Source organism: Herpailurus yagouaroundi, unplaced genomic scaffold (assembly GCF_014898765.1).
Source record: "Herpailurus yagouaroundi ecotype Mexico unplaced genomic scaffold, PumYag 28, whole genome shotgun sequence".
Taxonomy (NCBI): Eukaryota; Metazoa; Chordata; class Mammalia; order Carnivora; family Felidae; genus Herpailurus; species Herpailurus yagouaroundi.
This window is the reverse complement of record NW_024412376.1, coordinates 58,802,281-58,874,369: the sequence shown is the minus strand read 5'-3', so window position 1 is coordinate 58,874,369 and position 72,089 is coordinate 58,802,281. Positions and strand designations below refer to the sequence as shown.

The following is a 72,089-nucleotide window of genomic DNA, read 5'->3' as shown; positions in this document are numbered from 1 at the left end:
ATCGAAAGCTTATGAAGGTAATTGAAGAAGATTTAAAGAAATGGAAAGACATTCCCTGCTCATGGATTGGAAGAATAAATATTGTCAAAATGTCAATACTACCCAAAGCTATCTACACATTCAATGCAATCCCAATCAAAATTGCACCAGCATTCTTCTTGAAACTAGAACAAGCAATCCTAAAATTCATATGGAACCACAAAAGGCCCCGAATAGCCAAAGTAATTTTGAAGAAGAAGACCAAAGCAGGAGGCATCACAATCCCAGACTTTAGCCTCTACTACAAAGCTGTCATCATCAAGACAGCATGGTATTGGCACAAAAACAGACACAGACCAATGGAATAGAATAGAAAGCCCAGAACTAGACCCACAAATGTATGGCCAACTAATCTTTGACAAAGCAGGAAAGAACATCCAATGGAAAAAAGACAGTCTCTTTAACAAATGGTGCTGGGAGAACTGGACAGCAACATGCAGAAGGTTGAAACTAGACCACTTTCTCACACCATTCACAAAAATAAACTCAAAATGGATCAAGGACCTGAATGTGAGACAGGAAACCATCAAAACCTTAGAGGAGAAAGCAGGAAAAGACCTCTCTGACCTCAGCCGTAGCAATCTCTTACTCGACACGTCCCCAAAGGCAAGGGAATTAAAAGCAAAAGTGAATTACTGGGACCTTATGAAGATAAAAAGCTTCTGCACAGCAAAGGAAACAACCAACAAAACTAAAAGGCAACCAACGGAATGGGAAAAGATATTTGCAAATGACATATCGGGCAAAGGGCTAGTATCCAAAATCTATAAAGAGCTCACCAAACTCCACACCCGAAAAGCAAATAACCCAGTGAAGAAATGGGCAGAAAACATGAATAGACACTTCTCTAAAGAAGACCTCCAGATGGCCAACAGGCACATGAAAAGATGTTCAGCGTCGCTCCTTATCAGGGAAATACAAATCAAAACCACACTCAGGTATCACCTCACGCCAGTCAGAGTGGCCAAAATGAACAAATCAGGAGACTATAGATGCTGGAGAGGATGTGGAGAAACGGGAACCCTCTTGCACTGTTGGTGGGAATGCAAATTGGTGCAGCCGCTCTGGAAAGCAGTGTGGAGGTTCCTCAGAAAATTAAAAATAGACCTACCCTATGACCCAGCAATAGCACTGCTAGGAATTTATCCAAGGGCCACAAGAGTACTGATGCATAGGGGCACTTGTACCCCAATGTTCATAGCAGCACTCTCAACAATAGCCAAATTATGGAAAGAGCCTAAATGTCCATCAACTGATGAATGGATAAAGAAATTGTGGTTTATATACACTATGGAATACTACGTGGCAATGAGAAAAAATGAAATATGGCCTTTTGTAGCAACGTGGATGGAACTGGAGAGTGTGATGCTAAGTGAGATAAGCCATACAGAGAAAGACAGATACCATATGGTTTCACTCTTATGTGGATCCTGAGAAACTTAACAGGAACCCATGGGGGAGGGGAAGGCAAAAAAAAAAAAGAGATTAGAGTGGGAGAGAGCCAAAGCATAAGAGACTGTTGAGAACTGAGAGCAAACTGAGGGTTGATGGGGGGTGGGAGGGAGGAGAGGGTGGGTGATGGGTATTGAGGAGGGCACCTTTTGGGATGAGCACTGGGTGTTGTATGGAAACCAATTTGACAATAAATTTCATATATAAATTAAAAAAAAATAAAAAAAAATAAAAAAATAAAAATAAAAATTGCTCAAAAGATTGCTTTTAAGTTGGTGTAATTATTTTATATGTACCATATATAGCATGTACTTTATGAATCTCCTCCCTTGGGTTCCATGTGACTTCTATTTTAAGTAGCTCCAGAGTGATACCAGAGAATTAAAGTAGGTCAACTGCTACCTGCATTTGTTTCCTTTATAATTCTTTTAAATCTGAGAAAATTCAAGGCATTAAATATGGCAATTCCTTTACCTAGTATCTCTGTTTCTAGTTTGTACCTACTGAGACAGCAGATGAATGCCAGTGGCCATGGCTAGAACAGAAACTGGAGAGGGCTGTGGAATTGCAAAGTTCATGCCTGGTAAATGGACAAATGCAATTAAAAGGATAGCTGGTGTCAGCTGACCTTTGTTACTTTGCACGCATTTGCAAAGATGTATCTACAAGTCATGAATACATTATCTTTAATAGCATAAGGTTAAAAATAACCTGAATATCCATCAGTAAGGGACTTGTTATAGTATGGCTATATAATGGGATTCCATTGAGTATACCAACTCAACAGTTGATTAGAAAAAAATGGGATATTCCTTAAGGAATAATAAGGAGTAATCTGTAATCCAGGTTAAATGCAAAAAGCAAGACTTGGGGCTCCTGGGTGGCTCAGTCAGTCAGCTAAGCCTCTGGATCTTGATTTTGGCTCAGGCCATGATCTCATAGCATATATATATACTATGAGATATATATATATATATATATATATATATATATATATATATAATATTGTGCTGACAGAAACCTGCTTAGGATTCTCTCTCTCCCTTCCTCTTTGTTCTTCCCCTGCTTGTGCTCTTGCTCCCTCTCTCAAGAATTAAATAAAAAACTTTATAAAAAAAAAAAAAAGCATGGCTCACAGCAATGTGTCTAGAATTCCACCTTTTGATTTTAAAATACTTACATATCTGGCCGCCTGGGTGGCTTGGTTGGGCAGCCGACTTCGGCTCAGGTCATGATCTTGCAGTTCATGGGTTCGAGCCCCATGTCGGGCTCTGTGCTGATGGCTCAGAGCCTGGAGCCTGCTTGGGATTCTGTGTCTCCCTCTCTTTCTGCCTCTACCCCACTATGGCTCTATTTCTCTCTCTCAAAAATAAGTAAACATTAAAAAATTTTTAAATATTTACACATCTGCTTGCAAACAAATTGAATAGCCCTAAAAGGATAAATAAGAAAGTGATTAATAGGGGCACCTGGGTGACTCAGTTGGTTAAGTAAGTGTCCAACTTCCCCTCAGGTCTTGATCTCATAGTTCATGAGTTCGAGCCTGCATCAGGCTCTCTGCTGTCAGCACAGCACAGCTGTTCCCCTCTCTCTGCCTCTTCCTCATACAGTCTCTCTCAAAAATAAGCATTTTTTTAAAAAGTAATAATGGTTACCTGTGGGGAGGAGAACTGGGTAACTGGAGGGTTAGAGAGGATGGAGACTTTTAACCTATTCTATTCCCTTTAAATTTTGTGCTATATGTTATTAAAAAGAAAAATTTAAGTTCTAAGTTTCACACGTCTGAGAAATTAAGATTTATTACTACTGACTTATCGTAACATCCCCTTACATTTCTCTGTAAAGACAAACAGTACTAGCTGCTCCATACATACATACATGTATATATATATTTATATACATATATATATCTGGATTTTTGGATGTTGGGGTTTTAAGCAGGAGGTAATAAATTATGCACCTTCTCCATCAGTTCCCCAAACCAACTCAGATATACCCAGGAGTCAGAAGAGGAAGGAGCAAAATATCTATTACTGCCAGTAATGCTGGATTTGACAACTGGGTTTAATACTCCTTTGCTCAGAAAGTTGAACTTGCCTGTCCAGAGACAGTTGGACAAATGCAGCCTTCTCCTCAGAGGGAAGTGGCTCACCATTTGGAAGAGGATGAGGAGATGAGAGAAAACTGGTAAGTTCTAGGGAGTTTGGCCGGGTAAGAGGGAGAGAGGAGCTGAGCAGGACGGCTCAGTTAATCCGCCAGTCTCACCAGTAACTCACACATGGGAAGGAGAAGAGAGTAGAGAGGAGGGAGGAAACTACTTTTCCCTGTATAAGCTCCTAGAAGGCTTTTAGTGTCTATTCTGTGGACTCCAGCAGCAACGCTGGGAAAAGGAAAGACTGGTTCCTCCCATAAACACCCAGCATTACTGCATCCAGGGCTCTGCGACTGATTACCTGTACCAAGTGATCTCTGCTAATACCCCTGCAACTAGTCTGATTACCATCCCTTGTATGCCTTGCACAGCTTCTTGCCTTTTGCACACAGTTTTCCTGGTCCTTTCTTCCCCTCATTTGGTGCCCATTTTTCTTTTTCAGGTGCAGACTAAGCTCTGCCTTGGCAGCCCCTTGCACCTCTGAGCCCTTTCAGAAGGTGTTCCCTTGATCGCGTTGCCCCCCTCCCCCCCCCCAACCCCGCGTATGTTTCCTGTCTTGTTACATTTTTCCTTACGGTTCTAGGCTGTACTACTTTAGCTTTTCAGTCCTAAAGCGATCAATTAAGGAAAGCTTAACTTAAAAAAAAAAAAAAAAAAAAAAAAAGGAAGAAAAAAAAAGACCACATGGGCCACAGTTATACAATTTAGACATAGGAAACTAAGATTTGTAACTTTTGACCCATTTTAACATCCCAAATACAATATAGAAGACAATGTGTGGTGGAGGAACAGAGACATCCCTTCCCAGGCTATGTAACTTTAGTGTACCATGAGGGAAATTTAATCTCTCTCCTTGTTCCTAGCTCTTGTTTCCCAGGATACTATGGCAATTGTTTGTTCATAGATGCCCCATAAGCTCATGGAGGCGGCTGAGAATTAAGTTGCTTATTAATTCATTTAGTCTTGACCTACATATGGTTGAATAATCACAGGGCCATCTGTCCTCCTTAATTAACATGCAGAGATGAGGAGATTGCTCTCTACCTTCTGTGGATCATGTGTGAATCTTGTCAAGAGGGCCCCAAAACGACTTGCTGCCAGAGTCCTGGCAAGTGCTTATAAGTGAAACCAACAGCTAATAGGAGAGCTTTTGTTTTTGCTTGTTTTGTCTTTTCAAAAAGGCCTCCTGTTGTGAGTAGCCCTTGCTAATTCATCAGCCAAAGGCAATCTCGTAAATGAATAAGCAATAGGGTATTTCCTTTCAGTTTAGGAGATAGAATCAGAAGTTTTCCCAGATGCCTATGAGTTCCATCTCCCACAGGCTTCCACATTTCTCACAGGGTCCTCACACTTGCCTGTATGAAATGGATGGACTAAAGCAGTCTTTTACAGAGTAGTACTACCTTTTGGTGGTTGACATGGAATGTGATGGGTTAAAAGTTGTCAACTAAAACTAGACAAACCCTGGGGCGCCTGGCTGGCTCAGTCAGTAGAGCATGCAACTCGATCTCGGGGTTGTGAGTTTCAGTCCCACGCTGTGTGTAGAGATTACATAAAAACAAAACCTTAAAAAATAATAAAAATAATAAAACTCATTGATAATTTTGGAGTTGAAACCTTGGAATATCTGTGAACTTTTATGACCAGAAATTCCTATTTAACAGTTATCAAGGACCTGACCAAATGAAGGGTTTCATAGCTTTGGTGAGATGGATGACCAAACAGTCATGTGCATGATAATAGTTTCCATGTTAGAGTGCTTCCCTGTATACTGCCATATGCTTTATATCTCTCGAGCCTCAGTATATCCTTGTGAGGTATACAGGGCAGGGTTATAATCATCATTTTATAGATCAATGAAAATAATTAAAGAGCCCTAGAAAGGTGAGATAACTTGTTAAGAATCATTGAAGTACAGAGTTGGAACTAACACCCTGATTCTGGTCTCCTTATGAAGTGCTGTTTCCAATATACTAGTACCCTGATGGAGTTTCCATGCATCCCTTACAGTACTCTGTGCCATGACAATTGACTTATAATGTGACCACAAGCTGCATTATATCTCTATGAGTACAAAGTGAACGAATCAGACTAAAAAGACATTGACTGGGACTTTACCAGAGATGAAGAACTATGAGATAGCATGAGTTTTGAGTTTTCCTCTTTTCTCTTGAATGCATCTGCCACATATTCAAGTTCACCTGCATAAAAATGACAGACTACCAAAACAATCTTGAAAAAGAACAACAAAGTAGGAAGACTCACACTTAACCAATTTCAAAAAGTACTACAAAGCTACAGTAATCAAACAGTGTGGTACTGGCACACAGACATAGACCAATGAAATAGGACAGAAAGCCTAGAAATAAGTCTAGAAGTATATAGTCAATTAATTGTTTCCAACAGGGGTGCCCAGACCATTCAGATGAGATCAGGCATATTCAGGGTGGTATGGGCATAGACTGCCAAGACCAATCAATGGGGAAAGGATTATCTTTTTTTTATATATAACATTTTTTAATGTTTATTTTTGAGAGAGAGTGTGTGTGAGAGGGTGAGGGGCAGAGAGAGAGGGAGACACAGAATCTGAATCAGGCTTCAGGCTCTGAGCTATCAGCACAGAGCCCAGTGTAGGGCTCAAACTCACGAACTGCAAGATCATGACCTGAGCTGAAGTCAGACACTTACCTGACTGAGCCACCCAGGCATCCCAGGATTATCTTTTCAACAAATGGTGTTGGCAAAACTGGATATTCACATGCAAAAGAATGAAGTTGGACTCTTATACCATAATTTAAAAATTAACTCAGAATAGATCAAAGACCCAAATTTAAAAGCTAAAACTAGAATACTCTTAGAAGAAAATATAGGAGAAAACCTTCATGACTTTGAATAAGAAACTGGTTTCTTAAGTATTACATCAAAAGCACAGGCAAAAAAAGAAAAAAAATAGATGAATTGGACTTCATCAAAATTAAGAACTTTTGTGTATCAGATGATACTATAGAGTGCAAAGGTAACCTACAGAATGGGAGAAATATTTGTAAGTCAATATCTGATAAGGGATTAATATCCAGAATATACAAAGAACTCCTACAACTCAACAACAAAAGGACAGCCCAATTCAAAAATAGGCAACTTGAACAGACATTTTACTAAAGAATATATAACTATAACTTGCCAGTAAACACATGAAGCGATGATCAACATCATTTGCATTAGGGAAATGCAAATCAAAACCACAATGAGACACTACTTCATACACATGAGAATGACTATTATAAAAACAAAAACAAAAATAATAAGTGTTGGTGAGGATGTGGAAAAATTAAAACTTTGTGCATTGCTGGCAGAAATGGTGCAACCTCTGTGAAAAAAAGTTTGGCAGTTCCTTAAAATGTTAAACATAGAATTACCATTGACCCACCTCGTCTACTTCTGAGTATATATCTAAAAGACTTGAAAATGGGCTCAGGGAAATACTTGTACACCAATGTTCATAGCAGCATTATTCACAATAGCCAAAAGGTGGAAATAACCCAAATGTCCATTGACAGGTGAATGGATAAATAAAATGTGGTTTATCCATACAGTGGAATAGTACTCAGCCATAAAAAGATATAAAATTCTGATACATGTTGTTTGGATGAAACCTGAAAACATTTGCTAAGTAAAAGAAGCCAGACACAAAAGGACAAATATATTATTTCACTCATATGAAGTACCGATAGTAGGCAAATTCATAGAAACATATTAAAATAGAGGTTACTAGGAGCTAGGGGGAGGGCGAATGGGGAGTTATTGCTTAATGGGAATAGGGTCTCTGGGTTTGTGAAAACGTTTTGGAAACAGATAGTTTGGAAACAGTTGCACAATATTGTGAATATACTTAATACCACTGAATTGTACACTTAAAATAGTTGAAATGGTAAATTTTTATGGTATTTATATTTTACCACTATAAAAAGGATTTGAATGTAAAGCAAAGTATAAACTAGATACTTTATAGAGATAGAGAAGCAGAAGTTCACAATCACTCAGAAAATAATCGAAATCTATTTGGAAAAAGGGGCACAAGTGAGTGGCAGAAACCAAGAGGAGTGAGTTGGATATAACTTCATGGAGCTGTGGAATAAGAACAGGGAAAAGAGCAGATGAGAATTGAGTGTCCCTTATTTACCAGACTCCATGAGAAAGCTTTTATATGCTTTTTTCATTTAATCCTTACAGCAATCCTGTGTGGTAGGTACTGTTATTAACCTAATGTTTTGTGTAAGAAAACTGAATCTTAGGTTAATAACTTGCTCAAGGACTTGCCTAATGAGTGGTAGAGCCAGAATTTAAAATCTGGTCTGTGACCTCCAGAATTCATACTCTTATTTTGTTGATGTCAACTTTTTAGGTATAAGAACTGGAACAACAGTTTCCATCCCACAGGCTTGTTGTGGGGGTTAAAGAGCATTTTTGAAGTGGAAATTTCTGAATATACCTAAGGATGCTATGTTATTCTTTGATTGCTCTGTCCTCTCTGCTCCCAGAGGAGGCTGAGACCTCTTCTACTCTCTGAAAACAAAACAAAACAAAACAAAACAAAACAAAACAAAACGAAAGAAAGAAAAAAAAAGAAAAGAAAAAAATGCACTCTGTAGCAGAGTGAATTGTTCACTAAAGAATGTTCTCATACGCCTCTACCATTCGTGAATTTCTCAGTGGCAAAGACTATCTTATTTTTTGTTTTTGGCAGGACTTTTTTAAAGAAGGTTCTTTTCCTTTTTTTTTTTTAATTTTATTTTTTAAATTGACATCCAAATTAGCATATAGTGCAACAATGATTTCAGTAGATTCCTCAGTGCCCCTTACCCATTTAGCCCATCCCCCCTCCCACAACGTCTCCAGTAACCCTGTTTGTTCTCCATATTTAAGAGTCTCTTATCTTTTATCCCCCTCCGTGTTTTTATATTATTTTTGCTTCCCTTCCCTTATGTTCATCTGTTTTGTCTCTTAAAGTCCTCATATCGGGCACCTGGGTGGCTCAGTCAGTTAAGTGTCTGACTTTGGCTCAGGTCATGATCTCACACTCAGTGAGTTCAAGCCCCACAACAGGCTCTGTGCTGACAGCTCAGACCCTGGAGCCTGCTTTGGATTCTGTGTCTCCCTCTCTCTGCTCCTCCATGCTCACTCTCTCTGTCTCTCTCTATCTCAAAAATAAAACTTAAAAAATAAAAAAAGTCCTCAAAAGAGTAAAGTCATATGATATTTATCTTTCTCTAATTTTACTTATCATAATACCCTCTAGTTCCATCCACATAGTTGCAAATGGCAAGATTTCATTCTTTCTGATTGCCAATACTCCATTGTATATATATATATATATATATATATATATATATATATCCCACACCTTCTTTATCCATTCATCCATCGATGGACATTTCAGCTCTTTCCATACTTTGGCTATTGTTGATAGTGCTGCTATAAACATGGGGGTGCAAGTGCCCCTTTGAAATAGAATACCTGTATCCCTTGGATAAATACCTACCTAGTAGTGCAATTCCTGGGTCACAGGGTAGTTATATTTTTAATTTTTTGAGGAACCTCCATACTGTTTTCCAGAGTGGCTGCACCAGTTTGCATTCCCACCAAAAATGCAAGAGAGATCCTCTTTCTCCGCATCCTCACCATCTGTTGTTGCCTGAGTTGTTAATGTTAGCCATTCTGACAGGTGTGAGGTGGTATCTCATTGTGGTTTTGATTTGTATTTCCCTGACGAGTGATGTTGAGCATTTTTTCATGTGTCAGTTGGCCATCTGGATGTCTTCTTTGGAGAAGTGTCTATTCATGTCTTTTGCCCATCTCTTCACTGGATTATTTGTTTTTTTGGGTGTTGAGTTTGAGAAGTTCTTTATAGATTTTGGATACTAACCCTTTATCTGATATGTAGTTTGCAAGTATCTTCTCCCATTCTGTTGGTTGCCTTATAGTTTTGCTGATTGTTTCCTTCGCTGTGCAGAAGCTGTTTATTTTGATGAGGTCCCAATTGTTCATTTTTGCTTTTGTTTCCCTTGCCTTCAGAGACATATTGAGTAAGTAGTTGCTGCGGCATTTTTTTTTTAATGTTTTGTTTTTACTTAAATTTCAGTTAATTAACATATAGTGTAATATTAATTCAGGAGTAGAATTTACTGATTCAACACTTACATACAACACCCAGTGCTCATCACAACAAGTGCCTTGTTTAATACCCATCACCCATGTAGCCCATCCCCCACCCATGTCCCCTCCAGCAACTCTCAGCTTGCTCTCTATAATTAAAGAGTCTTTTTATGGTTTGCTTTCCTTTCTCTTTTTTTTCTTTCCCCTCTGTTCATTTGTTTTGTTTCCTAAATTCCACATATGAGTGATATCCTATTAGTCTTTGACTGACTTATTTCACTTAGCATAATACACTCTAGCTACATCCATGTCATTGCAAATGACAAAATTTTATTCTTTCTGATGGCTGAGTAATATTCCATTGTATATATATACCACCACTTTTTTTTAATACCACCTGTTCTTTATCCATTCATCAGTCAATGAACATTTGGGCTCTTTTCATAATTTGGCTATTGTTGATAATGTTGCTATAAACATTGGGGTGCATGTGCCCTTCGAATAAATATTTTTTGTATCCTTTGGATAAATACCTAATAGTGCAATTGTTGGGTCATAGGGCAGTTCTTCTTTTTTTAAGTTTATTTATTTATTTTGTGTGTGGGGAGAGTGAGCAGGGAGGGGCAGAGAGAGGGGGAGAGAGAATCCTACGTAGGCTCTGTACCATCAGTGCAGAACCCATCATAAGGCTTGATCCCACAAACCCTGAGATCATGACCTGAGCCAAATCAAGAGTTGGATGCTCAGCAGACTGAGCCACCCAGGCGCCCTGGGTCATAGGATATGGTAGCTCTATTTTTAACTTTTTGGGAACCTTCATGTTCTCCAGAGTGGCTGCACGAGTTTGCATTCCCACCAAAAGTGTAAAAGCATTCCCCTTTCTCCACATCCTTGCTAACACTCATTGTTTCCTGTGTTAATTTTAGCTCGTCTGACAGGTGTGGGGTGATATCTCATTTTAGTTTGATTTATATTTCCCTGATGATGAGTGATGTTGAGCATCTTTTCATGTGTCTGTTAGCAATCTGGGTGTCTTCTCTGGAAAAGTGTCATGTCTTCTGCCCATCTCTTCACTGGATTATTTGGTTTTTTGGGTGTTGAGTTTGATAATTTTTTATAAATTTTGGATACTAACCCTTTATCTGATATGTCATTTGCAAATATCTTGTCCCACTCGGTTGGTTGCCTTTTAGTTTTGTTGATTGTTTCCTTTGCTGTGCAGAAGCTTTTTATCTTGATGAAGCCCCAAAAGTTCATTTTTGCTTTTGTTTCCCTTGCCTCCGGAGATGGTCTAGTAAGAAGTTGCTATGGCCAAAGTCAAAGAGTCTGCTGCCTATGTTCTCCTCTAGGATTTTGATGGTTTCCTGTCTCATATTTAGGCCTTTCATCGGTTTTGAATTTATTTTTGTGTGTGGTGTAAGAAAGTGGTCCAGTTTCATTCTTTTACAGGTTGTCATCCAGTTTTCCCAATAGCATTTGTTGAAGAGATTGTCTTTTTTCCACTGGATATTCTTTCCTGCTTTGTCGAAAAGTAGTTGACCATGTAGTTGTGAGTCCACTTCTATATTTTCTATTCTGTTCTATTGATCTATGTGTCCTTTTTGTGCCAGTACCATACTTTCTTGATGACTGCAGTCTTGTAATATAGCTTGAAGTCTGGAATTTTGATGACTCAAGCTTTGCTTTTCTTTTTCAAGATTGCTTTCACTATTTGAGGTCTTTTGAGGTTCCATACAAATTTTAGGATTGTTGGTTCTAGCTCTGTGAAAAATGCTGGCAGTATTTTGATAGAGATTGCATTAAATGTCTGGATTGCTTTGTATAGACATTTTAACAGTGTTTGTTCTTCCGATCCATGAGCACGGAATGTTTTTCCATTTTTAAAACAAAATTTTCATTTATTTATTTTGAGAGAGAGAGAGAGCAAGTGAACAACTGGGGGAGAGGTGCAGAAAGAGAGAGAGGGAGAAAGAGAATCCCAAGCTGACTCAGTGCTGTCAGCGTGAGCCTGATATGGGACTCCGTCCAAGAACCACAAGATCATGACCCAAACCAAAATCAAGAGTCTGACACTCTACCGATTGTGCCATCCAGGAGCCCCTGTTTTTCCATTTCTTTGTGTCATCTGCAATTTCTATCATAAGTGTTCTCTAGTTTTCAGAGTACAGATCTTTTACCTCTTTGGTTAGGTTTATTCCTAGGTATCTTATGGTTTTGGTGCAATTGTAAATGGGATCAATTCCTTTATTTCTTTTTTTGCTGCTTCATTTTTGGTGTATGGAAGTGCAACAGATTTCTCTACATTGATTTTGTATCCTGTAGCTTTAATGAATTCATTTGTCAGTTCTAATAATTTTTTGATGGATTCTTTCAGGTTTTCTTCGTAGAGTATCATGTCATCTGCAAATAATGAAAGTTTGACTTCTTCCTTGCCAATTTGGATGCCTTTTGATTTTTGTTGTTGTTGTTGTTGTTGTTGTTGTTGTTGTCTGCTGAGGATAAGACTTCCAGTACTATCTTAAATGACAATGGTGAGAGTGGACATTCCTGTCTTGTTCCTCACTGTAGGGGAAAAGCTTTCAGTTTTCCCCTATTGAGGAGGATATTAGCTGTAGATCTTTCATATATGGCCTTTATGATGTTGAGGTATTTTCCCTCTATCCCTACTTTGTTGAGGGTTTTTATCAAGAGTAGATGCTATGCTTTGTCAAATGCTTTCTGTATCTATTAAGAGGATCATATGGTTCTTATCCTTTATTTCATTAATGTGTTGTATCATGTTGATTGATTTGTGCATATTGAACTGCACTTGCGGCCCAGAAATAAATTCCACTTGATCATGGTGAATAGTTCCTTTAAAGTACTGTTTGATTCGATTTGCTAGTATTTTGTTAAGAACTTTTTCATCCATGTTCATCAGAGATATTGGTCTGTATTTCTCCTTTTTAGTAGTGTCTTTGGGTTTAGAATCAAAGTAATGCTGACTTCATAGAATAAGTTTGGAAGCTTTCCTTCCATTTCTATTTTTTGGAACAGTTTGAGAAGAATAGGTGCTAACTATTCTTTAAATGCTTGGTAGAATTCCCCTGGGAAACCATCTGGCCCTGGACTTTTGTTTGTTGGGAGATTTTTGATTACTGATTCAATTTCCTTATTGGTTATAGGTCTGTTCAAATTTTCTATTTATTCTTGTTTCAGTTTTTGTTGTTTATATGTTTCTAGGAATTTGTTCATTTCTTCCAGATTCCTCAATTTGTCGGCATACAGTTTTTGATAATATTCTCTTATAATTGTATTTCTGTGGTGTTGGTTGTGATCTCTCTTCTCATTTGTGATTTTATTATCCTTTCACTTTTCTTTTTGACAAATCTGGCTAGGGGTTTATCAATTGTATCAATTCTTTCAAAGAACCAGCAACGAGTTTTGGGGATCTGTTCTGATGTTTTTGTTTTTGTTTTTTTCTATATCACTTATTTCTCCTCTAATCTTTATTATTTCACTTCTTCCACTGGCTTTAGGCTTCACTTGCTGTTCTTTTTCTAGACATTTTAGGTGTGCAGTTAGGTTGTGTATTTGAGATATTTCCTACTTCTTGAGGTCGGTAGTATTGCTATATACTTCCCTCTTATGACCACTTTTACTGCATCTCAAAGGTTTTGGGCTGTCATGTTTTCATTTTCATTTGTTTCCATGTTTTTATTTCTTCTTTAATTTCCTGGATGACCAATTCATTCTTTAGTAGGATGTTCTCTAACTTCCATGTATTTGTGGTCTTTCCAGTTTTTTTTTTTTCCTTGAGTTTGACATCAAGTTTCATAGCCTTGTGGTTGATAAATATGCATGGTATGATCTCGATCTTTTTGTACTTGTTGAGGCCTGATATATGACCTAGTACGTGATCTATTGTAGAGAATGTCCCATGTACAGTCGAGAAGAATGTTTATTCTGCTGCTTTAGGATGAAATGTTCTGAATGTATCTGTTAAATCCATCTGGTCCAGTGTGTCATTCAAAGCCATTTTTTCCTTGTTGGTTTTCTGCTTAGATGATCTGTCCAATGTTGTAAGTGGGTGTTAAAGTCCCCTACTATTATTGTATTATTATCAATGAGTTTTTATATTTTTATGTTTATATATTTGGGTGCCTCCGAGTGGGGGCATACATATTTACCATTGTTAGATCTTGTTGATGGATAGATCCCTTTATTATGATATAGTGCCCTTCTTTATCTCTTGTTACAGTCTTTATTTTAAAGTTTAATTTGTCTGATATATGTATGGTTACTCCGGTTGTCTTTTGATATCCATTAGCATGATAGATGGTTCTCCATCCCCTCACTTTCAATCTGCAGGTGGCTTTAGGTCTAAAATGAGTCTCTTGTAGGTAGTATATAGATGGGTCTCTTTTTTTGTTCATCCATTCTGAGACTCAATGCCTTTTCAGTGGAGCATTTCATCCATTTACATTCAGAGTGATTATTGATAGATATGAATTTAGTGCCATGTATTCCCATTAAGTCATTGTTTCTAGAAATTTTTTCTGTTCTTTCTAGTCTTTGTCACTTTTGGTCTTTCTTAACCACACAAAGAGTCCCCTTTCATATTTCTTGCAGGGCTGGTTTAGTAGTCATTAACTCCTTTACCTTTTGTTTGTCTGGGAAACTCTTTATCTGTCTTTCTATTCTGAATGACAGCCTTGCTGGACAAATACTTTTGGCTGCATTTTTTTTTTCCCATTTAGCACAAATATAGCATGCCACTCCCTTCTGGCCTGCCAAGTTTCTGTGGATGGATCTGCTGCTAACCTTGTCTTTCTTTGGAAGTTAGAGATTTCTTTTCCTTTGCTCTTTCAGGAAATTTTTCTCTATCTCTGTATTTTGAAAATTTTCTATGATATGTCTTGACATTGGCCTGCTTTTGTTGATTTAATGGAAGTTATATGTGCTTCCTGGATTTAGATGTCTATTTCCATCCTCAGAGAGTTTTCATCTATAATCACCTCAAATACACTTTCTGACCCTTCCCTTCTCTTCTTCTGGGACTCTTATGATACGAATGTTATTATGCTTTAAGGAGTTGCTGAGTTCTCCCAGTCTACATTTGTGATCCAATATTTTTCTTTCCTTCTTCTTTTCAGCTTCATTATTTTCCCTAATTTTATCTTCTATATAACTTATTCGTTCCTCTGCCTCTTTCATCCTTATGGTCATTACTTCCAGTCAGTTTTGCATCTCGGTTATAGGATTTTTTATTTTGGCTTCATTTTTAGGTCTTTTGTCTTTGGGGTAACCTGGTGTCTTCTATGCATTTTACAAGCCCAGCTTGTATCCTTATTATTGTTATTTTAAATTCTGGATCAGACATATTATTTATATCTGTCTTTATTAGATCCCTGGCTCTGAACTTTTCTTGTTCTTTCTTTTGGGATGAAATCCTATGTCTTGGCATTTTGTCTAGGTCTCTGTCTTCTTCTCTATGTTAGAAAAGCCTATTATGTTTCCTCCTCCTGAGAGTAATGGCTTTATTAAGAAAAGGCCATATAGTGTCCAGGGTCTGGTGCTTCTGGAGGGTCTCTATTATGTGTTGCGTGGACTCTGCTGCTGTGTTTTGGCTGCTCTTTCCTTCAGGTCAGCCTTCTGAAGAGTTTCTCCTTGCTTGCAGTGGGGGAGTGTTTGGACCTTGTACAAAGTGTGTTGAGTTTTAACTATGCTCTGGTGTGCTCTGGTCTGCTTGTTAAAAGAGGCCTGATTATATCTCCATTAGAGCTGAAGCTTTGCAGTACTCTCTGGTCAGTGGACTTGATGAGTTCTGGGTGTTTGTGCTGGTCTTCTGGGGGAGGTACCCACTACTCTGGTCCTTAGGCACACCTGTCCTAGTAAAGAAGAACATGCAGAAGGCAGGAGGTTGGGATTTGGTGTGAGCAGCTCAGGCCACCAGTGTTGGCATTGTGCTGCTCCCTGAAGTCAGTCTGTGCTGATGGGCAGGGAAGTTCACACCCACAGTTGTCCAGGAAGCCCTCACAGAAGAGCAAACATTCTCCCCTCATGTGTCCCAGGCATCCCTCAGATCCCTGCCTTCACCTTGTCTGTGTCCAGGCCATCTGCCCAACTGGCAGTTCTGTGCTCCTGTGTTTTATCTCGGGCACACTGAGTTTCAAAACTCTAAATTTTAGGGACCTGGTGTAGTGCAAACCCATTCTGATCCTGTGGGGGATGGTCTCGCTGCACTGGGCCTGGTGCTAGTTTGTTCCAGAATGGCAGTTGCACCAATGTTCAGGAGCTTGGAGTTTAAAGTGCAGCAAGACAGCAAGACACCCTCACCAGGTGTCTCTGCCTTTATGCCTAAGTGTGTGTGTTGGGGGGGGGGGGCGTTGAACACAACAGCACCTGCCAATTCTTTTGTCCCCTGAGAGGCAATGTTACCTCTCCCAGATACACTCCAAGGAGGGGAACTGTCTCTCCAAGTGGGTCCCAGGGGATCCTCATATTGTGCCTTTGCCCTCTCTCTCCACAGGCACACTGCAGCACCTTCCAGTCTCAATACCAACCATGGCATGGACTTTTAAAATCCCAGCCTTTGAGCTCTGCTGGTTGTAAAACTCATAATAATCAGCCCCCCTCATTTTCCCAGTCAGTGGCTTTGGAGAAGTGTTTTTCTTGTGTGATCCCTTGTCTGCTTCTCTCTCTCCCTCATGCTGTCCCTCTCTGTCTCCATGATCAGTGTTCCCTCCCCTTTGCAGTACCCATGATCCTTTTGTCCCCTAAGTCACGTCTTTGCTCATTTTACCTTCCATGATTTGGCCTCTTCTCTCCCTCTACTTGTGGAGTTTGTTTTGTCAGTCCACAGATCAATTTCTTGGGTGTTCAGAATGATTTGATAATTAATTAGTTGTGTTCAAGGGACTAGGCAAGCATAGGGTCATCCTATTACTCTGCCATCTTAACTCTCCTGGCAGGATTTTTAAAAATTTTTAATTTTATTGCATTTTTTTCTTTAATAGAGGAAGGGGAGAGGGGCAGAGGGAGAGAGAATCCCAAGCAGACCTCACACTAATCATGGATCCAATGACCCTGGGATCATGACCTGAGTCAAAATCAAGAGTCAGTCACTCAACTGACAGAGCCACACAGGCACCCCTTTTGGGAGGATTTTTAAAAAGTATGTTATACTGAATGTTTTTTTGAGTGAAGGTGCCACTTGAACAGAATTTTGAGATGAACATATGGCAGAAAGAATGGACAAGGACTTTTATAACAACTACATTTAAATAACAGGAAGGTTCCCTGTTGGAGTGGAGGGCCAGAACTGGCATATTGTATTAAGGGAGCAAGGAGAGTTTAAGCAGGATAAAGAACTAGTGAGGGGTTTTGATTTGAGCAGGCTTTGGAACTCATTGTGGGATCCTGGGAAGGAGATGGATCTTTGGAGAAGATGGCTGACATCACTGTGTTAAGAATCCTTTAGATGGAAAAGAATGAAAATCAGCAGCAAGATAAGCACTCTGAAGGTAGAGCAATATTGTCAGAAAAGAAGATAAAATTTAGAGGAGTAGGCAGAATGAGTGCATTACTCCAAACACTCCCTGAATTCCCACTATAGAAAATGGTATCATCACCCTCAATGTCCTCACTATCATCAGGCAAAATTAGTCCATTACTCCAAAAACTCCCTGAATTCCCACTATAGCAAATGGTATCATCACCCTCAATGTCCTCACTATCATCAACATAAATACCATTATTAAGCACAGCAATAACAACCATAGTAACATTGGCTATGTTATCAGAGTCTACCAGGTACATGACACTAACCAGGGCTACAAACATAAGTTTAAGACTCTGCTTTCAAAGTGTCTAGAAAAGCCTTTAGACACTCCTATCCTTTTTTATCCTGTTCTCTGATGCCAGACTCTCCTTTTGTGAATGGCACTTTAATCATGTCACATGTTGCTGAAAAGAAACACCCTAGTATTTAGGCCTTCCAAATTGGGATCTTAATATATTTTTTTTTAATTTTTTTTTCAACGTTTATTTATTTTTGGGATAGAGAGAGACAGAGCATGAACGGGGGAGGGGCAGAGAGAGAGGGAGACACAGAATCAGAAACAGGCTCCAGGCCCCTAGCCATCAGCCCAGAGCCTGACGCGGGGCTCGAACTCACGGACCGCGAGATCGTGACCTGGCTGAAGTCGGATGCTTAACCGACTGCGCCACCCAGGCGCCCCGAGATCTTAATATATTTTTAAAATAATTTTATTTCTTTTTAGAATAGGCATTAGCTTCACATGGCCCAAAATTTATATTGATTATGTGGAGAAAAGTCTTCCTTCCCATTTGTGTCTCCCACTTCCCACATTTATTTCCTATGTACCCTTTGAGAGGGCTTTTCAAAGGGTTTCTAAAGATAAAATAAAAATTTTATTTTTTTTTCTAGAGCGGTTGTAGGTTTACAATAAAATACAGAGAATTCCCATACCCCCCCATGCCCACACACATGTATAGCCTCCCCCATCATCAACATCACTCACCAGAATGGTACATTTTTAAAAAAAATTTTTTTAACGTTTATTTATTTTTGAGACAGAGAGAGGCAGAGCATGAATAGGGGAGGGGCAGAGAGAGAGGGAGACACAGAATCTGAAACAGGCTCCAGGCTCTGAGCTGTCAGCACAGAGCCCAACGCGGGGCTCGAACTCACGGACTGTGAGATCCTGGCCTGAGCCGAAGTTGGACGCTTAACCGACCGAGCCACCCAGGCGCCCCAGAATGGTACATTTTTTACCAAGGATGAGCTTACATTGACACATCAAAATCACCCAAAGTTCATAGTTTACCTCAGAGTTCACTTTTGGTGTGTATGTTCTATGGGTTTGGACAAAGGTATAATGATATGCATCCATCATTATCATATCATACAGAATATTTTCACTGCCTGAAAATTCTCTGTGCTCTGCCTATTACTTCCTCCCCAATCCATGATAACCACTGATCTTTTTATGGTCTCCATAGTTTTGCCTTTTCCAGAATTTCATATAGTTGAATGATACAGTATATAATTGCCTTTTTTTTTTTAACTTAGTAATATACATTTAAGTTTCCTCCATGTCTTTTCATGGGTTGATAGCTCATTTATTTTTAGCACTGAATAATATTCCATTGCCTGGATGTACCACAGTTTATTCATCCGCTCACCTACTGAAGGAGATCTCAGTTACTTCCAAGTTTTGGCAATCATGAATAAAGCTGCCGTGTGCAGGTTTCTGTGTGGACATAAATTTTCAACTCTAAGTACCAAAGGTGATTTTTGGATTATATGGTGAGAGTATGTTTAGTTTTCTAAGCAACTTCCGAACTATCTTCCAATGTGGCTGTAGCATTTCACATTCCCATCAGCAATGAACAAGAGATCCTGTTGTTTCACATCCTCACAAGCATCTGGTGTTGACAGTCTTCTGCATTTTGGTAGTATGTAATGTGTCTCTCATCCTAATAGGTGTGTTGTGGTATCTCATTGTTGTTTCAATTTGCTAACCATGCCTTTTTAATTTTCCCCACACCACTAGCAGTTTTCTCAGTGGATCATCCCAATTCTCCAAATATGCCTTTGTTGATCTTCTGGCCTAAAATGCCTTCCTTGGCCTAAAATGCCCTCCTCCCCCTAATCTAAATCTATTAATTCAAAAAATGTCATGGATTTCTCAAAGAAGCATACATTTTTGTGATTTGGGGACTAATAAACAGAAAAGGGTAAAAAAGGAAAGAAACTAGCATCTATATTTTGAGCCCAGAAGTCAGAGGGGAGACACTGAAATGTTTTTGTTATTATTAAGTAGTAGACCTCTTTTTCACGCTTATTTAAAAACAAAACAAAGTACTAAAAGCCCAATACTTTTTGAAAAAGACTGTATACAATGTTAAGACTTTAAGACCATACTCTTAACACCATAAGTGTATGCTCAGAAAGAGTAATTTCAGTTTGATTTATCTGACCATATTTGGTGAATCCCATTCCCTCGGGAGGAGCAGCTATCAAAATGATCTGATTCATAATAAGATTAAGAATGTTCTGGTACCCTGAGAAGGAGGATTACTATGTGCAAAAGAGCTCTGCAGTGAAGGTGGGAGAGGAGCATGGCCCCTCTCTTCCTTCCCAGATGCCCCTCAGGTTACCAGTGACTCATTGTTTAACAAAGGTTTCAAGAAATGCCTCATGTTAAGATGTCTGTCACCCAAATGATAACCTCTAGAGAGCCTGGGACTGGTTAGGTAAGCCACTTTTGTGGATAATATTCTCATCCTAAAAACTGAAAAGTGCTAAGAATTATCTTTCAGATATAATTCACTAGCTTGGAAGACTGTACAGATGCATTTATATGAAAATTACATTTGGTTCAAGGACTCCCCAAAATATCAACATATATTTAAAAATTTTTATTTCTCTTCATTCTATAAAGGAATTGTGGTATTGTACAAGGATTTTAACCTTATGCTAAATGGAAAATTAAAAAACACACAAAATGTTTAAAGATAGGATAGCATGCAGATTTATAGGTCATAAAATAGAATATGGTTATTAAAATTGGACTGCAAAGTTTTTTGAGCTGCTTAATAGCCAAGGTAAAAATAAAAACATGATAGGTTAAAACTTCACATTCCATTAAAACAAATTTCAATTTCTGTTATTCTATAATTCTGTTATTTAGGTCTATAATATATACCTCTGTGTGGGTTTTCATGTATAAGCAGTAAGTGACACATGAATATCTTTAAAAACATTCCCTCAATAAATACAGTAGTAGGTTCTGTCTGTAGTTTCTTCTACTATTCTTCTAGGTTAAACAAAGGTGTGACAGTACATAATTCAAAAAGGTGATCTGAAGGAAGACAATAGATTCCATATGCAACCCTGTGATAATCCAGGGAATAAAAATGAGATAAAGAAATGGAGTAACTGTTTGTTTTTTAAGATTTACTTCTTATAGGTTTCCTTCAATTGGACTTGTGATAAAAGTTGATCACAAGTCAACTTGATGAATGTGTTAATTAACTAGATTGGGGACTCCTTCATGTCAAATCACCCCAAAGAACATTATAAATATCTTACAGTTTTATATGTCAATTATATCTCAATAAAAATAAAATTTTTTAAAAAGTTGAGCAGACCAGAATTTAATACGTAAAATGTTGTGTTCAATATCTGACGTTCAGATATTCTCTGTAGTATAAGAGAAGATCCAGAGACTTTCAAAATCAATCAAAAAATGAAAGGGGTGGTAACCTTTAGAAAATCTGAGGGCCCAGTGTCATGAGCATACTTCTTTTTTTATTGAAATATAGTTGACACACAGTGTTACATTAGTTTCAGGTGTACGACATAGTAATTCAGCAACTGTAGGAGTTATGCTATGCTCACCACAAGTGTAGCTAGCTGCCATCTGTCACCATATAACACTATTACAATATCTCATGAGCATATTTTTATTGCAACTCCCAGAAAGCCCAAACCAACATAACTTAAAGACCTAGATAATTTATTTTAATATTTCTTATTTCCTAAAAATTTATTTAAAGCTCTATTTCATTCTAAGTAATGCAAGGTGAATTTCATAGATTTGGGCATATAGTGTATGAATTATCACTTGAAACCCTTATATTTAGTAATATTTTTCAGTTTTTAAATATGTGAAAATTTTAAAAGGTATCCTTTGTTTTTTAACTTCTAAGTTTATTGTATTACAGTAAGTAGTTTAGTCTACATAAGAATCCTTCAGAATTATTTAGATTTCCTTTTGACCTAATACATGAATTGTTTTTGTAAGTTTCTCATGTCTGAAAAAGAAAGTGTATCTTCTGTTGGATGTAGAGTTTTATACAATAGCTTGAGCATATTAAATGCACTGTTCAGATTTTAGATATAGGAGCTGTGTAGAACTTTAGATGCCACTTCAAGGAGAAAGCTGTGGATGAGTAAATTTTGAATTGATTGAATTTAAACAAAACATACTTTTCTGGAGTTGAGTAAGTTTATGTTTTCATAACATAAACCATACACCCAGCCACCAGAGGTGTATTTATTTATCCATTACTGCATAATAAACCATCTCAAAAGTTAATGGCTGAAAACACCATCGTTCATTTGCTCAATTTCTATGGGTTGGCAACGGGCAGGGCTTACCTGGATTGGTTCTTCTGCCATTCTTGCCTGGGGTTGCTTATGCAGCTGTAGTAATCTGGGGATTGCCTGCGGCTGGACCATCCAAGATGGCTTCACTCACATGTCTGGTGCCTCAGATGGGATGGGTGGCCTCTCTATCCACAAGTCTTTCATTCTGGTCTTCTTCACATGAGAGTGGAAGCTTTCCAAGAGGATAAGACCAGAAGCTGCGATGCCCCTTGAGTCCAGGCTCAGAAGTTGCATGCATTTCTACCACATTCTTGATGGCTAAAGCAAGTCACAGGGTCAGTCCAGATTCAAAAGGCAGGGAAATAAATTTCACCTCTCGATGTGAGGAGCTACAAAGAATTTGGGGCAATTTTGCATCCATCACAAAGGGAAATATAGTTTAAAATGAAGATTTGAGTTGGGTTATAGGAAAGGGAAATTCTGTATATTGTATTCTTGAGCACATGGTTTGAATATATACCTGCTCCATATGGTTGCAAAGGGGCTATGTTGAATAAAGTTTTCATGTCCTTGTGAAGGATGTTCCAAAAGGACTGAGAGCTTCCAGACAGGATGTTTGCCTGACTCTTTCCAGTGAATTATTTCTTGGCTGCTGCAGCATCCTGGTGGATGCCAAGTAAGAAACTCATTTTTAGAGCCCCATAAACTTAGGTCCTGCTTTGATGAGGAGACATATAAAGAGTGTGACTTTTGAATAGACTAAGGCCATAATTTATCTACGGCCTAAATGGGTAAAACTTTTATGAAATTCTCCCTTCATTACGTGAAGTTCATGGTACATGACTTGTTTCTGCAAGATAAGGCCTTGGCTGAACTGTAAGGGAAGTCCTGGTGACTGCAAAGTTAATTTTCAGAAAGAAAGCCAGTTGGGAGGAGAATTTTGAATTCTCTTATTTTAAATACCATATCCAGAATGAAATTGGACAGGGTGAAGTTGGAGTTTATAACATTCTCTGAAAAATCAGTACCTAAGAGTTCAGAGTTTACACACTCAGTTCTTATGATCTCACCAGGACAGTAAAAGTCTATGCTCCTAGGAATGAAGGCAGGGGAAGATTTCTCCATTAGAAAAATGCTATTTTGTCCTTTTCCTCTTTTGGAGTTGCCTCACTTTCTCTTCTAACAAATCAGATCAGCCCTGTCCTCTCCAGGGTTCTCAGGGGACTTACATCTGGTGTGCGGAATGGATTTGGATCCCCTAATCTGCTGCTGACCTCCTTTCTGCCAACTGAGACAGTTGTGATCACTGAACAGTGTAGTAGGCAAAGGAAGCAATCATTTGATAGTACACCATTCTAACTTTCATCCTGACTACCAACAGACACATTTACAGTACTATTTGCAACAATGAAAAGTTCTGTATCCTTGATGGGTCCACTGGAATGTTCCATCCTGTTCCTTCCTAATGATGAAGAAACTCACCATTAGGTTTTGTGATTTACTTGAAAACTCTCACTAGGACTCAGATTCCTGTTTTGACTTATAAGGCAGTGTATGTTTGTCATGCTTGGAGTACCCTGGTGAGTATGCAGACTGTGATGTTATTCTTTCAGAGTGCAAACTGTTTTCCACCTGACCATGGCTCGTGCTTTGTTTCCCACTGGGGCCTGGTCAGGCAAGCTGTGTGTACACTTCTTGAGAAGGCTGATTGTTGTGAAAACCTTTGCCACATAAACAGAAACAAGGCATTGGCTCATTTAGATACAATCGCCAGCAACTTTTCTCTTATAACCTCTGGAACACAATTGCATCAGTTCAGACATGTGACTGGGAAGAAGTATCAGCTCAAAGACCATCTGGTTAAGAATGAGGAGTACTTCCCAGGTTGGCAGATGGCAAAATGCCAAAATTCCCAAGCACATCTGCCTTGGTCCCCAATTCCTAAAAGATTCACAAGCTGAGGAGTTCTGACCCAGCCTCATAAAGGTGGGTTTGCCCTGGAAGAATTTGCCACGATTCTTTTGGAGCACCCTCAGGGGCTTTTGTATTTCTGGAGCTAACCTAATGAGTAAGTGTTGCTTTAGGACACATCTAAACTAGTTAAAATTCATTCATTCATTCATTCATTCAATTTATATTTATGAGCAGATATTGTCCTAAGGCTAGATTCACAAAGATAGACCCAATTTCTGCCCCTAACAGTTCATGCGACAGAGTGAGGATCTAAGAGAGGGAGGGATGGGACATATAGATGTTGACAATACAGAACCCCTTCCTCTACCTTTTTTAAATGTGAAATATGCTTTGTCATGCTATGTTAAGTAAAAGTTTAATTGCTTCATTTGTTCAATCAGCAAACATTTATTGAATGCCTGCTTTGTGCCAGGCCATGTTCCAGGTGCTATGGCTTTAAGGGAGTCCATTTAAGGAACAGCCTGAGATAATGTTAGGAAGATCAGAAAAGCACCCTCCCTTATTCTCCCTTCACCCTTCTCCAACTGCCCTCTCACCTCATTTTCTGAGGCAGCAACAACTTCTAATCCTTTTTGGGTCCAAGGGAGGGCATCCCCTCAAAAGGAACTTTGAAAGTAATCAGATATACAATGTAAACATCACCTTTAACCATGCCAATCATTTGTCTCCCCTGGCCTTTCTTTAAATACACATGCAGGTTTACTCATGGCAGTGAGGCAGCACTGAAGAAGGGAGAAATAGGACAGCCAGAGTATGGTAACTTTGCCAGTGACTGACTGCTTGCATCTCTGTTGAGTAATCCTCTTTAGTAAATGCAAGCTGAGACTCAAAAATGAATGGAGGCTACCTAGGGTAGTGACAGGTATGTCCCAGGTGATGGCAGGGTCTTATCTCCTTCCCCATCTGATACTCAGCAAAGATATCTGTACAAATAGTCCCATGATGCATTTGACCATTTTTCTCCCCCCGATACTTTAGTACACTGAATCATATAGAAAAAGGGATAAATTATTTGGATAAACATAGATACTTCTTCTAGGCACTAAGGGGCTGTTTGAAATCATTATATAAAAAATGAGGCTTGAAGTAGTTAAAAAAAAAGAGGTAGATTTTATCTGTAATATGAAAATATTTCCAAAATGTGTAAATGGGTTAGACAAGTTGCAAAATAACATATAGTAGGATGAAGTCATTTATATTAAAAAAGGGGGGGGGAGGAACAATGATAATGGCTAATATTGTATAGTGCTTATTATGTGCCAGACACTGTTCCAAGTGTTTCATGAGATTAACTCATTTGATCCTCAAAATGATGCCATGAATTAGGTACTGTTATTATTTCCATAATACAGATTTGAAAACTGAGGCATGGAGAAGTTGAGTGTCTTGTCTAAAGTCACACAGCTAGGATTTAAACTGAGGCAGTCAGTCTGCAGATTCTGGAACTTAAGCTTTGCAATATTTCTACAGGTACAGCCATAGACATAGAAAATGCTTAGAAGAAAGGATAGAGAGTTACACACCAAATGGAAAATTATGGTTGTCTTTGGAGAAGAACCAAGAATTGGAGGTGGGGCAGGGTCAATTTAAATATTCTCTTAGCTGAAATGTTTGAAGGTCCCCCCCCCCCCCCCGCCAAAAGAGAAAGACTGCATGTTACTGCTGTTAAATTATTTATTTCTTTAAAGATTCTATGTTTAAGAAATCTCTCCACTCAACATGGGGCTTGAACTCATGACCTCTAGATCAAGAGTCACATGCTCTACAACTGAGCCAGGCAGGCACCCCCTGTTAAATTTATTTCCAGATAATTTTTTAAATATTAAAAAAATCAAACTTAGGGTCAATATAAGTGATTTTGAATAAAATTGCTAGATTATGCTCTTTTCCTAAATTTCACATTGATTTTGATATCGAGAGCAGAAGAATTAATTGTGTTCATCTTTCCTCTTGTTCTGTCTCATGACTTCTGATGAAATCTTATTTCAGAGATTAGATGAAAAGTTATGTCAGATTTTATCTGGAACAATGGAAGGAATATTGGTAAAAGTATTACATTTCATGGCTAAAATGTTTTTCAAGTTCAGAAACTAAAGCCCACATGACCATATCAGATCAAGTATTAGGTACTGAATCAAGTTAAGGGGGAGGATTTGTCACAAAATTGAAAAATTTTAAAGTTTCATATGTACTAATAATTGGGAAATTGTAGTGTATTAGGCTAATATAGAGATTTCTCTCTCGATAGGAGATAGGTAGATAGATAATGAAAGAATAATTTATTTTAAGGAATTGTCTCAAACAACTGTGGGGGCTGGCAATTCTGAAATCTGTAGGGCTGACAGGCTGGAAATTCAGGTAAGAGTGGATGTTAGTCTTGAATCCAATATCTACAGGGCAGGTTAGCACATGGAAAACTCTGGAAGGGTTTCTCTGTTGCAGTTTGGAGGCAGAATTGCTTCTTGTTTTGGAAACCTGTTTTTGCTGTTAAGGTCTTCAATTGACTGGATGAGAGCCACCCATATTATAAGAGTAATCTGTTTTTACTTAAAGTCAACCAATTGCAAATGTTAATCACATAAATACTTTCACAGCATCATCTACACTAGTGTTTGACCAGACAACCAGACCCCATGGACTAGCCAAGTTGTCACATAGTTAACCATTATGAGTAAATTCCAATTTCAACTGAATTCTGACTGCTCAAGAATATGTTAGAGATAATGTGAGTCTAGTGATTTTTTTCATTTAGGATGTCTGGAAGTTTGAATTTACTTTAAGAGACTCAGTCATTTGGAGAAAATCTTTGAATAGTACATTTGCAATACATTTAAGCCGTTCTAATCACCATTTTTGCTTAACCCAAGTTGAGTTGTGAGATGATTCTGAATTATTTCATGGCAGTTGAGATAAGGTTAACTAAAAAATTCACACAAATCTGTGAAGCTATACAGCAAATTCATTGGTGAACTCGTTGTAGTATAGCATTTTCAATTTTGTTCCTAGTTAAAGATAGTTAACTTATGCGCAAAGTGCTTATTGTTCTTCAGTGAAGGTGGTCAATAATGAGAGGTGTTTTCATGTTAATATAATCACTCAGTTCTGTCTCTGACATCTCATCTAATAAAGTCATGCAAATAATTTCAGGATCACCTCCAGTCCACGAGTTTAAATTCTTTTGTTAAAAAAAATTTTTTTTCATGTTTATTTTTGAAAGAGAGAGAGGGAGAGAGACAGCAAGCAGAGGAGGGGCAGAGAGAGACACACACAGAATCTGAAGCAGGTTCCAGGCTCTGAGCTGTCAGCACAGAGCTCGACGTGGGACTCAATCCTAAAACCCTGGGATCATGATCTGAGCTGAAATCAAGAGTTGGACACTCAACTGACAGTTACCCAGGTGCCCCTATTGAACTTTAATATTACATTGATGCTCTGTTACTAAATGTGATACTTTGTTACTAATAGATGAATTGTGGGAAAACTAGTAAACATTTTTCAGATTTAGGACTATAGGTTTAATTAACAAAGGGTTATTCAGATTTTTACTTTAAATAAAATTATATACCACCTAAAGATACTTAAAATGTCTTTCTACGACTGCAAAGTAGAAGAAGGGAATATAGTACATGTCATAGAGTTGGTGGTGGCCTTTATCTTATTTTTCACCTGCTAGGTATTATTGGTTCCTTTCACAATTGAGGAAAATTAGGCTCAGAGAAGTTCAGAAACTTGTTCAAGGTCACCAGAAAGCAGAACTCCTTCAAGGCCTAAACTCCTTCCACTACAGACACAGCCTAAATAGAGAAGGAATTAAAATGCTTGCTCCTGCATTTCTTATATAAGAAAGGTGATTTGTTCCTATCTTATCTTGCATTTGTCTCCGTTCTCACTGTTAGCAAAGGTTTTAAGGACAAAGGTCTTTCTCTAAAAATAAGGTATTTCTTCCTAGGCAAGTGCAGCAGGTTGGACTATTTTCATTATATTTTTATTACATTGCAATTTGTCTTTGGCAAGATCAATTTAACTCGCCTTTTTCTAAATTACCACTGGAATAGGCCAGCAACTACAATGAGTATTTCTGTAATGGGAATGGTAGGAAGAGAGGTGGGGTCAGGGGGGTCCACAGTGGAGGGAGCAAAGGACTTCCCTGGGTGGGATTTCAAAAGAGTTGATGAATGGTTTTAGTTATAGGGTAAAAAAAATGGAAGTCCTCTCCTTTTCTCTCCTTTTTCTTTTGGTCACCCCTTTGACGAAGCCTATAAGCTATAGCTGCTGCAAAACAATGTTGATTAGATAGGCACTTAGGTCAGGGCCGTACTGTGGTGCTTGCACCTTCATCCACTTGTGCCATGAAGATAAATCTGTAGTTTACAGTCCTAGAGTAAGTATTGCTAGATATTTTTAAGATTGCATAGCTCTGCCCTTGAACTGTATTCATAAAGTGAAAGAGTTCTGGAGATCATCTGGTCCAGTGGTTTCCCAACATTTTTTCTGTAGCACAAGGACTTCAAATTCTTACTTGCAAGCCCAATAAACAAAACTAAGAAGAGGTGCTGCTCTGATGCAGTTCCTAGGCTCTCTTCCAGGTCTCTAAAATGTTTCCTTTGAGCCCCCATTTTAAAATTTCTGGTATTAGTCAACCCTCTAGTTTTACAAATTTAAGAAAAAAACATTTTGAACAAATACTATGTGTCCAGCACTGTACTAATAAGTTTGGGGAAATTGTGGTCTAAAATAGGAGTATGTTCTGGTTCCTGGTTTATTAGGGGAGACAGATGATTGCAACACAATGGTAAATCAGTGATACAAATGTACCTGTGATATTATGGAGTCATGGAATGGGGGGGGGCTCCCTAATTCACTCTGGGGGCACTGAGTTGAGACTGAGCCTGAGTCTCTAAGACTGAACAAATTATCCAGGAGGGCAGTTAATTTGGGAAGGTATGGAGGACAGTATAATTCAGACTGAAGAATGGAGTGGGTAAGTAGCTAAGGGCATATTCTGGAAGATACAAGTTGTTTTATGTAATAGTGCTGTGGGAATTGATGAAGAGGACATAAGCCTTGATTCTTTAGAAAATAGGAAGCCACTGAAGGCCTCAAGTGAGGTCAAGTTTACATTTTAAATTCCCAACAGGGACTATGAGTTTGATAAGAACAAGGGAAGATGGAAGATAAATTAGGAGAGTATAGCAGGGACAGAGAAGCTAAGAGTAAAAGTAAGTTTGGGGCAGGGGGTATGATGCATTCATTTTGAGGTTCTAGGTAGAGGTGTCCAGCATGATTGCATGGTATTTCTAGTCAGAAGACTTGATAGACTATGATCCTATATACAGAAAGGGACTGGAGAGATGCAGGATAAAGTTAACCTTGCTTAATTCTTGATTTTTGGTTATTTTTTTAATCCTTTTCTATACTGAGCATATATTACTTTTATGACCAGGCAAAAGCATAGCTTAGTTTTAAAATTCTGTTAGCTTCCAAACTTTGCTATTTTCTTTAACCAGATTGGCACCACACTATATGGAATATCCTGCCACTAAAATTTGTATTTGGAAATGATACTATGTAGCCATTAAGATCATGCTTTTAAAAAGAAGTATGCAAATATTTACCAGTCTTCTTACACCAAACTTCATGATTTGGTTTATTTAGTTGGGTCCTATGCAGATACAGTGATGGAAAAATCTCGAGAATAAACCAGAGTGTTCACAGCATGTCAACTGCTCTCTTGAATGGAGAAATCACAGGCAGTCCAAATGTTCTCTCAGTCACTAGTGATGGTAGAAAAAATGCGAAGCTGAAATCTAGCCCAGGGTCTCCTCAAAGTCTGACTCACAGGAGTGTGGTAAGAAGATACAGCCTTTTCTGACATTGCCTGGGAATGATGAGTCTTGCCTAAAAACAGTAAAGAAAAATTGGGTGGTGTTCATTTGAACTTTCTTCCTACAACAAATAGATCATAATCTGTTATTAGAATCTACCAAATTGAGGGCTGACCTTAATGGAACACACATACTCAAAAGCTATCTTTGAGCATTTGCTACATTTAACTCACTAGAGCAAAAGAACCATCACTATAATATGCAATGAGTCATTTTTATTATGCTCAAAGCAATTTATAAACTTTATTATTACCAGCTTATTCTGGTTCATAACTCTGTAAGGTAATACACTGTGTTAACATGCCAACGGCATACATTTTTAGCAATTGGCTGCACTTCCCAATTACTAACAGAAGTAAATGGAATACGTGGGTAAGGAGAGTCTGATTCAAGTTTTCTAGAGAACAATTTTCTCCAGTACTGGTTCAATATACTAACTTCAGCTTTCAGATTATAGGTAGAGGTCGGTGTAAGTGTTGGAGTCTGCCGATTTCAAAAAAGGCAGGTAGAATTATTGTCAGGAAAACATGACGTAGACTTCACTAATGTCAAGATTTTTTTTTTTTTAATGTTTTATTTTTGAGATAAGAGCGTGAGGAGGGGAAGGGTAGAGAGAGAGGGAGACACAGAATCCGAAGCAGGCTCCAGGCTCTGAGCTGTCAGTACAGATCCCAATGCGGAGCTCCAACTTGTGAACTGCAAGATCATTACCCGACCCGAAGTTGGACGTGTAACCAACTGAGCCACACAGGCACCCCTCACAGTCAAGGTTTAAAAACTTATCTGTTGTCTGAATAGGTTCATTTCCTAATGGAGAGAAACTGACTAGTACACACAGTATAGATTTTGAGAAACATGCCAACTTTGAGATACTATCAGAAGATAAAAATCTGAATAAAAACGTTTAAAAAAAATCACATTAGATTTTTATGTGGAATCTCCTGATATGTAACTGAGAAACTTTAGGGAATATGAAACCGAATACAGGAAATCAAGACTAAAATTATCGAAGAGTAAGTTCATTTCAAGTGGATGTCAAAGATGGACAATGTAACTTGAAATGATTAGTGTGGTGTTTCTCAGATGTGCCTGACCACAAGAATTACCATGGACTTCTTTCCAAGTGAAGTCTGAGGGGTGCCTGGGTGGCTCAGTCCATTGAGTGTGACTCCTGGTTTTGGCTCAGGTCATGATCATGGGGTCATGGGATCAAGCCCTGAGTCAGGCTCTGCGCTGAGCATGGAGCCTGCTTGAGAGTCTCTCTCTCATTTCTTCTGTCCCTCTCCCCTGCTCATGCTCCCTCACTCTTTAAAATAAAATTAAAAACAAAACAAAACAAAGCAAGAGTCTGAGACCCATTTTCTTTCCATTATGGCTCAGTGTGCAGTAGGTTTGGTCTGATGTGTATTTTAAGTACTTCAAGTGGTTCTAATAATCAGCAAAGTTAGGGAAATAGAGTCTAAGGGGAAAACAGCAGCAAAAATACCACCACAGCTTCTATCTCCTTACTCTAAGACTACCCAGCAAACTACCTGAGAATGAGAAACACTCAACTGAAATTGAGGAATTGTCTATATAAGTTTATTTCAAGTCCAAAACACAAATTACTCAATTTTCTTAACAGACTGCATCATTTTTACTGCATGGATATTTAGGGTTTCTCTATTCACAAGTGCAGATTTATTTCTGAACTTCAGGCTCAAGCTTATATGTGTGTATGTGTGTGTGTGTGTGTGTGTATGTATATATACATACACACACACACATACACACATATATATATATTTATATGTTTACTACAGAGGACATGTTAGCAAATTTTATAAAATATTTTACATAAAAAACACACAAAGCATTTACCAATATTCTTCAGTCTTTACAACCAGTCTTCAGCAAAGATTTGGCTGAAGATCATTATTTTCTATAAAACATCCCAAGACTGAATATAATAGAATGCAGTATTTTTCATACTTTAGCTTATTACTGCAATTTAAATTTCCCCTTTCTTTGACAGCTTCTGCATATGTTATATTCATAAAGTAGAATAAACCTCTTCTTTAACTTGGTCACTTTAATGGGCGAGTTGTTAAGTTTTTGGTGTAACCAAGAACCTAAATAGTCTCAATGAAATCAAGTAACTGACATATGCAGAATATGCAGGGCTTTTCATAAGGGCTTTTTCAAATGAATAGAAGAATTCAGTACTTATCAGTGTAATACCCTTTATTATTTTGTGTTCAGTAACTATCACCCGGGTGCTATTACTTCTAGTATAGCCAGCATCAAAATATAAAGTCAAAATATGTACATTTTTATATATCAATTCTTACCTGAATAATCTCAGATCTCGAGAATGTTCCACAAAGTGGAATTTCTTCCTAAAGTTACAGTGAATGTGGTACAATGTGTACAAGTTGGTTAACCAGTGCCTGCTTTTCACTTCCAAGACTTTTCCTTATCTTGAATCAAATGCATAATCCTGACTACCATATCATAATGCACTGGGCTTACAGTTTATATATAAAGTCCAACTCAAGCTTATTTTGGTTTATTGTACATGCTTTATTAAAATGGTACTGGTATTTACAGTATCTGCAGAGTCCTTTCCAAGGCGCTCTCACACACATTCAGACGCACCCATACAACATCCATACCACAGCCCCATGCACCCACACCAATGAGATGTGAGGGTCAGACTCCTAAAATTAGGCAGCTGTTGGGGGACAAAGTTGTTGATTTGATTTTCGATTTTTTTTTAAAAGAGAAAAAGCATGAGGGAATGCATTTGGCCATTACAATGCTAATTAAGTTTGTGTATATTAACATATGTGGCAGTAACACTGAATATTCCTTTTACATTCTATGTACACAGAATGACATCAAGGTTTTGCAGTCAACAGAATATTCCAACTTCAGTCTCAATGCTGCTTGTAATGACTTCTGAATTCACATAGGGGCTTTCCCTAAAAATAATTCAAGTCTATGTAAGTGAAATAAGGCACAATTAATATTGATTTGATCTAGGGGAAGGGAAGGGATAAAAACTAGTTTCAAATGATCTTACTATTGGGAATTAACTTTGACTTAGATCCACTTGAAATCCCTTCTCCTAATTTCCAAAGATTTCTTAGAAGTAAGGGTTTTTTCCTTTTTCCTGACAAAACCCAAAAAGAAAAGTTTGAGAATTCACATTTTAATGTTTCAATAATCTAAACTACTCAAATTGATGTGCACCCCCAACCTCTCCTGCCTAGGTCTCCTCCCTCAGAGCTATAACAAAAACACAGCACATGAATCTCTTGCTGTTTTTGAGGAGATTTGTACACTTAAGTAGCAAATACATATGTGGTTGTCTTTGATTTAAAAAAAAAAAAAATAGGAGGGAGGGAGGGAAGGAGGGAGAGAGGGAATAGTAACCTTGTGACTTTCTTGCTCTTTAAAAAAGTCCCTGTTTCCTCCTTTTCAGGATGATGAAGCCCCACCAGACATTACAAACAACTGCAACAAATGAGGTTGGCAGCATAAATAATGTCTAGTATTCAAATCTTCAAAGTGAAACTCATTTAGCTTGTATACAATCTGTTGAATGTTTTTTGCAGCAGGTGAACCAAACCCAAAGACGCTGGACATTCTGTGAAAGGGAGTAAGAATTGCAGTTCTGAAGGCCCCTGACTTTGGTTGTTTACAAAGTTCAATCCTGTTTATTGTGATCCTTGGTATCTTCTTCATCTGTATATTCTGATGGTTCTTCTCCTGGTTTTAGGAGTCTGCCTACATAATCATATTTTTCTGAAAAATACATCAAAAGAAAATCAGTAGTGATCAAATTTGTTTTACTATTCCATTACACAGCAGGGAAGGTGTTCACCTCTTTTAAAATTATGTCGAATAAGCTAAATTGATCCTATTGCTCACCTTGGCTGATCTTTGTATTCATGTAAGGCTTGAACAAAAGAAAACAGGATTAGGGAATTTACAAAGCTTGGGGACTGTGCTTTACCAGGAAAAGTGTTCCATTCTACCAGCTCTTAACCAAGGACATTTCATCAGAATCACTTAGAGATCATGCTAAGTAGATCCAACTAGAAAATATTCTTGGGAGAAAATGGGACATCTGCTAGTAGTCTCCAAGAAAATAAACCAAATGAGATGCAAAGTCATTTGTTACTCATTATCCTGTGTTCTTTGAGAACTCAGTGTGTGGCCCCAGTCATACCATTATTCTTTCTCCTAGCAAACTCTCTTCTTACATCTCTGTTAATATTCCTTGTTTTAGGTTACCAGTACTTAATTTAGAACACTATAATGTCCAAGGTGATACATATTTAGTCATTTTTTGGTCAGGAATTTGAACTAGGTTAAGTGAATTAACTGACAAACCAGAAGGAGAAGACAGGAGGACTACCTCATACAGTAGAACCAGTTCAAATGCCAAGAAGCCAGAACTGTTTCCAAGGGATGTATAGGTCACATAAATAGCTGTCTGGAGTGTCACAGCTGTCAAGAGGTATTAACTGATGCCATGAGGGTATAATAAAGGGGAATGACATTTTTTCTTTATAGTTTTGAGAGTAAGATCAGTAAAATCATTTTAGAATAAATTATAGTATCAATATCCATAATGAATTCAGTTTTAAATAGAAGCCTATATTTAAAAATACTATGTCTTACTTAAAAAGCCTTATAAGACTAAAGGTGTCACAATTTGTTAGACTTACAGTTGGTAACAAGTCAATTTTTAAAAATGGATTTCTAACTAATATGTAACAACCATTTTCAAATTTTGCTATTTTTATCATCAAATAATGATGGTGGTGAAAATATATCCTTAGGTTTCTTAAAGAAGTGAAATAGTATATACTTTCTTTGGGCATAAATTTAATATTTCCAAAGAACCCAAGAAAATGAAGGTACCTTTAAACTGCATTTCCCATTCTCGAACACTCTCCATTTGTACAGCATTCAAGTCTGAGAGATCATCATATTCATCTTTAAGTGCATCTTTATCTAGGCAAAATGTCGCCAGTCCTCTGGAGGCATCCCTACCAGCAAATATTCCATATGGACCAGCTGGGGGAAAAAAAGAAATTATTGACATCATCTTAACAATATTTTGTTTATTATTATTATTTTTTTAATGTTTGTTTATTTTTGAGAGAGAGAGAGAGAAAGCATGAGCTGGGTAGGGCCAGAGAGAGGGAGAGCTAGGTAGGGCCAGAGAGAGAGGGAGAGCTGGGTAGGGCCAGAGAGAGAGGGAGACAGCGGATCTGAAGCAGGCTCTGAGCTGACAGCAGAGAGCCTGCTGCAGGGCTCAAACTCACGAACTGTGAGATCATGATCTGAGCCGCAGTCGGGCACTTAACCAACTGAGCCACCTAGGCGCCCCAACCTTAACAATATTTTAGAATGTCTCAAAGGAAAAGGTCAAATAAAAGAAACCTCATAATGACTCATATTTGGCACACAGCCTTAACTTCAAAACATGCACAGATAGATACTAGACAATGAGAAGAAACTTCTTGGAGATCTACCTTTAGAACAAAATAAAGTTTTTCATTGAAAATTTAAAACTTAAATTTCAGATACCTCAAAACTTGTATTCAAAGTTGAAGACTACAAGGTATTAGGGAGAAGAGGAAACTTAAGCAATTAGGTTTGGAAACTGGTTTGTTTGAGGGGAGATAATGCTTTATTGATTTCTGTTAATTAATTGTGGCATCTAAAAATAAAACAGAATATCCACTAGATAAGTACTTGGTAAAGGCCCAAGTGAATTGTGGATCTAAAACATTTTCTTCCTCTAATCCAAAGTAGGTTGTATGAGAGCAGAGACTGTACCATCTTTGCACCTCCAGTGACTAGCTCAGTGCACAACACACGTAGATGTTCAACATATCTTTGCTGAATGTTTTACCAGAAATATGGCCCATTTTCAAAATAAATATCACCAGACTACCAGAATATATTCACAATTACCTATATAAACTATGAAAAGTCATTAAACAATGGTTGTCATTTGTCAAGGCTCTTGGGAAACAGGAGACATGGCTATAGGAACAGTTCCTCTGACTGACATAAAATGATTAGCATTTTGTCCAGGGAATTAAGAACCACTTCCCTAGAAAGGAATGGCATGATTTATATGCTGACAGCAGTGAGCCATTCCCAAAGTCTGTGCTTGAGAGTGGCAATTGTATTACTCATCTCAGTATCCTCAATGCCTAGCACAGTGCCTGGCATAAAGTAGAAACGAAAGTTTCTTCCAAAATATTAGCTGCAATTCCAAATAAGGGTTAACTAGATTTTGATCCTTTACTTTAAACAGATTCATTTATAGTAAGCAAAATCTCCGCTCAAATTTATGACAAAAAAGACACTTGTTATTTAAAACAAATAAACAAAACCAAAACAACCTAATTTTCCATATCAAGAAATTGGTTAAATTACAGTACATTAATTTAATGGAATAATAGTACATAACTATCAAAAAGAAGGAGATATCTCTCTATGTACAGACACACACAGAAGTCCATGATAGAGTAACTAAAAACAGCAATTCAGAAGAGTATGTGTGTGTGTGTGTATATGTATATATATAGCATGATTTGCTTTGAATTAAAAAAAGAATACACATGTATGCACATTCTACATGTGTTTGTATATGCATGAAAAACACCAGTTAGAATACAGACCAAACACTTAACAGTGGCAACCTTTTCTGGGGAATGGAGGAAAAAATTTTACTTCATGTAACTGGTAGTCTGGCTATTTAAAAAAAATATTATTATTTTAATTGAAGTACAGTTGACACACAATATTATATTAGTTTCAGGTGTATAGCATAGTGATTTGACAAGTCTATATATTATGCTGTGCTCACCACAAGTACAGCTACCATCTGTCACCATATGACACTGCTACAATACTACTGAATATATTCCCTATGATGTACCTTTCATCCCTGTGATGAATTCATTCCATAACTGGAAGCATGTATCTGTCACCCCACTTTATGAATTTTGGCAATCTTCTCAACCCCCTCCCCTATGTCAACCATTAGTTTGTTCTCTGAACTTAATGGGTCTTTTTCTGATTTTGGTTATATATTTGTTAAAAAATTCTTTTTATAATAAAAATCTCTCTCTCTTCCCTCTGCCCCTCTCCCCCACTCATGCTCTCTAAAATAAAATCAGTAAACTAAATTAAATTAAGTAAAAATTTAAATGCTAATAGGTGGTACCTGCCTGGCTCAGCCATAAGAATATGTGACTTTGAGCCCCATGTTAGGTGTAGAGGTTACTTAAATATTTTTTTTAAAAATCAAGTGCTAATAAATAAGATTTCTAAAATTCCTAAGTTTACAATAGAAAAAAATTTTCTTTCCTGAGGCTATAGTTATCCATACATGACAAAGGTAATTTAGAGAAAATAATTTTAAAACCAGAATTACTAGCTTAACTATTATGAGCAACAGAGTGGTCAGTTAGAGAGCTTACTGTTCAGTTAACAAAACAAAATCTTTTCTAATGAGAAGTAAACTAGAAGAAAAACCTGGAAATTTCTTGCTTTTTAAATAAACAGAGTAATGATTATACCCATATTCATATTTGAAAGCATTTAGGAAATTGAAGATTATGTGTCAGAAAGTATCTGTACATTTGAGAGAATTCAAAAATCTACTCAAATAGACAAAAATCTAAAAACTTATGAAAATTAATTTGAATTATAGAAAGCGTTGCACTATAAAGTTCACTGAGTATAAGAAACATACTCTGAAAAGTTCATGGCATGGAACCAGAAGTGGCATTCGCAATAGGTACAGATACATTAACATGAAAATTAAGATAATCCTTCCAGTAAAGCACTTTCTTATTCTATTTTCCTGTTCCTAAGTATTCTCCATATTGCTACTTAATATTAGGTGACATTCACAATTACCATTTAATTGTTATATATTTTCTTACTGAATGGATATACCTAAAATTTAATCATTTTCCTATTAGCATACACTTAGACTACCAATTTATACTTTTAAATTTGTGTTCTATATAAGAAAATGAAACACTTTTTACAATGGGTCAACATTAATAACCTTCAAATTATTGCCCACTATTTCACTTGTCACTGAAAAGGGTATTAGCCATTTAAGAGAAAGAAATTCAATATTATTTCTATTACACAGTAAAATCCAAATTTCCTTAAATTGGAATTATTTCTTTAAAAAAAATTTTTTTTAACATTTATTTATTTTTGAGACAGAGAGAGACAGAGCATGAATGGGGGAGGGTCAGAGAGAGAGGGAGATACAGAATCTGAAACAGGCTCCAGGCTCTAAGCAGTCAGCCCAGAGCCCGATGTGGGGCTCAAACTCACGGACCACAAGATCAAGGCCTGAGCCCGAAGTCGGACGCCTAACCGACTGAGCCACCCAGGCGCCCCTGGAATTATTTATTTTAGAGTAATGTGAACTTTTAAAATTAAGCAAGAACAGGGGAGCCTGGGTGGCTCAGTCGGCTAAGTGTCCGACTTTGGCTCGGGTCATGATCTCAGGGTTCGTGAGTTTGAGCCCTGAGTCGGGCTCTATGCTGACAGCTCCGAGACTGGAGCTTCAGATTCTGTCTCCCTTTCTCTCTGCCTCACCCTCGCTCGCACTCTGCCTCTCTCTCTCAAAAATAAGTAGACATTAGGGGCACCTGAGTTGGCTCAATTGGTTAAGTGTCTGACTTCAGTTAAGGTCATGACCTCATGGTTCCTGAGTTTGAGCCCCATGTCGGACTGTGTGCTGACAGCTCAGAACCTGGAGCCTGCTTTGGAATCTGTGATGCCCCCTGTCTGTCTGCCCCTCCCCTATTCACACTCTCTGTCTCTCAAAAAATAAATAAATGTTAAAAAATTCTTTTTAAATAAACAAACATAAAAAATAATAAAAAAATAAAATTAAGCAAGAATAGTCCCTAGGAAAAAGAAAAGTAGCCCTCATCTTAAAGCAGTTGTGTGGGTTTATTTTTTTTTGCATAACTCCACATGCTTTGTGGCACTAGCTGCTTCTCTGGAGATGGAGGCGATAGACAGACAGATAGATAGAACCAGTGTGATTTTTTTTTCTTGAGGAACGACAATGATGACAAAGTAATCTATAAACATTATATATCCCCTTAATGCTGACAAACTTAAAACACCGACGAGTCATACACAAAAGAAAAAGTAAAGCTGATCAAGGCTGTAAAGAACTACAAATGTAAAATGATAGTCAACCATTTAAAGAATTTTCTAGCACGTGACTTTACTCTCATAGTCTTGCAAAGTAAAAGGAACAATTTTTGCCCTCCTCACTTGGCAGATGAACAGAAGCAGAGGCATTCAGTGACTTGCTTAAAATTACCAGCAGACTTAGGAAGTACTATTTCCACTTTTCTTTAAAAATTTTTTTTTAATGTTTTATTTATTTTTGAGAGAGAGAAAGAGAAACAGCGCCAGCAGGGGAGGGACAGAGAGAGAGGAAGACACAGAATCTGAAGAAAGGCTCCAAGCTCTGAACTAGCTGTCAGCATAGAGCCTGACACAGGGCTCGAACTCCCGAACCGTGAGCCGAAGTAGGAAGCTTAACCGACTGAGCCACCCAAGTGCCCCATCTGCTTTTCTAACTACTCCAAATATAGTCCACCTTCAGAAAACACACAGAGGATCCACAAACCCAAAGGTGGAGTGACACCTGAAAATTGGAGCATTTCCATTAATTACAAAATTTCAGGGGAATAGATATTTTAGAACACCTATTAAATCAAAAGAAAAGAGAATTAACAAGAAAGCTATATACATCAACACCTTTTCTTATCATTTTGTTGTAATATTTATCTTCCTGGCCTGCAAAAGTCAATCTACTTCAAAGTACTTAAGAGTATAAACCATAAAACTTATCTGAATTATAAGAAGATGATCATTATAAAAACAAAAAATCTTCCATCTCTGAGTATATTAATATATACCAATGCATTCTCTTATAAAATTCTCTGCCAACTTTTCTAAGGAGACCTCAATGCTAAATTAATGTAAAAACAAAACTTCATAAAACACGTTCTTTTTTTGACTTTAGATGTCGACTTAGTAAGAGCGAACTTGAATCAACAGTTAATAAATCAAGCCTATTTCTAGACAAAATGATGTTTTATTAACTCTTGAACAGAAAAGAATGATTCAGTGATTAACATACTTCTTCACTCTCTAAACTATATTAAGCGGTCTTCTTCCCTCAGGAAGCATTTAACTTATGAAAAGGTCTTTTTAGACTAGTTTAGTTTTTCCTGTAAGATCATAAAGAACATAACATTAAAAACTAGAATTGGAATTGGATGCATTGCTCAGAGAAAGGAGGATATGAGGTCTAACTAAAGTACATTTCTCTGCATTTATAATACAACCAGAAGCATTATCTGAGAAGCCAGAAATACCTGCCATTCCACTACCCCTTTACACAACAAACATAAAATTTACTGATTCCAATATTTTGATAACCATACTTGGCTACCTATTACACTAAAATAACATAGAGTTACCCAAGGAAAACAAATTTTAATGGTATTAAGCCTTTAGGTATAATTTATAAAAAAAAAAATAATAAAGGCCAGCTTATATAAACTAATGTTATTTTGACTATTAAGGGTTCATTTTTACATTAACATCTCAGTAATAACTAAGGGAGTTATATTCTGTTGCTTTATCATAGACTACAATATAATGCTGATATAAAAGTGGATTTGCAGGGATGCCTAGGAGGCTCAGTTGGTCAAGCGTCCAACTTCGGCTAAGGTCATTATCTCACAGCTCATAAGTTTGAGCCCCACATTGGGCTCTGTGCTGACAGCTCAGAGCCTGGAGCCTGCTTTGGATTTTCTGTCTCCCTCTCTCTCTGCCCTTCCCTCCCCTGCTCTCGCTCTGTCTCTCTAAAATGAATAAATGTTAAAAAAAAAAAAAAGTGGATGTTTAATTTGAAGAAAATTCTTGCTACCAAAAATGAACAGCAATTCAACCAAGGCAGTTTCTCTTAAATGTACTTATGTAACAAATATTCTAGGACATCATTTTAAAAATAAATCTTTTATTAAAAAAATATTTTATAATGTTTATTTTATTTTTGAGAGATAGGGTGTAAGCTAGGGAGGGACAGAGAGAGGACACACAGAATCTGAAGCAGGCTCCAGGCTCTGAGCTGTCAGCACAGAGCCCGACGTGGGGTTTGAAACCAGAAACCGTGAGATCATGACCTGAGCTGAAGTCAGATGCTTAACCAACTGAGCCACTCAGGTGCCCCCAAATAACTCTTCTTTTAAAGATAATGTTAAATACATCAAAATGACATTATACTAGAATTCAGATTTCATTAATACTCTTTAAGAGTTAACATAACTGTGGCACAGATTTTTCAAGTTCAAAATTCAATAAATCTACTAGTTAGTGAATCCTGAAACTGCTTACTTTAATATGATCAGGTAGAACGGGTAACATTTTTTTGAAAAAGGAAAAACATATGGCCACTGTAAGAAAATGTTTTAAAGAATAATGCAATGAACAGAAAATTCCAGGAAGAACTAAGTATCTAAAGTATGTAACATAACTTTGTGATTCTTAGAATGACTACATAGCTACATTAGTATTTATGAAGAGGAGAAAATTCTACAATGAATATTTCAGTTATTTCCATAGTATAACAACCATAGTCTCAGGGACAAACTTTAATTCATTAAAGTTTATAAACAGCCTAGTTTTCTGGCCTGTTTTGACAATAGTCTTTTGTGATTATTAAAGCAACTTAAAAAAAAACAAACCTAATTATAGTTGTATTGAGTAATGTATTCCAAATAAGATTACAACGGGCCTAGGAACAAATGAAGCAATATGTAAAAGTGACTGAAAGAAATCCAAGTAATAAATATTAATTTTTTATACTTATATTTAGGAAGTCCCAAACTTTTAGAGAGAAGGTAGCGTGGTGAAAATGAAAGAATACCTCTCAAGAAGCCAAGATAACTGGGTTCTAGAGGCTTCACCAACATTTAACATTGGGCAAATCTTAAAGGCATTGGTATAAAATGGGGAAAGAATCTAGTTTGGCCTCCTCCCATTTTAGGCAGGTAAAATACTTTCCTTAACTCAATCTTGCTTCTGAAATTCAAACTAGAAGGCTGTCAACAATACTGTGGGTTGAGCTCAGTGGCCTTGGCCCTCGCTTATGGCTTAGGGTGGGGACAGGGAAGACTGAAAAATTAAAACTTCAGGCCTATGCCAGATGTTGGAATGGAGACTGAGTTTAACACAGCCTTCATAGGATGAGAAGTCTAAGGTGAAAAAATAGCATCTTAAATGATTATATTATTATATAATTTTTTTTAAAGTTTATTTATTTTTGAGATAGAGACAGAGCACGAGTGGAGGAGGGGCAGAGAGAGGGAGACACAGAATCTGAAGCAGGCAGGACCCAGGCTCTGACCATCAGCACAGAGCCCGATGTGGGGCCTGCAAGATCATGACCTGAGCTGAAGTTGGACACTTAACTGACTGAGCCACCTAGGCGCCCCATATTATTATATAATTATTATATTAAAAATAGGACTTAATTAGCTATTGGAATTTAGTGAACAGTAAAGGTAATACTGCAAGTGTTGGGGAAAAATATTCTATAAATAGTGTTGGGGTAACTGCATAGCTTTCTGTAAAAAAAAAAAAAATCCTCATTTCACATCTTAAAACAAATTCCAAATGGAACTAAAAAACCCAAACCATAGAAGTACTTTAAAAAACTACGTATTTAAAAAAATAACCTTTTTAGTGCAAAAAACCTTTAACTTATGATAAAGAAACTCAGCAGCCATAGAAAGAAGATAAATTTGAATACATAAAACCAAAAATTTCTGTGGCTTAGAAAAAACACCATAAAGTATAAAGACAAACTAGGAAAAATGTTTGCAGCTAAGATTGATTCACTTTTGATTCACTTTTTAAAAAACACCTAAAATCTCTAGGAAAAGACCAATACCATGATTGAAAAACTGTAGCAAAGAATATATGAACACATAATTTGTAGGGAAGGAAACATAAATGACTCAAAATTCTAAAGGTAGCCAACCTCACTAAAAAAGAGAAATGTAAATTAAAACAATATTGAGATACCATTCTCACTTCTCAGATTGACAAAGACCAGGAAGTTTGATATTGCATTTTTTGGCAAAGGAGTGAGAAATAGGCATTTCCATGAAGTGTAAATTGGTCCAATTTCTCTGGAGGGCAATTCGGAAATAAAGTACCCAAATAAAAAATATCCTGTAACCTAAGTCTCAGTCATTTTACTTCTAGAATTTTCCTTTTTTAAGTAATTTTTTTTAATGTTTATTTATTTTTGAGAGACAGAGTATGAGTGGAGGAGGGGCAAAGACAGAGGGAGACACAGAATGTGAAGTAGGTTCCAGGCTCTGACCTGTCAGCACAGAGCCTGATACAGGTCTTGAACTTATGATCCACGAGATCATTACCTAGGCTGAAGTCGGATGCTTAACCAACTGAGCCACCCCGGCTCCCCCTAGGAATTTACTTCATAAGTTTTATACTATGGTTGGTCATGTTTGATATACTATTTTGGAAACAGGGTCAATAGGACTTGATGTTAAATTAGATGTTAGAGGCAAGAGGAAAAGAAGAATCAAAACTGTGATCTTTTGGTTCTTCTTGTCAAAAATTCCTGAACCTGTTTCCTTTAAAAAGCAGGGTTCTACTGGAGAACTTCCTTTCAATAACCACAACAAAGTCAAAGTCAGTCAAAATTTCTGCTAGTGTAGGACAATACTTGAATTATCTGCACAAATCCATTGTAGAGAATTCAAGAAGAGTTTATTTTGTGTTAAATTAAACCTTTTAAACTTGACAGATTTTTTTGCAATCAAAAACATCATTTTATAAAGACCCAAGTGCTTAGAGAACGTAGGTTTGTGTCCCTTTTTCTACCAATGAAAAAACTATAGGACATACCTCACTAAAATGAGAGCTGAACCTTGAACAAAGTAATGAGATGCAAGAAATGACAGTAAATAAAGAAAATGGTAACTATGCTGGTAAATTTAAATGAGGGCTGACAATAAAAAACAGGTAATACTTTAATAAATTTGGGGGAGGAGTTTGAAAAAATACAGAACTATAAGTCTAATAGAAATAATATAGAAAATAGGATGAGGGAGGGACTAGAGTGACAGTGTTCTAAATGATTTTGTTTTTGTTACTTTTGAGAGAGAGAGACAAAGAGAGAGAGTGTGCACACATGCACAAGCAGATAAGGGGTAGAGAGAGGGAGGAACACAGGATTCCAAGTGAGCTCTGCACTGACAGCAGAGAGCCCAATGTGGGGCTCGAACTCGGGAACTGTGAGATTACAAACTGAGGTGAAGTCAGATGCTCAACCGACTGAGCCACCCAGGCACCCCATATAGAGTGAAAGCCTTCTAAACCAGGGCCACAACATATGGCTATATACTACAGAATCTCAAGAGACACCATCCACATTTGTATGCATGGTACTTTTGTATATTTATTAAATAAATATTCTCTCAAATAGCAGTAAAGTGTCTTAGAGTTTTTTTAATTCACAGAGAAATGTTTGGCTAATATTCCTATGTTCTTCAGAAGGATAGTGTCTATAGCAAAAACTTTAAGGAAATCACCAAAAGAATCGTTAATAGAATATATCCAAATAAGTAGGGAGAAAGAGTGGAAGAATTAAAAAATTCAATCTGTGAAGGAAAAAAAGTGGATAAAAGGAGGCAATGAAACATATGTCAAAGATAAATTACTAAATAAGATGACAGAAATCTAAATATATCAGTAATGATAAAACATATAAACTGATTAAGCTGCTTAAAGACAGTGTTGATATTACAGTCAATGAAAAAAAATGTGGTTATATGTTTTATCTACAGAGGAATAATAAAACATACCAGACTAGTGGAAAAAGAAATACTGAGGTAATACTAACCAAACAAAGGCTGAAGTCAAATCTCAAAATCAGTAAAGGTTAAGGATGTTTCTTTCTCTGTTGATTAATGTGATATGATCAGTTCTAGATCTAGTGCTAGATGGCATCAAAACATTCTCACACCCAATCTTTGTATGGCTGACTCCTTTAGGTTTTTGCTTAAATATCAACCCCCTTTTCTTGATAAACTAATATAAATAAAACATCTTTCTTAACCACCTATTCTAAATAAAGTCCTTTTTTTACCCTCTATTACATATCCTATTCATTTCTTTCCTAAAATATTTAACTATAAATTATAGTTATATACTGAATGCTAGTTTATTGTCTGTTTTCCTAAATTTCCACACAGGTAGGAACTCAACTGTTTTGAAAACTCAGTTAACTCACTTTTCACAACATCTTATTTAAGCAACACTGTAATGAAATCCAGGCAATTCCTTTTCAGTATTTAATATGGAGATGAAATCCTATCTTAGCTATCTTGAGATGATGCAGGTTCGAAGGGTAGAGAAGTTATTTAGTGATGTCTGTCATGCGTACAGAGGGGAGGGGGGGGTCTGTGTCGCAGATTGTTGAAAGAATTATTAAAAGAACATGAATGGCTAACTCTAGATGTTACTAAATCTATTTTCTTCCAGCATGAATAACATATTCTGGTCTCATATGGGCTTTCAGCTATCCTTTTATGCTTAATGTTAGTATTTAACATCAATTCCCTCAAAGATTAAAAAGAAGGGCATGATGCTGAACTCAGAGTAGGTATTATAGAAATAACTAGTACAAATTTGAGCAGAGTATCAAAATTCATTAGACAACTTAGCTGATTCTTTTATTTTACTGAAAGGTAATGGATGTGTATGGCCATTAGTCCAAACAGACCAGCTGGCTTCAAAGCAAGTAGCTGGGATGATAGCTGATAGTGTGAATAGGATATCCACGAAGGAAGAGGTCAGGTTGAGCCTAGTCAATATGCTGCAACTCTTGCTTCAACTGTAATTTTGCAAACTATAAATAAAAGTTAACATACTGAAGATAAAATTTAAAAAAGGAGGAAAATCACTTGAAAGGTACATGTGCCCCTTTCATGGGAGTACTTCTTTTATATATGACTTTTTCTCTTCCAGTGGAATTTAAAGGGAAGTTGGAGAAAATACAGCTTTGGTCTGTGTCAAAGAAAATGCTATACGGAATAAGGGGAAAGCCATATATTTAAATTTCAGAAATGCAGAATAAACTATTATACAAATTATACAACTGTATAATTGCCATTCTAAAGAATAAACAAAAACACTATTTTGGTAGAATTTCACTGTAGTAATATTAGTCAAGTTGTTTAGAATTATACTATCTATTCCAGTCTTCCTACTATATTATGACTCTAGAAATGTGTGAAATTATATTTTGTTGTGATACAATGGGATGGGATGGCATGTGAAGTCAATTATACTGTTTGATTTCTAGCTTTGCCACTAAGTAGGTGATTTTGAGTAAAACCTCCTTGAGTTTCAGTTTCCACATGTGTAAAATGGGAACATTACTTATCTTCTAGGGCTGTTTGAAAATTAAATGAGATAATAAGCTCAATAAATGGAGTTTCCTCCTCCTCCTCCCTTGACCTCTAGAATCAATGCTGTTGAAAAGAACTCTTTGGTAAGATGGAAATTCTCTATAAAGTGCACTAATATGGTAGCCATGTGGCTACTGAGTAATGGAAATGTGGCCAGTGAGATGGAGGAACTCAATTTTAATTATACCTAATTTTAATTAACTTAAAATTAAAAAGCCATATGTGGCTTGTGGCTACCATATTGGACAGCAAAACATACAGCCATGAAAGTGTTTCTTTGAGGCTTTAGATCCTTATGGGACCCTGGAGAGGGTATCAAAACAACAGTAAGATTCTCTGCAAGTTTATCCCATTATGTAGTTTACCTGAACTAGTATAGATAGGCTTTGTGGTCAAATGTACCTGGATTTGAATGCCATGTCTGTACCTCAGACTCCCCATCTGCACCTCAGACTCCCCATCTGAGGGCAAGAATACTTACTAACCTCACTGAAGTAACATGGAGATGACAAATTAATGGATCTGATGTAGTAGGTGCTTAACAAATCTTACTTTCTTTCTCCTCCCATATGCATTGCTTCTTACCTGACCACTTTCCTCACATGCTGGCCAAGTGCCTGAACTGTTACTAAATTTAATGCTGACAAATGTAGTTAATGCCAGTTGTTTGCCAACATGGGTTTACTCCACTAAATTGTCAATAATTTTTTAAGAACTTGAACTTTAAAAATGACTAAGAATTTTTCAACATAGAATTTTTCAACATAGAAAAACCTCACAAAATAAAAAATCTTTAACTCTAAAACTATTATTGTGAAATGGGAGTAGATATTGGCTAGGCAAAGAAATGAGGTTTTCTGGCTCCTTAGCCCTAAGACTGTCAGGCTAAAATTGCTTCAAAGTGCTCAGATGACTGAAGATGAAAATAAAAATTAAAACCCAAAATAAACTTATATCTGAAATTTGGCTTCAAGACTTTTAGAAAAAGTGCTACATCTGTTAATGTGAAATGTCAACATATTTCAAGCCCATAGGTGATCTGTCTACTTTCAAGGTTCCTTTCCATAATACAACGTTCCAAACATCTCTACTAGGTTGAACAATAAACACTTAGAATAAAATAACTAATTACTCTTAGGCTGTTCATCAGGACCTGGGAATTGGTGGAAGCCAACCTAAAAGTGATTTCTCCGTGTTATCTAGGAAGCCCCTTAATGCTCAAGCTGCACAAAGGCTATCTACGTTATATCTATGATCTTAATTTTTAATTTCTGTTGCAGAACATTTGCCACTGGAGGCTGCTAAACTATGTCCAGGATAACCTTTCCTAGCTATTTGCAGATAGTGGCAAAGCATAATGTGTGAGGACTAATATGCTTCTTTGCACTAACACTTTGTTTCGTTGTCAGTTTAGATAGGGGCTACAAAAGCAGGTCTTTTAGTTGGGTAAGCTCTACACTAAAAACCTAAAACTGTACACAATTTCTAATCACTGCATACACTTTTTAATATTAATAAGAAAAAACTTCAGGTACAAAATATTGTGTAAATCCTTGATTTAAAAAAAATTAACTATTTAATTTGGTCTGTCCGTTTAGTTACTTTACTTTGGCTCTATTTTCTTGTCCCTCATATTCTTAAGAAAAAGTATTAACTGTTTTAGCTGAGTTAAGTAGGTAGACAACTGTTTTTCATATTTACATAACCAGAAGCAAATACTTTATAAGATACCTATGACTTAATTAAATTCAATGTAGATGTACACACAAAAATACAAGCAACTGAGCAATTAAATAGTTTAACACATAAAATCTCCAATTTCTTATTCCTATTTCACTTAACCAAAGCACTTTAAAATATATTCCAGCCATCAAACACTAAAACCAAAAGTATATATTTACAAGTACCAATAAATCTCCTGTACTAACAGATTAAATCAAGAAGGAAACCAACTTGTTTTTAGACTTGCCAACCCCCTTAACTTTAAGGCTTGAATGTACTCTTTCGAATAACAGGTCACTCTAGGTCCCTAATTTTATTATTTATTTTTTATTGTAGTCACTTTTTTTTAAGCTTAGAATTAATTACTACATAACCAGGATGTACAATGTTGCTCAATTTTATCGTATACCAACAGGTTCCATGAGTCTGAACTGAAGTTTATTAGCATAATCTGAAATGTATGCTGTAACTACATGGAAGAAAGAAGGGTTTCTAACCCAATGACCCTACATACACGGTTCTCTGAAAGCAAAGTTTTAAAAACCTTTAACTTGCAGAAACCTTGCACTGGGGTGTGGATTTATAGCTTTTTTTAAGGTTTTTCTGCTCAGTGAAAACACAGTAAGTCATTATCAACATGTATTTGAATACTTGCCTTCCTACGATCAAAAAAAAAAAAAAGAAAGAAAGAAAGAAACCAGACAGGCCCGCCTGCTGGGGTATCTGAGCTCCACCTCCAAAACTCAGGGAGAATATCTTTGCCAGTCTTTATTAAGATCTACATTCTGGTCTGTCTACATCCTACATACATGGTTAATCTTGGAAAGTGGCTCCATACTAAAACTGGTTTAAAGAAAAAGAATGAGATGTTGCTTATATGCCCAGACTTCACAAGCTAAACGGTAGGAACTTGTAACTACGTGTACCTAAACGTGGCCTTATGGGGAATGGCAGAGGGAAAAGGGAGATCAGTGGCTAAAAAGAGTAAAGAAAGGAAAGCTGTGAATTACCTGGCGTACAACTTCAGGTCCGTACTTTAACATCTCTCCTCCCTCCTGCCCCCACCTATCCCAGGAATCAGAAAGCTCAGGAAAGGTTATGGGCCAGCTTGACAGGCGACAACTAAAAGTATTTTGAAAAATTCAGCACAAGACAAGGCTTCGTGGAGGGATGAGAGAAAGATGAAAGCTGAGAGCTAGCAACACTGAAACATAGACTTCGGAGGGTGGAAAGCTGTAAGTGCTCGCTGCTGGGGTTGTGTGTGGGGCCGGCCGTCCCAGGTGCAGCAGCCAGGGCGCAGGGGTTCAGACATCGAGAAAGCTGGGCAAACCAACCCAGTGCCTAGGGGCACCCACCATCGGAAGAGGGTCGCACTTGAGCTACAGGAGGTCTTCCCCCTCCCCTTCCAACTCCTCCTCACCCGGGCCGTAGAACTTGCTGCCTTTGGTCACGTCGAAGACTTTCCCATTGACCGCGAGCAGGATGCGCGGGGTGCGGGACCCGTCGTACTGGCGCAGCTGCTCCAAGCTGAAGTCCCGCTTCTTCATACGAGGCAGAGAGGCAGCGGGACTCTCCTCGCCGGCTCCGGCCCCGGCGCCCAAACCCCGCCGCCCCCAGCGCACCCACAGCCGGTAGGCCCCCAGCAGCACCAGCGCCACCAGCGCCACGTTCAGCAGCATCTCCCCGCCCCCCGTCAAAAGCGCCAATGCCGCTGCTGCCCAGCCGCCCCCTTCTGCTGCCGCTCCCGCGCCGCCTGGGCTCTCGCTGCTGCCGTCGCTGCTGCTCTCACTGCCACTCCCCAGGGTGCCTAGCTTCACGTCCCCATCACCCGCCGCCATCACTGCCCGCCAGCGCCTTCCTCCTCCTCCCCGCCCCCTGCCCTCCCCAACCCCACGGCCAACCCCGCCCATCTGAGGCCTCTCAGCCAATAACATGAGGTGAGGGGGCGGGGTCAGGCTTGCTCTCGATTGGGTGTTGACGGGGTAACGTTGTCTTGGATCTCTCCCTCCTCCTCCCTTCTTTTGCAGACCGCGCTCGCGTGCGACGCCCCGCCCACCTCGCCCCACACTTCCCTGCTTTCGCTCGTCGCCTACCCTGGCTGAAGTGGAAGAGGGGGGCGGGCTTGAAGAAAAGATACAGCGCCGGCCGCGCGCGCGCACAGGCCGAGTGAGACTACGGCGCGTGCGCGAGTTCCGGAGCGCCACGCGCTCTCCTTTCCTTTGCAACTCCTCCGGGAGGAAGGCTCCGCCCAGTCCCCTCCCAATGCGCGTGCGCTCTGGAATCGCTTCCTTTCCCAGGTCTAAGTTCGTGTCCGCGAACTCCCGCCTCTTCGCTTTTGCTCCGCTAGGGACTTCACGTGCGCCTAGGCGGCTGCGGAGGCGGGAGCCTCGCTGGGTCGCCTTTTCGAGGGCGCAGGTTGGTGGCTTGTGGGAGGCCACGACTTAGTTTTAACTGCTGGCGCAAACTATTGAGGGGCGTCCCTTTTTCCCCTGTGGCGCCGGCGCGCCTTTCCGGAAGCTGGGAGCGTGGGCGCGCAGACAAGTTACCGCCCAAAAGTTTTGGCGACGAACTGGAGTCTTCATGTCGCGGAAAGAGTGCACAGTGCCCGCCCTACGGTTATTTGGCATCCGGAATCTACTCGCTGCCTGCGCTAGCACGGAGCAGCCACTCCCGAGTGGTTTTGGTCAAGACTTCGCTTGTAGAATTTTCTTTCAGGTTTCAGACTAAAGGTGTTACCGCTTAAATCATAGTCCGTGGCGGTAGGGAAGTGGCTAGAATGAGGTGGTCCTTTGATTCGCTCATTCAGCTTTATTTACATTTTTTTTTTAAATCTCCCTAAGTCTTTCACAGTCTTTTAGCCTCTCAAGTCCTTTAAAAATCTGGTATAAATTCACCTCTGAAGCCTTATTCTGGGCTCCTTACCTCAAGCACTCAACTCCTTTGACTTGCTGTCTCGTGTCCTAGTCTGTTGTCTTTGTGTCAGGGAGTTCCCCCACGCCCACTCCCAAGAACTACTTGCTGTGAACAATCGGTGTGATAAATGAGTGAAGGTGTATTAAGGGAGTAACAATTTTCGTTTAATCTTGAGGAACAGGGGCGATGGAGGAGAGACCCGAAAAGCAGTGGGGGCATATGATACGAACTAAAGTACTTATTAGGGAAACGGCTAGTGTTCCATTTTCGCTTCAGTAATCAGGAGCAAAGTCTGGAAAATTAGGTTGGTAGTCTTAAGTCAACAGATAGGCTTGGACTTATACTGCCCGTTTTGGAGGAGCCATTGAAGAGTTTGAAGGGGCAAATGACCGGATAAAACTTCTCTAGATTATCTACCGGATGTATTAAAGACGAGTAGGAAAAGCATGGAAAACAAGTTAGTAGGCTATGGTATTAGTGCAAGAAATGAGGAAACTTAGAACTAAGTGGCATTAGGGCAGGGGTCTGCAAGCTTTTCTATGAAGAGCCAAACATATTTTAGGCCTGTCTTTCATAATTACTCAACTGTCTTATAGTAAGAAAGCAACCTAAAAGATGCTTACAGGAATGAGCATGATTGTGTTCCAGTAAAACTTTATTTATGGACACTGACATTTTAGGTGTCATGAAATACTATTTTTTTTTCAACTCTTTAAACCTGTAAAAGCCATTTTTTGATCTACAGAGATACAAAAAGAGTCTATAGGCTATAGTTTGCTCACCCCGGTACTTTCTTGGGGCAGAATGAACAGGATTTAATTGGGAAAAGTAAGTGACCATATGGTCTAGTCTCCAATCTAGAATATTTTTGGAACTGAAAGGTGGCACTATACACTGGGAGAACAGGATTAAAATTAGATTGTCCCAGGGAAATCTGAGTGGTCATCCTGAGGTTAATGGTTAGATGTCATAACTGCTTCAGGAGTTGGTAACAGGAAATGCCAATGATGGAAACAGGATGATTAGGAAGAAACTGGTTTTGGAGAGAAGATGGATGCTTGGGATGAGATGCTTGGGGGAGAAGATAGATACAATTGGGATGATCTCAATAAGCAGGAAGAAACCACCTGAGAAGCTGCATAGCAGGCCACTCCTTGTATGTTATTGACCGAACTGGGTCACTAACTATTCCCTAAACAGTAACTGACAAGGAGCTTGGGATTACCATGTCTGGTTAGTGTTTATCTGACTTTTGGCAGGTTTTATGCAGGATTGTGGCATGCATTTCTGGACACTTAGTATCTATGGCCCCTTCCCACTAAATGACAGTAGCACACCCCTGACATTGGGGCATCAAAAAAAAAAAAAACAATCTTCTTTCCTCCCCTAGAAAGATGTTAGTTGAGTGGTTAAACCAAGTGGTTTAAACCATCAGGATTTACCTTGGAGCTGAATTATACACATGTATGTTTCTTTTCCCTGATTGGTTTGAAAGGAAGAGATGAGTTGAGCAGTATTGAAGTTGTCAAGAAAATAGAGTGGGGAATGTTGGGTAGGTAACCAACATTGTTTGCCATGAGAGTAAAAAGTCAAACATTTTCTTCTATATCCTTGATAAAATAAATATCTCAACTTCTCCACACTTGAAGCCCACCCCCCCGCCCCCGGTCTAAAGTTTTTTTCTGAGCAACTTATTCTCATTCTAAGCCCCCTGAATTGGTTGAGAAGGCAGTTCTTTCTCTGCCAGGTAATAATCCCTCACAGTAGGATATTCCTGCTTTGAATACTGTAGTAACTTTCTGCTCTTCTTTCCCTTCTTTGTTCCACGTGAAGGCACTAGTCCTGTATACTGATTTTCTTAACTTGGACACCCTATCTCCAGTGGCACTCAGCTATTTAAAGGAAACAACTCAGAAATCTCAGTTGGCACTCAAAGTCATCTATAAATCCACAAATGGCTTTGCTTCCTCCCCTTCTGCAGCAAACCTAATCTTTACACATAACTTCTATTACTTCGATGCATTTCCTTTTACAATACCTAATCTGCATCCTCCCCATTGCTAAATTCATTCCCCACTCCAAGACTTTACTCATTCTATTTCCTCATTGAGAGTGCCCTTCTTAATCCTTTCTCCACCCAAATTCTGTTACCTTCCAATTCCTTCTCTAATTCTGCCTCTGTCCCAGGCTGTATCACCCCACAATGATCTCTTTCTCTGAATTTCTACCAATTTCTTCCCTATACTATCCATTTTATTTTATGCTCTTCTTGACCATTTTGTTACTGAAACTCTGCTTTGGATCCCTACGTGTCTCCTTTTGCATCTGTAGATATTCCTTTTCTGAGTCTTTTCCACCTCCCTTTTCCTCCTTATAATCCACCCCTGCTTCACCCAGAGGTCATCTATAAGCATCTGTCATTATCTGTGTTCTTTTCTCCTCTTGTTACTCTTTTTTCCTTGACATTTTATCTACTTAGTGATTTACTTCTCATCTCTATGGAAGATGTACCTCTCCAGCCCTGACCTCTCTCTGGGAGGTAATAGTACTGGCCACCAAATATTTCCATTTCTTTTCCCACACACATAGCAGACTTGCATTTCCCTATTCCTTTGAACTCAGTGTGGCCAATGAAATGTGATTGGAAGTGGTCTGTATCACTTCCAAGTAAAAGCTTAAAGAATGCACAATTTCTAAATTTTTTTTTTTTTTCTTTTTAAAGGGAGATTCCGGGGTGGTTCAGTTGATTAGCGTCCAACTCTTGGTTTCAGTTCAGGGCATGATCTCACGGTTTGTGAGTTTGAGCCCTGCATCGGGCTCTGTGCTGACAGCATAGAGCCTGCTTAGGATTCTCTCTCCTTCTCTCTCTTCCCCTCCCCTGCTCATGCTCTCCCTCTCTCTCTCTCAAAATAAATAAACTTAAGAAAAGAATGCATAATGTCTCATGCCCTCTTTCCTCTTGGCAAAATGATGGAATGTTTTAGTTATTGCTGTATAACAAACCACTCCAAATCTTAGTGACTTAAAATAGTAACTGGTTTGGAGCACCTGGGTGGCTCAGTCAGTTAAGTGTCCAACTTTGGCTCAGGTCATGATCTCAAGGCTCACGAGTTCAAGCACCGTGTTGGGCTCTGTTGTTGACAGCTCAGAGCCTGGAGCCTGCTTCAGATTCAGTGTCTCCCTCTGTCTCTGGCCCTCCTCCGCTCATGCTCATGCTCATGCTCATGCTCATGCTCATGCTCATGCTCATGCTCATGCTCATGCTCTGTCTCTCTCTCTCTCAAAAATAAACATTAAAAAAAAGAGTAACTTTTATTATCACTAATGGTTTTGTGGATTGAATGGGCTCATGGGCAGCTGTCTTAACTTGCTTGGGGTCTCGTGGTTCCAGCCGGGGTCTCGTGGTTCCAGCCAGGTATTTTCTGGAGCTGGAGTAATTAGGAAGCTTGACTGGATGCGAGAATAGCCAAGGCTTTCTTCTTCCCAGTGTTATCCCAGGGCCTTGCTTCACAATGGCTTCTCCAGCAGAGTAACCTAATTTCTTAGTAGTTCAGGACTCTCAAAAGTGCAAAAGCTTCCAGGTCTTGTAAGTCTTAGGCCTAGAAATAACACATTCTATTGGTTAAAGCAGTCACAGGGCCAGCTCAGTTTCAAGGGGAAGAGAAATAAACTCCACCTCTTGAATGGAGACTGGGGAGAAGAGTGATAAAGAATTTGTGGCCTTCTTTAATCTGTCACCCCAACAATGTTTCATATGGTGGTTGCTTACCTCAGTGAGGGTCCTAGATTCAGGACAAAGTAGAAAAGAGCCTTTAGGTGACAGACACAGTCGTATGAATGAGAAATACATCTCTGCTGTTCTAAACCACTGAGATGTTTAGAGCTGTTTGCTAGCAAACAAAACCTAATCTACACTAATACAAAAACTGGTACTGGAAGTAGGGCACTATTGCAGCAAAAACCTAAAATATGTGGCATTGACATATACGTGTCTGTTACAAATGTTAGTGGTTGGTTGGTAGGCAGCATCCAGTTCTGATCCACTTATGAATCTCCCAGCAAATCTAGCTCAGAAATTTGAGCTCAATAAATATTTCTTAAAGAAGAGAGATTGTTTCTTATAATTCTGTTCTATTTCTTTATTTTAGGGGGAAATACTTCTTTCCTGCATCAGATATTTCTTGAAGTATGGAGTGGGTGCCATGATCTTAACTCTCAATACTCTATTCCAGTGCTACTAACAAGTTTCCTGATGTGTAAGTTTGGCACATGCAGCCCACCTTCTCCCTTTCCCCTTTCCCATGGGAGTCAGGCCTCCCACAGAAAGTGTGCTTTCTACTCTACTGCTTCATATCTTAAATTTCACAGGGGCCTGCCCATGCCAGGGGATGCTTGGGTAAGCTTAACAGGATGGGCCCTTTGGGGGAGGTTTTTTTGTTTTTTGTTTTTTGTTTTTTTTGTTTTTTTGTTTTCAGTTTTAGGAGCTAAGTTCACTGCCAAGGTAATTTAGGTAATTTAGTATCTGAACTTTTCATTTCTCCCTGGAAAATTCATATTGGGAGGGGGTCATAATCAAATTGAGCACATCTTTTTGGCTTTTAATTTTTAGAGTATTTTTAGTTATCATTTGATCTTCTTTTAGGAACTTCTATTAATGTTGAAAAAGGTAGGGGGACATAATTTGAGACAGCAATAGAGCAGGTTTTCAATTATAGCCTTGGGTACAAAACAGCCTTGGAGCTGATTTAGTGATATGTTGTTTTGACCCATTCAGGACATTCAAGGGAACAAAATCTATACCAGTGACCCCAGGAGATTCCACAAAAGGGAGAAGAGACCTTATGAAGATGCGAGCACAATTGCCCTAACTGACCTCTGACTTCTTGTCCGAGGAGGATAACCATATCCGAAGTTGATCTCAGTGGTAAGCTGAAGGCATAAGGCAATGGTCTTTATACATTTTGCTGACATACCCCCCAAATAATTTTTAAGTTGATGTGTAAAATTTTTTGTCCTAAAATTAGTTGCAAAAGATGTAATTTCTGGTTAAAGTAAATATGAATATTTTAAAATAAAAAGGGTTAAGATGCATATAATCAAATCAAATTCCATAGAAATTGAATACTCATCATCATCCATTTTTATAGAAATTTACATTATTTTTTCTATGAGTTTGTATTTTCACTCTACTTCCCCACAAGAGTTTTAAAAATATATTTTTATGTTCAAATATATTTTACTGCTTGTTCTGTCATTCTTTTCTGCAATAAAAATTTGTTTATAATTAAAAAAAATTATGACTAAAAGTTGTAAGTGTCAAAAATTTCTTCTGGGTTGAATTATTATTACAATTATGAGTACATAATTGCTTATAACAGTGTTACAAATTTCTTTTTATTTTTTAATTTTATTAAAAAATTTTTTTAAAATGTTTATTTATTTTTGAGAGAGAGAGACAGACAAAGTGGGAGCAGGGGAGGGGCAGAGAGAGAGGGAGACACAGAGTCTGAAGCAGGCTTCAGGCTCTGAGCTGTCAGCACAGAGCCCAATGTGGGGCTCGAACTCGCGAACTGCGAGATCATGACCTGAGCCGAAGTCAGACGCTTAAGCGACTGAGCCACCCAGGCACCCCACATTACAAATTTTTACACATAGCTACTAAAGAGAACTAAAATTTTATTGGAAATATGTCTCTCAATGAAATGGTTGGAGCTCCCTCTTCCCAAATAGTTCACGAATGTAATTTTTTGCTAGGAGACAGAATAGAAGGCAGAAAAAGACAGAATAATACCACTCGGTACAGGACTTACCAAAAATGACTAAATGATTATTGTAAATGCATTTCAAAATGCATTTATATAAAATAGAATACCATATGTAGAAAACTGCATATCTAAATCTCCATAAAAGTTAGGGATGAATAATGATGTTAAGAAATGGTTAACCAATGACAATGAGCAGTAGTGTTTGAGTAAAACAATATAGATTTTCTTTATTCAGTAATCTTTAGGTGAAAATTAATGAAAATATTTTCTCCTGTGAGTCTGTATAATTGCTCAAGAAAATACAAAACATTGACTGACTTCTGATACATATTTCTTTTATGTATACCACTGATCTGTTTATTGGAAATTTGTAATTTTTTAACATTTTTTTCCTTGAAATCCTCTGAAATATGTAACTGAGACATAGGAGAATGAGATTTTACATCAAGTTCTTTCTCATTTCTGAGCAGGTGTGCCTTGTAGCTGACTAGTATTTCCCAGAATGTTTTCCACAAATTTTCCATATTTGAATTCTGAGACAGATATATGAAATTTTGCTGTGAGTTTGTTACCCAGATGAAGTAAGGCTCAACCTTCTTCAGTATTTCTCTTTGGTATCTCAACAGGATTCTTTGGCATTGTCAGGGAGTGGAAGCGGAAATAGTATTGGACCATTTCTGTGCTTCTCTCTTAACAGATGTATAAGATGAGGAAAATCAGGAAATCTTCCTACAGGCTTAGCGTGCCTCGATTAAATTAAATATTGACATTGGCATTAGCATTGTTTCTTTGGTGACTCAGATGCTTTTTTTTTTTAAGTTTATTTTATTTATTTGTTTATTTATTTATTTATTTATTTATTTATTTATTTATTTATTTTTACCATTTTATTTAATGTATTTTTTTAATTTACATCCAAGTTAGTTAGCATATGGTGCAACAATGATTTCAGGAGTAGATTCCTTAATGCCACTTACCCATTTAGCTCATACCCCCTCCCACAACCCCTCCAGTAACCCTCTGTTTGTTCTCCATATTTAAGAGTCTCTTATGTTTTGTCCTCCTTCCTGTTTATATATTATTTTTGCTTCCCTTCCCTTATGTTCATCTGTTCTGTGTCTTAAAGTCCTCATATGAGTGAAGTCACATATTTGTCTTTCTCTGACTGACAAATTTCGCTTAGCATAATACTCTCTGGTTCCATCCGCGTGGTTGCAAATGACAAGGTTTCATTCTTTTTGATTGCCAAGTAATACTCCATTGCATGTATGTGTATATGTGTGTGTGTATACATACATATATATACACACATATATATACATACATGGATGAAGAAGATGTGTGTATGTGTGTGTGTATATATGTATACACACATATACATATACATATATGTATACATATATACACACATACATACCATGTATGTATACATGTGTACACATGTGTATATACATATATGTATACATATATATGTATACATATACACACATACATACATACATACCACATCTTTATCCATTCATTCATCGAGATGGACATTTGGGCTCTTTCCATACTTTGGCTATTGTTGATAGTGCTGCTATAAACATGGGGGTGCATGTGCCCCTTTGAAACAGCATACCTGTATCCTTAGATAAATATCTAGTACTATAATTGCTGGGTCATAGAGTAGTTCTATTTTTAGTTTTTTGAGGAACCTCCATATTGTTTTCCAGAGTGTCTGCACCAGCTTGCATTCCCACCAGCAGTGCAAAAGAGATCCTCTTTCTCCACATCTTCCCTAACATCTGTTGTTGCCTGAGTTGTTAATGTTAGCCATTCTGACAGGTGTGAGGTGGTATCTCATTGTGGTTTTGATTTGTATTTCCCTGACGATGAGTGATGTTGAGCATTTTTTCATGTGTCGGTTGGCCATCTGGATGTCTTCTTTGGAGAAGTTCTATTCATGTCTTTTGCCCATTTCTGCACTGGATTATTTGTTTTTTTGGTGTTGAGTTTGAGAAGTTCTTTATAAAGGATTTTAGATACTAACCCTTTATCTGATATGTCATTTGCAAGTATCTTCTCCCATTCTGTCGGTTACCTTTTAGTCTTCCTGATTGTTTCCTTCGATGTGCAGAAGCTTTTTACTGTGATGAGGTCCCAATAGTTCATTTTTGCTTTTGTTTCCCTTGCCTCCAGAAGCTTTTTTGTACACGGGAACATTTGTCATCGTAAGATCTGGGATGAGTGAGAGGGTGTCTGTTTTTTATAAGTGGGAAAAGAAGGATTTTTACAGGAAGTTGGAAAAACAGAATTGTTGTGACATTTCAACTTCAGTCATATTTTAGGCAGCTCAGTTTTAGGAAACAGTAGATGAAAGTTGAATAAATGGGATTGATTTCCTAAAAATCATCTGTGTTTTCCTTGGAAAGTACTTATAGAATCCCAGTGTAGATAGACTCCAGTTTGAAAACTACTAAGTTTAAGACAATAAAATTATGTAGGGAATACAGTGTAGTTGCAGGGGATTCTATTAACGCTCTTAGCCTCTTGGGCCTCTTGGCCTCTTCCCCATTGGCAAGATGCTGAATGGTGAGAAACTAGGTGAGAAAGCTCAGCCTTGTGGCCAGTTTTACTCTTGGAGCAAGGCTGCCATCAGGAATCATGCCTTCTGGTCTGTTTCTTTTTACTGCAGATTTTACAGGGACATGTCTTCAAGTGGGTGGAGGGGAGAGTCTCTGTCATCCTGCTCTGCCAGTCAGTGACTCAGTGGTAAGTATGTCTGCTCCCATTGGTGGTGCCTTGTTCCCAGCATCAGCTTTATCAGTAAGAGTGATAATTCTCAGCTGTCTACTGTTTTGCCTGTTTTTCAGTTTGTTCACAACTTGGTAGGAAGAAGGATGTGGTTTACTGTGTCCCCTAAATACTCTCCATTCTTAATAGTGCTATGAATATTAACACAATAAATATGTACTGTGAGTTTTCCTGAGTTCTTTTAGCCATGAAGTTATTATCAATGCTGCTTGTTTTTTTTTCCTAATAGATTTGTGCATAGCAGTAAGTGTAGTTTGTTTTCAAATGTTATTTTCCAAGAGACTATCACTGGGCAATATACATAAAACATCAGAAGAGTTAAGTTCAGGAGAAAAAGAATTGCTCTGTAGCCTTAAAGAGTTCTTTAACATACACTATGTCCCAAGTTTCACAGAAGGTGAATGAATACATTAATGGGTTGACTGAGGAAATTGGGCTTGCTATTCTGTTTCTTCCTGTGCTATAATTTACCTAGGTTGCTAAGCCTTAGTTTGAACATTCATAAAACAATGGCATAAAGTATGGCCATTATATGAGAAAATAAGATTATAAAGCAAAATAAGGAAGTGATAACTAATAGAAGCTCTGGGCATAAATATCTCTCGAATTTCAAGGAAATGGCCCTTTTTAAAGGGACACAAACCTACATTCTCTAAGCACTTGGGTCTTTATAAAATGACCTATGTTTGTGATTGCAAAAAAATCTGTCAAGTTTAAAAGGTTTAACACAAAATAAACTCTTCTTGAATTCTCTACAATGGATTTGTGCAGATAATTCAAGTATTGTCCTACACTAGCAGAAATTTTGACTGACTTTGACTTTGTTGTGGTTATTGAAAGGAAGTTCTCCAGTAGAACCCTGCTTTTTAAAAGGAAACAGGTTCAGGAATTTCTGACAAGAAGAACCAAAAGATCACAGTTTTGATTCTTCTTTTCCTCTGCCCTCTAACATCTAATTTAACATCAAGTCCTATTGACCCTGTTTCCAAAATAGTATATCAAACATGACCAGCCACTTCTCCATAGGTCTACTGCTACTATCCTAGTATAAAATCAGTTGCTCTGATTTGGACAATGACAACAGCTTCTTGTTTGTCCATTCTTACCTTCTTTGTCATTAACCATTTAACAATATAAATCAGACTCTATCACTTCTCTATCTATACTTCGCTAATGTCTTTCTTTTCCATTGTAATAAAATCCAAACTCCTTATCATGGCCTATATCATCTATTCTACACCTACCTTATGGTCACTCTCCTATTACCTTCCTTGCTCATTATGTTCCAGCCATATTGTTTTTCCATCTTTGTTTGAATATTCCAAGCTCATTCCTATCTTAGATTTTCTAAGGCCTGACTGAGAATATTCTCATCACTTAGGACTCAGCTCAAATGTTCACCCCTCAAAGAAGCTGATGTATGTCTAAAGGCTCATACTCTGTCTCCCTCAACTTCAATCATTCCCTATCCTGCTTAATTTTCTTTATCACATTTAGCACTACCTGAAATTATCTTATTTTTACATGTTTATTTTCTATCCCTCTGCTCACCCCCAATAGAATGTGATTCCGTGATGGTAGAGCTGTTGGTCCTGTTTCCTGCTGTGTTGTCACAGTTTAGAATGAAGGTTGTCATTGATGGGAGTTATTAAATATTTGCTGAATGAATGAATGAATTTTGCCAGTTTTTGCCATCATATGGAGGTTTTTCCCTCTAGGGCAGAACTTAACCAAGCTACAAGATTGACATATAAAACCCTTATGTCAATATGTTAGTTTTCAGTGAGCAATATAACTGTCACATGGACTCAGACTTGCACTGATATGACCTGTTGAGGATTTTCTGCCTATGGGCTGACAAACAAAAGACTGGGGATTAAGGCAGAGACTTTTTGGGAAAAAATAGAATACAAGAAATGGGAATTAGATGGCTTGTATAGTTAAATATATCCATTTATTTAACAAATGTTTATAGGTATATGACTGTGTTCTGTGCTAGGTACTGAAGAATCAACAAGGAATAATATCAAGTACCAGCCCTTATGGGTTTGCAGTCTAGTTGGGGAAGCTGGTGATAAACTGACAATTACAAATAAATGTCAAAAGTACTCTTTTTAGGTTAATGTCAGGGTGATATGTTTACACCTAGAAGGGAAACTGAGCCTTGGGGGACTGAAGTGAGTTTCCCAGGAAATGTTATTTGAGCTCTGAGGAATTAGCCAGGCAGAACAAGGAATGGCATGGTGGGGGAAGGGTAGTGCTGGCAAAAGCTGCAGTCCAACCAAAGGTCTAGAACCTGGAGAAAGCAGGGCTTTCTAAAAACTCCAAGTAGATCTATGTGGCTGGAGTCGAGTTTGAGGTTGGAGCGGGGTAGGGTGAGAAGGCTGGTGATAAGAGCCATGGACTTCGGTTTGGAGTTTATCCTGATAAGAGGTAAAAGGGAGCCATAGAAAGTTTTTGTTTTGGTGGAGAGATGGAGTTCTTCTTTCACATTGCCAGAGTACAGCCAGTACTTTGCATTCTTTTGTCACAAAGATTTTTCCATGAACATCTGGGTAAGGTCCACACTCCTTTTCCTTGCACACAAGACCTTTCCTTTGCTCACTCTCAGCCTTATATCTGCTGCTCTCCATTGTGTATTCTGTGCTCTAACCTGCCAAATTTCTCAGTTTCCAGACTCACTCTCCAATCTTTAATTATGCTTTTGTATCCCCCATTTCTGTTAGTACCCTCACCCACCCCGCTTCCAAAAAATGTTATTGGATTATTCTTCAAACTACAAAACTACATGTTCTTTGCAACAAGCCAAATAAAACAAATGTGCAAAGAAAAAGTTAAAACTTTCTTTCTTCCTCTCACCATTAAACCCATGTACAATGTGCTTAAAATATTTTTATGCTCTGAATGCTCAACTATATTTAATAAATACTCTAAAATATTTTTAACTAACGTAGATCTATGCTGTAAAATTTGTACAGCTTTCACCCCCATTCCCCAAACAATATGGGCATCATTCCAGTACCTGCTGGCTGTCAGACCCTATGTTTTATCTCATTTCCTGCACAACTAACATATGAGGTAGATACTCTTATCCCCAGTGGGTAGATGAGGAACTGAGATGTGATTAGTTTGCCCAAGGTTGCACAGCTAGTGATTGTGGGAGCAGCAGTTTGAACTTGGGGAATGTAGCTCTCAAGTCCACAGTGCTAGCCACTGACTTTTACTGTCTCCCAAATAACGCTATTTTTGTTCTTTTTAATAACTGCACAATGTTTATATTCAGACTTTATTTGGTCACGCCCCTACTGGTGAATGTTGAGGGTTATGTGTGTGTGTGTGTGTGTGTGTGTGTGTGTGTGCGTGCATGTGTTTTGCCACTACTTAAAATGCCTCAATATGTAATTCTCCAAAGTGGGATTTGAGGTCAGAAGGCTCTCCAAAGTGGGATTTGAGGTAAGAGGGCTCATTCATTCATTTATTTTTAAACAAAATCCAAACAAAAAAGCACCATTAGGATAACTGTGAATGCCTTTAAATAATGACTTTTTAATTATATAAATATTTTATTTTTTATTAAAATTTTTTATTTTATTTATTTATTTATTTATTTATTTAGAGCATGAGCAGGGGAGGGGCAGAGATAGAGGGAGACAAAGAATCTGAAGCAGGGTCCAGGCTCTGAGCTGTTAGCACAGAGCATGATGTGGGGCTTGAACTCACAAACCGTGAGATCATGACCTGAGCTGAAGTCGGATGCTTAACCGACTGAGCCACCCATGTACCCTATATAAAGATTTTAAATAAACAGTCTTTCATTATTACGTACATTGTTAAGACTCTGAATTTTGACAAACTGAGTTTAGCTGAGCTACCTGTAATAGCTTAGCTAATTATTTGCATTTGTATCCAGAAATGCATATTTTTGTACCCAATTATCATAGTAAATATGCTAGTTATTTGCTAGCTTACTTTGTTTTGGAGACAAATGTGTCCAATCTTATTCAATAATTGTATAACACATTTCAACACTTCAAAAACAGTGCCTGGGACTAGTATACAGCATGGTAGTTTATTCAGAGGTTTTTTTCTTATATGGATTTTTTCTCCTGACTATACCTTCAGCTTATATCTTAGTTTGTCATTATCTCTTATAGCAGAAAGTGCTCCCTAAATGACAGTTGATAAGTAAGTTATTAATATTGTTTTAAATACATTTTTTCTTGCATTATTGAATGTTCTTCCCCTTTAGAGAGCAACCTTGAAGATTTTATTTTTCATTTAGCTTTATGTATGTCTTCAGAGAAGAAAACTAAATCTTATTGTTTTCATAAATAGCTATCTAATATCAGTTCTGAATTATTTTCTTGTTAATTAAAGAATAACCCAGATAGAAGTGCTAACTGGCATAGTGATAGTTTGCCTTTGTATTTTAGAACCTATTGGCCACCAGTTAATACTGCATCTTGGTAGATATCTTCCTTCCCATCTCAGACAATAAGTTTCAAATGGTACAAATAAAGAATATACAATATTATCATCAATTTCTCCCCAAACTTTGAACAACCTCACCATGAATGACATTTATGTACTACATTTTTTTTTTAACCTACAGGCTACCATGTGGGGAAAAAAATATGAGAAGGTTTTATTGACTAGATTTATTTTAATATTGAACATTTTTTTTGACATTATCTGAGCTTGTGCACCAAAGATGTGACACAGGGTCAGAACTAGGGCAGGGATGCACTTATTTCAAATTCAGAATTTAAGAGGGTGCCAAATAGCTCTGTAATCAAGGTATATCCTATTTTGGTGTAATATTTTTTGAATAAAAATTAAGGCCAAAACATTAAAAATTTAAGTAAAGATCATAAGAGATCTACATTCTGGTGTTTTGGGGCACCATTAATCTGTTTGAATACTGGGTGAAAAATGAGTGGAAAAGGAGAGATCTCGCTGTTTTCTTCTTTGGTTTAAAGACAAAATGGATCTAAACTTACTACCCCATCTCATACATAGCATCATTAGATTAGCATTATTTCAGTCAACATGGTAACTTTAATGAATTGAAACCACTATCTTCTATCATATATATTTACTGTATAAACATATCATTATCTTACCTATAAATTTGTTTAAAGTATTACACCACTTGGAAAGCTGAATGGAAATTTACAAAGAAATACAGCTGACCCTTGAACAGCACAGTTTTGAAATGTGGAGGTATACTTACACAGGGATTTTTGGGCATACTTATTTTTATTATATATAGTCAAACTGTTATGATTCAAGGGTTATGTATGTAGCATTCTAACAGCCCACTTATTGATATTTTTAGCTTCTTAAGGTTTTCTTTTTTTTGGCACTGTGGATGATAAAACAGCACACCTTCATTTTGATATGCTGCTGGACTTCAGGTGAGGTTGAGAATTTTTCTGTATATTTTTGAGGTATTTGCATTTCTTCTTCTATGATCTGTCCATTCATTTCCTCTTTTGTGCATTTTTTTGTTGTTGGATTGCTTGTCCTTTATCATTTTTTTGGTGGGGGGGATGTTTATAGTAGTAGTAATATTAACCTTTTTTTCTAACATGTGTTCAAATAGTTTTTACTCTTTTACATTCACTTGTCTTGATTTTTTAAAAGGCATCTTTTAACTTATAGAAATGTTTAATTTTTTATGTGGTTAAATCTGTTAGTCTTTCCCTTCATGGCTTTTGGGCTTCCTGAAATTGACAGTTTTTTGGTATCTCTTTTCATTAAAGATTGGGACAGCCAGCCAAGACTCTGGAGAGTGCTTGATGGGCTTTGATAACTTTTGTCTCAGGCTCTTTTACTTGTGTTGCTACCTCCCACTCTCCTTCTTCTGAGGGATCTGTTCTTTTTTAGGATTTGTTATTACATTCAAGCAAAGCCTTTCTTTTTTTTTTTTTTATTTTAAATTTTTTTTTTTCAACATTTATTTATTTTTGGGACAGAGAGAGACAGAGCATGAATGGGGGAGGGGCAGAGAGAGAGGGAGACACAGAATCGGAAACAGGCTCCAGGCTCTGAGCCATCAGCCCAGAGCCTGACGCGGGCTCGAACTCACGGACCGCGAGATCGTGACCTGGCTGAAGTCGGACGCTTAACCGACTGCGCCACCCAGGCGCCCCTCAAGCAAAGCCTTTCTGACCTAGGAGTCATTTGTCACTTATAAAAGTGTGCTTGCATATCTTTGCTCTGATTCACTGTGCAGATTTTCTGTTTTTCTCCTTGTTTTAAGAAGCAATCACCATGTGGTCTTCTATTTTATGCTTTGTGTTTTGGGCCATCTGCAGCCTCTGAGTTATTAAGCTTTTTAGAGGCACTCTAATGGGGAGGCATGCCCTTGGTATAAGAAATGTGGATGGTGAAGATAAATTGGTAATGTGGAGGTCATGGGCTTAATGGTGAGTTTGATTCTTTGATTATACCTGTATAATCCTGGGAGGTTGTTATAAGCCTCAGAGCCTTTTCCCATAAAATGGAAGTGATAATACTGCTCTGAGGCTACTTTTTGACAGTGCAAGAAAGGCCTCTAACTTCTTTCTTTTTGGTCATGTTTCAAGAATATTTTAATGAGGTGAGGTCTTCACAAATTACCTTGGTACCCCTTTTGGCAAAACAAATTCTTTTATTTGCTGTCAGCCCATAAAAGAAGGATAAAATTTCTTGGCCTTAAAGACTGAAATCCTTTACAGAGTGTCTGGAATGAACTGCCCTTATTTCATTATTGAAAAGAGAAACTTTTAAACTCTTAGTGGAAATTAAATTTGAGACCATTTTACACAAACCATGGCTTAGGACCAAACATAGAGCATATGTAGGTAAAGGGTAGACATGAGGGAGAAGAGTCTGGCCTGCATTTTGGTGGATTTCAAAATGTGCACAGAATTTGTTCACATCTTCATTAGTGGGCTCAAAGAAAAGAAAGTTACAAGGGATCTAGAGTTACCACCCGTGCCTGCCCCCTGCCCTCAAGCTGGTGATCATAAAACCAATTTATGAATGCAGTTTGTTAAATTGCTCAACTGATTGTATTTCTGGATGTTAACTAATTTTAGAGGATTTGGGGCTAGGTATGGGGAGCTGAGAAGTTGGTCTCAGGAGAAGTGGATCTCAGGAGAACTTATGCCTGACCCTGTGTAATGATCTGCTTTATTCTTTGCCTCCCACATCCACATTTGAGGCAGCATAGACCTGAATCCGGTAGACAAGAGGAAAGAGGACTGACAAAACCAGATCCTAGTTTAAAAGTCTTGCTGTCCTTCAAGCTCAGGCCTTGACAGGTTCAGACTTTATGCATGAACTCAAAGCAACTAACATATTTGAATGCCATGTTAAGACACTGTGAGATGGTGAGTGTATATGTAAGGGAGAGAAAGAAAGAGAAGGGGTAAAGGAGACGGAATAGTGGGTATAGAATTAAGGCAAAGTTCTTGCCCTCAAGTAGCAGAAACAGTTAACTCAAATGCCTAGAAGGCCAACTACATTAAGTTAGTCAAGTGGTTTTGCACATATAAGAAAAACAACATAGTGAGCAGGATGAATGACAACAGATACTTGTGTCACTAACAAAGGAGGTGGTGGGGGCTATGGCAAACTGAAGTGTGCATCTCTGTTTACCAGGAGTAGCCCATGCAATGATCTAGCAGATCTAGTTCTCAAAGTAGGGTTCCTGGACCAGCAGCATCAGACTTGCCTGGAAATTTATTAGACATTCTAGTTTTCAGGCTATCCCTGACCTACTGAATCAGAAATTCTGAGAGTGGAGTCCTGCATTCTATATTTTAACAATCTCTCTGTGATTCTGATGCTCCCTAAAATTTGAGTGCTGCTTTGTGGGAATTTGGACCCAGTGTTACGGGATTTTTTGCTTTTTCAAAAAGATGCTAGAAAACTAAATTTTTATGGAACTATACAGATTTTTAGATATTAAAAACTACAGAGAGTATATGTAATTTGGGGAGGGCCGTAGAAAACTACTTGTATAGGCCACACTGTAACCAAAGAAAGTACATCTGTGGGCCTTGTGGTCTCCATGCCTCCAGTTTCAACTTATAATATAAATCAAATATCATGTTGACAATGAATAACTGAAAATACTGCTGGACTGGAGGCATGACTCTCAGTGAGTATTCATGGGTTGGAGGGAGACAGTGTGGCAGTAGAGTCTGGCAGAGGAGGCTTTTAAAAGCTGCACAAATTCTTCCCCAGCCCAGATGCTTCCTCACTTCCCTCTGTGGTGAAAGCTGAAGGATTTTGAACTACTGTACCTCTTGTAAGTCCAGAGTGTCCCTCAGGTGTGCAATAAAGAAGAAAAGAAGACTTTGTCACAGTTCTAGAACACTATGGTTTTTAAACTACTTCCACACCTGTCCTTTCATCACATCTGTCCATTAAACCTGTGCAACAGGTATGACAGGTATTGTCTCCTTTAGAGCTGCCCAAATAGGCTGGGTGAGGTTAAGTGATTTGCCTGAAGTCACCCAGTTTGTAAGGAGTAAACATGAGACTAGATACCTAATCTTATAACTTCTAGAGTTTTTCTCCCATACATAGTTCCACATATTTACGTGTACTGGTTTATCCCTACCACCAGTAATTCTTTTTTTTTTTCAACGTTTTTTGTTTTTTTGTTTTTTTTATTTATTTTTGGGACAGAGAAATACAGAGCATGAACGGGGGAGGGGCAGCGAGAGAGGGAGACACAGAATCGGAAACAGGCTCCAGGCTCTGAGCCATCAGCCCAGAGCTCGACGCGGGGCTCGAACTCACGGACCGCGAGATGGTGACCTGGCTGAAGTCGGACGCTTAACCGACTGCGCCACCCAGGCGCCCCCCACCAGTAATTCTTAAAAGGATCTGATGTGGCTTGCTTTATTATGACTGGTGACTGACTTTTACCATGTGTTATGATCAAGCCCCAGCCAATCTCCTCCCTGGCTTGGTGTGCTGCCTGGGGCCCCAGATCGTCTTCCTTTTGCCTCCTGTGAAACCCAAATACCAGTCACCATTCTTGGGGACCCTTGGCCATCACCACCTCTGCACTTGGGCTGTATCTATTTGGAGTTCCTGGTTTCCCTCTTCTGACCTGTCTTGCCACCCACTAAGCCTCAGGGGGATACTCTGAGTCCAGGCTGTTTCTAGTACAGGTGATAGGTTACATGGACATCGGTTGTCTAACTGAACTGAGCTCATTTTGCATAAGCTGCTGAATAGCTGCCATAGCAGTGGCTTTCTGACACATGGCAAATCTGGATGATAAACAATGTACATTACCAGGGGAGTGAGAATTATAATTCTTCAAGTATTCTCCCCAGTCTAGCTTAAAATAGAGTAGTCATGCATCTGCATAGCACTACCAGAAGAATTGTAGTAGTTTGTAATTTCTAGGATCCATTAAATACTACTTTGAGGAATTCTGGAATGCATTGTGGCTTATCTTCCACACAGTCTTTTTTTTTTTTTTTTTTTTAACTTGATGTATTTATTTTGAGAGAGAGAAAGCACACATGGAAGGGACAGAGGGAGGAAGAGAGAATCCCAAGCAGGCTCCGCACAATCAGCATGGAGCCGAATGCAGGGCTCAAACCCGTGAACTGTGAGATCATGACCTGAACCAAAGTTGGACGCCTAACTGACTGAGTCACCCAGGCACTCCCCCACACAGTCTTTTGAAGGGGGCTAGGATTAGGGAGAGACACATGCAGAGAAACATAGAGACAGAGACAGAGAAAGACACAGAGACGCAGAGTGAGAGAGAGACAAAGAGAGAGAGACAGAGAGGTAACTACCTAGCGAGTATGAAAGCCCTGCTGTGTGTATTTGTAGAAGGAAATGGAGAAGGTTCCTTTTGCTAGCACCTTGCTTTTGCCAGGATTGGCTTCATTACAGTTTTCTTAATCAGGGATAGCAGATCCCCAGTGGGAAGGGTGTATTTCAGCCTTATCTTGGATGCTTCCTTACTTTACTTGACTTAATTCAAAACTACAAACAGCTTAGTGTGTAGCTTGTACCATTTCCTTTGCATATAATGAAAGTTTTATTTTAAAAAAGTCCCCATAACCATTTTTGCTGTTTTTCTACAGTAAGAATAATCAAAAGAGAATTCTAAATACTTTATGAGCCATTTTTACTTGACAAAATAGTTTTTCTGAGCCAGACCTCTCACTCTGAAACTTAGGGGCAGGAGAACTAAACTTTTATAGGAAAACTATGAATTCTTGTACATTGTCATATACTGCTCAAGGGCTTTTATTTTTTTAAAAAAAATTTTTTTTTCAACGTTTATTTATTTTTGGGACAGAGAGAGACAGAGCATGAACGGGGGAGGGGCAGAGAGAGAGGAAGACACAGAATCGGAAACAGGCTCCAGGCTCTGAGCCATCAGCCCAGAGCCCGACGCGGGGCTCAAACTCACGGACCGCGAGATCGTGACCTGGCTGAAGTCGGACGCTTAACCGACTGCGCCACCCAGGCGCCCCGCCCAAGGGCTTTTAAAAATAATTTTTTACTTTTCTTATTTTCATTAGATGTAATGGTAAAACCCAGTTTTACCTCAAAATAAGGAGAGCATCAAATCTCAAACCGAAATATAAAAAGAGAAATTTCTTATTGATTCTGCTTAAATCTTCCTAGTGAAAATATTAAGCAGAAAAATTATCATATAGGAAAGCCATCTTTGATTTCAGTACAGATTTCAAACATCATATTTTTAAACTTGGGGAGAGATGTGTAAATTCAGTTTTTCCCATTGGCCTAGACTCAAGCACCTGCCTTTCTGTTGTGCAGTTACGTCCCCATTAACAAATGATCTGGAAGTAAAATCCTTTAGTCAGCTGTGGTCAAACAGGAAAATCTTCATGAAGTATTCCAGACAGGAAAGCATGTGCTCAGCCAGGTCTGCCTGAGAACAAACAGCATCATTAAGGACCCTCAGGCAGTAGCATCTGTCTCTCTGTCTGTCTACACTCCTCTGCAGATCAGCAAGGTGGCAAGTCCTCACAGTTTCTCTTTGGGTCTCTATTTTTTCCTTTTTCTGCCATTTCCTTCTCTTGGTCATGATTCTCCCCACCATCACAGGGCTGGGCTCTAGCCCTTCCCTCCAATATCAGTTGTTTTCACGCATTGTCAGGCTGCCAGATTCTCCTTTCTAGAGCCTGGGATCCTCTTTGTGATAATTCTTCCTGTCCCACCTTTAGGCACTCTCTCCTCCTCCCTCCATCAAAACATGAAAGGATCATAAGGCCCAGATAGGATGGTTCTAGCTGTACACTACTGCCATTGAGCTGTTCTGGGGAGAAGGTGTGTAGGACTAACCATGGTGTACTTTCTGGAGGCTGAGATGCCTCATCCTCAGGCAGTGAAGATGGCAGCAAAGACCCAGGCCACCTGTAGACAGTGAAGTCCCATGAAGCAGGTCCTGCCCATTCCTGTCTCTTGTGTCCTCACTCCCTTGAATTTGCACTCACCTTCCCTCTGTCTTAGAGAGTTCCATTGCATATTTTATGTTTTAAGAATGTCCAGTGCTATTTTAATAAACATTTAATTCTGTTTTCATACTGTATAAAATACTTTTTCAGAAATTGGGATAAGACTCTCAATAAATTGGGATGAAGACTCTCAATGCTTTTTGTATTATTTCCATGTCTAAAAATAGTTTAGGGGCACCTGGATGGCTCAGTTGGGTAAGCACCCTACTCTTGATTTTGGCTCAGGTTGTTATCTCGTGGTCATGGGATCGAGCTCCACTCCATGTAGGGCTCTGTGCTGGCAGTGTGGAGCCTGGTTGGGATTCTGTCTCTCCCTCTTTCTCTGTCCCTCCCCTGTTCTCTCTCTCTCGATAAATAAATAAACTTAAAAAAAATGAGTTTATTACAAAGAAATATGTTGATGGACTATAATATCTTCATTAATAGAAGAAATTTTAGTAAACTGACTCAATTGTTACTGAGGAATATTTTAATTTGCTTTATGACAAAATAGAAATAGCAAGTAATACATTAACAATAGTTAATTTTTTATTTATTACATCCGTATTAAAATAAAAATAAAGGAAAAAATATAGAAAACGTTACTTATAATCCTACCACTCCATATTATTTGTTTTTATCTTCCTATGCTCCCTTCTAGGCCCACACGATGTATTTGTGAAGCTGCTGGATACGGTTCCTAACGCACCTCTATGGTAGAGGAATTCTTGTCAAAAGTTGTATTACATTTGGGGGTTGTATTCAAATTAGGTTTTAGTAGTATCCACCTGTTTAATTAGCTGCATTAACCAGCTTTAGTCTACTATCTCAGAACTTTGGCTGTACTATTGTAATATTGAGATTCATTTTTTTTTTTTTTTTGGTGGTGGTGGAGCTATGATTTTATTACCACCAGCATATGGAAGAAAAGCTTTGTGACACTAAGATTTTCATTGTATGTTTCACTATATATAGTGAGTTTGTGGGTATTAATAGGCCTTTACATGTAAGAGTTGAAATCCCTCTTTATCTTGGATTC

General features: G+C 38.1%; 1 protein-coding gene and 1 long non-coding RNA gene across 3 annotated transcripts; one reads left to right on the top strand and one right to left on the bottom strand.

Moving 5' to 3' along the window:
- Positions 1-31,335: 31,335 nt before the first annotated feature.
- On the bottom strand, positions 31,336-49,955 carry PGRMC2 (progesterone receptor membrane component 2). 2 transcript variants are annotated; one of them, XM_040474134.1, is made up of 4 exons: positions 49,502-49,955; positions 34,691-34,846; positions 33,692-33,719; positions 31,336-33,565 (listed from the first exon to the last, which is right to left on the bottom strand). In XM_040474134.1, the coding sequence occupies exons 1-4, from the start codon at positions 49,917-49,919 to the stop codon at positions 33,556-33,558; spliced, it is 612 nt and encodes a 203-aa protein (XP_040330068.1). In that variant the 5' UTR covers positions 49,920-49,955; the 3' UTR covers positions 31,336-33,555. The 2 variants fall into 2 exon arrangements, with proteins under 2 accessions (XP_040330068.1, XP_040330058.1); XM_040474124.1 differs by lacking the exon at positions 33,692-33,719 and having other exon boundaries at positions 49,502-49,951.
- A 428-nt stretch (positions 49,956-50,383) lies between these two features.
- Positions 50,384-56,228, top strand: LOC121029762 (uncharacterized). The gene is made up of 3 exons (XR_005789879.1): positions 50,384-50,496; positions 55,143-55,250; positions 55,769-56,228. It is a non-coding gene; the product is annotated as an uncharacterized LOC121029762 (long non-coding RNA).
- The last annotated feature ends 15,861 nt before the right edge of the window (positions 56,229-72,089 follow it).

Excerpts from the sequence above, each read along its gene's own strand:
- PGRMC2 (XM_040474124.1), bottom strand. The coding sequence starts at position 49,919 with ATGGCGGCGGGTGATGGGGACGTGAAGCTAGGCACCCTGGGGAGTGGC. Across the intron at positions 34,847-49,501 it reads CAGCAAGTTCTACGGCCCGG|CTGGTCCATATGGAATATTT; the intron begins GTGAGGAGGAGT and ends TTTTTCCCCCAG. Across the intron at positions 33,566-34,690 it reads ATGGGAAATGCAGTTTAAAG|AAAAATATGATTATGTAGGC; the intron begins GTACCTTCATTT and ends TGTATTTTTCAG.